Here is a 66,804-nt window from a genome sequence, read left to right as displayed (position 1 = left end):
TGGACGAGCCCTTAGCTTGGGCTAGGACTTGTTCGATACGAGCACGTGGCTCTTGATGGCCGGCGTACCGTAACGCTGTTCGGCTTCCTGTATGAAGGCGTACTCCATTTGCTTCACGAGCTGATCGAAAAAGAGGTTCGACAGTTGCGAGTGCAGGAGCGACTTGAACTCGAACGAAACCATGAAATCAATCACACAAGACTGTGGAATATCTTTCAGGCCCGGGCTAAACTGCCACGCCGTCAGCAGATAGTTGAACAACCGGCCATCGACGCATTCGGCCCGCACGAGAGTCGGAGCCTTTAGCGTTACGTTCGAGGTGTAGCTTTCGTTCAGCGGCGGAAACCCAATAATGAGATCTGCCTTCAGTGAGCCAGGTTTACGTTCGTACACGAAGGATTTTTTGCAAAACGGTACGAACGTGTTGTACTTATCGACGTCCGCTACTACCGAGTACAGCTGGTGCATTGAATATCTGTGGGTGAAAAAATGATCTCAACTTCAGCGTGCCAACTTGGCCCATGGACAGCAACAGCACAAGGTCAAGGCTTTGGCGGTCATCGTCCTTCAAACTTACCCGACTAGTTTCTTCTGTGTGAATTCGCGCCGTGTCCTCGTGATGGGAGTAAAATCGAAAAGCCCGCGATACGTTGAGTAGCTACACCACCGAATGGAAGCAAATAAATGGCGCATTTCATTAGAATTTACCCGAGTCATCGTTAGTGTCTTATCGCCCACACGAACGCCACTTACAGCAACGGATTTCGGTGGTACTGTGCCAGGTTTCGCGACAAGAACACATGATTAGCGTTTGCCACCACCTTCATGGACATTCTACACGTGGCCTGGCGTACTTGCACTTTTCAATTTTACCCCCGTCAACTGACAACGATGGTCATCAGCTGCGTAGGAGTACACTTTACGGATACGTTGCCGATTTGCGTAACGAGGATTATTTTGTGTCCGTTCACGGTCGTACCCTTTTGCCCCGAGCAAACAAATAATAAACACAGCGCAGCTGTCACTTAGTTTGACTCAAGGGTTGCCTGGCCACCGTGTGCAGGGTTATGCTGGTGGCTTAAAACTATGCAAAGGATTCGTTGTTAATTTTAAATATAATACACGGTGACACGTTTTCACGGTTCTCTGACTCCAAAACATCACAATTGCTTGACCCCAAAATAGGGTTCTCTTTGGACAAATCAGTGGAGATGAGGAAACCGGCGGAATATTGCATTGCCTGCTGCGATGCACCTTAACACACCGCCGCTGCTTGTTTGGCAGGCGCATGGCAGCTGTCAAAATCGGTTATGTTTTTTTCTCCTCGCCATAAGGCTGATTGATAGTGGGATTCGTTTATTTGCCTATTCATTGCCAATGTCCCGAATTCGTTTCGAAGGCAAATTGTGTGCGAAGTTACTGCGGTGCGTGGCCGAAGAAAGTGGGCCCTAGCTTATCGGAAGCGATCTTTCCGTCTGCTCCGCGCGACGGGTCTAAAGTGTGCACGCGAATGCTGCTGTAGCGATCGCAATCGCAAATTCGCACGCCGCACCGATAAACATCGATTGCTTGATTGCACACCGCGCAAAACGCCGCGCACACGTTCCGTTATCGGGTGGCCAGGGACGAATCAATTAGCGAACCAATAGAGCACACCAAAGATCGAAGCGACGGGCTCTAAATGGCGGCACTTAACCAGGCACTCGTGCTGGCACTCGAAAGCAACCCGAAGGAGCTGTACGTAGTCGCCACCGAGACGTTGCTCCGGCTGCTGGACAACATTATACGCGAGCCACAGAACGTCAAGTTCCGGACGGTGCGGCTGGAGAATCCGTCGATCAAGGAGAAGCTGCTCTCGGTGGTGGGCATGAAACAGTTGATGCTGGCAATCGGGTTTATCGAATCGAACGGTACACTGACCGTCCCTTCGAACGTGGTGCTGGCCAACCTGCGCAAGTACCGTGAGTACATACACGAGAGGAAGGAGCTGATCAAAAATCCCCCCCGAAAGGCACACGCGGTTGGAACCGGGTCGAACGGTGGAAGAGGTGTTAATTGTGGAGAAAGTGACGTCGACATGACCTCGTTTGCGCCTTCAACGGCCAGCGGAGGGAACGGCGGTGGAAAGGTGGAAGAAAGTGAACCCAATCCGCCGGTCAACGGCCCCTTGATCAGGGCAAGCAGACCGTTCCTGGCCCGGATCGACTTCCCACGGGTGTTGCCAGTGGGTAACGCAATGCTGCAGCAACTGGAAATGTTGTCCGATCAGGTGATGCAGTACGAGGACGATCTGCTGCTGGCCAGTGGCCGTACACTGATTCCGCTCGAGCGACTAAAGACACGGGCCACCGACAAGCAGGCCCAGTGGCGACGGATACTGCAGGGCGGGCGCACCACGGAACAGGAACCGAGTCACGAGGATCTGGTGGTGGAAGAACTGACCGCTTGGTTTCGGGCGGAGTTTTTCCGCTGGGTAAACGCGCTACCCTGTACGGTGTGTGGCAACGAAAAGACGCAGCTGGTGCAGAGTACCGTCGAGGATGGGGTCCGCGTGGAGGTGTACCGGTGCTGTGGTCAGTTGCGCCACTTTTATCGCTACAACGACGTGGAAAAGTTGCTTCACACGCGCCGTGGCCGATGCGGTGAGTGGGCCAACTGTTTCACATTCCTGTGCCGCTGCCTGGGCTACGATGCGCGGTACGTGTTCTCCACTGGCGATCACGTGTGGACGGAAGTGTGGTCCGAGCACCGGCAACGCTGGATCCACGTGGATCCGTGCGAAAACGTGCTCGATGCACCGCTCATGTACGAGCACGGATGGAAGAAAGAAATTTCGTTCGTGTTCGCGTTCGCGCGGGACGATGTCCAGGATGTTAGTTTTCGCTACTCGAATGATCACTCCAAGATGCTCCAGAGGCGGCGTGCGGTTTGCCGCGAACCGCTACTGCTTGACGCGGTCTGGAAGCTGCGGGCCAAGCGACGATCGAAGCTCGGCGTTGCTCGGTTGGCTTTCTTGCGGCGCCGAACGTTCGACGAGTGCATTCAGCTGTTGGCGTGCGCCGGGCGGGTGCCGACGGCCGGAGAACGTGAAGGGCGCAGCTCGGGCAGTCTCGAGTGGCGGTTGCAACGGGGCGAGCAGCAGGTCAACACGCGCTACATGTTCATCCCGACGGCGGACGAGGTGCAAGCGCGACAGTTCAACATCCGATACTGTTGCGCCACCGATCGCTACGAACGGTTCTTGAAAGGTACGTGAAAGGTCGTCGACCGAAGGAATCGGATTGCTTTCAATTTGCGGTCACCCTGTTCTGTAGGTTCCAGTAATCGGGTGAACGAGCGGATTACGGAAACTTCGAATGGCTGGGAAAGTCGACAGTACATGAGCAAGAACATCTTCCGCAAAGAGGAGCACGACTGGAAGATGGTCTATCTCGCCCGGACCGGTAAGCACCGTTGGGAGCGTGTAGAACTGAACAGCTGTATGTTTATGCCACCATTGGATTCTCTCGTTCCATGCAGAGGGCACTGAAGAGGCTAGCATCGAGTGGTACTTTGACTTTTCGGTGCAGGGTTTGCGCGTGAAGCAGGTCGAGCTTCGCTTTGGCCAGGAGACGTACGAGAACGCCAAGGTGGACCTGTACTACATCAAGGGTGACGGTAAGCGACCCCTCAGCGAACCGGTACCGTTGTCAAGAGTTTACCAAGAGTTCCTTTGCAGGATCCCAATCCCAGGCACTGTCCTCGCTGTGCGAGTGCGGCAAGTTTACGCTACAGGCCCGCCTCTCGGGTGGCAGCTCGTGGCAGCACGCGCAACTCTTTCGACAGTCCAAATGCTCCACGGACGAGTACCCGTTCGAGATGAACGTCATTTTGATGTAGAATCAGCCTCCGGGCGCGCACCGGCTCCACTGGAGCTGAGCGCGTGCCTCGGTGTCGGTCGAAAAGCAATAGAAAGGCGAGGCTAATTCGAGACATCCGCAGTCACTGTGTGGTGGTACCGAAGTCTCTCGATACCTGGATGCGCGCGCCAACGTACCGGATGCGCACACCCGCCCCCCCTAAACGCTAGTCCCACCTCTTGCTGTCGGTGGAATATTTAATGGACACACATTTTAAGCAACGCTACTTTGAACTGCTGCTGGACATTGCCAGCTAACCAAATATCTACATTCCAAACCAAACCAGCCTCGTTCGTGATTTACTCTGTCCAGGGCGAAAGAAACGAGAACGTGGATTTGATACGATTTATTTTACCGTATGTGTTGCACTCTACCACCCTCACTCTAGTGGGGTTTGTTCGTTTTTCCCTCCTCCTCATACGTACATCTTACTTTAACATTTACACGAGAGCGCGCGCGCGTATGACACCAATGTGGGCCTGCGAGGCGAGGTCCCGATTGCGAGAAGTTTAGGGCTTAGCACTACTACTTTCTGTACAGTGGCTATCTTTAACTGGCGTTCTACCGTGCCAATGGAATGATCGGTTTGGGGGGCTGGTATGGCACAACGCTGTCCGTGAATCAGCGCCATCGAGTGTCCGCTGCCGCGGCACTAGTGGTGACCGTTCGCAAGCCGGTAGCTGGGAACACCTTCTTCGACCGAGGCTTGGTCCGTGTCGGAGGTCACCGTTGGTGTGACGGACGTTCCCGCATTCGCTGCATCAATTATTGTCGGCCCCTGACCCACCCTGATGGCGGTGCCTCCGGCATCCGCTCGGTCCATACAGTTGAACATCGTGGTGTCTCTGGCGCTCAACTGTCAACTCACGTGCTGCTGATGCTGCTGCTGCTGCTGATCCTTCTCCTGGCCGTGTGTTTTGATGTGCTTGTTAAGGTTGTTGGACTGATTGAACCGCTTGTCGCAGATCGTACACTCGAACGGTTTCTCGCCCGTGTGGATGCGCATATGCGTGTTGAGGTTATTCTTCTGATTGAACGTTTTCGCGCAGATCGTACAGGTGTACGGCTTTTCGCCCGTGTGTGTCCGGACGTGCGTTTTCAGGTTGTTGGACTGAATGAACCGCTTGCCACAGTACGTACACTCATACGGTTTGTCGGCCGTGTGCACGAGCATGTGCTGCGAGTAGTCGTCCTCCTTCTGGAACGACCGGGAACACATCTGACACTTGAACGGATCTTGGAAGATGTGCGTTTTGATGTGCGTCTTCAGGTTATTGGACTGGGTGAACGTTTTGTCGCAGATGTGACACCGATACGGTTTGATCTGGTTGTGCGTTTTCTTCATGTGCTCCGTCAGCTCGTCCAGATTGAGGTACACCTTGTTGCACACCGAGCAGATGTAGGGCTTTTCGTCGTTGTGAAACTTCATGTGGTTGGCCAGATCGGTCGGGTGCGCGAACTGAACGCCGCACACCATACACACCAGCTGGTGCGTGCGCATATGCGTCGTCAGGTTGTTCTTCTGATTGAACCGCTTGCCGCAGATTGTACACGCGTACGGCTTTTCGCCCGTGTGCGTCCGGATGTGCGTTTTCAGGTTGTTCGATTGGCTAAAGTTTTTGCCGCAGATCGTGCAGGCGTACGGTTTTTCGCCTGTGTGCGTTTTCATGTGCGTGGCCAGATTGTTGGACTGGATGAAACCCTTCCCGCACACGCTACATTTGAACGGTTTCTCACCCGAGTGGACGCGTATGTGGATGGCCAGGTTGCCGGAGCTGGAGAACTTTTTGCGACAAATCAAACACTCGTGCTGCTTCCGTGGATCGGTTCCCGCGGCATCGCCGCCAATCGTACCGTTCTCGCTGTCATCTCCCTGCGACGATTGCGATTCCTCGTTCAACTGATACCCGGGTGTGGCATTATCCGTCCCCCTGGTGGGGCTCCCTTCGGGCGAGGCAGATGTTCCGTTCGTACCTCCCATCGACAGCTGACCTTCGTGCTGCTTTATATGCTCGATAATGTTGCTGGACATTTTGTGACAGATCGGACAACGGTGCCCCTTCGTGGTTTCTTGTTGCACTGGCGACGCGACATGAGGCGTAAACTGTCCGTGTGTTGCGGTAGCTGAGAGTGTTCCGCCGAACGGATTGTTCGGTGGCTGTGCCAACCCGTTCGGGTTTCCGGGTGCCGCCGTCGCCGAGGAGTGATAAAGAGCCCGATTTTTGAACTCATCTTCATGCATCTTCATGTGCGCTACAAATTGTTCGGTATTGTTGAACGTCTTATGGCAAATCTGGCACAGGCCTTCGGTCACAGAGGGAGGTAAGGATGGAGTGGTGGAAGCGGTTCCGACGGTAGTGGCCAACATCACGTGGTGCTGTTGCTGCTGCTGCTGGCCGTGGTGGCTGTGATGCTGGTAGCTGAGAGCACTGGACCCCACGATTATGCTGCTGGTACCACTTCCGGCACCACCGATCGTGTGCGAATACGTTTGCGCGGTCATTTTTTGTTCATTTTCGTGAATTTTCATATGTAGATTGAGGTTCATCAGTGTCATGAAAGATTTGTGGCAGATGTGACAGTCAAACTGCTTGACGATACCACCGTGGTGTGAAGAGATGTTTTGACCACCGTCAGGAAGCGGGACCGAACCGGACCGGGAACCTCCCACTGGCAGCGCTCCGCCGGCGTACTCGCTCTTGATGATGGGCTGTGTGAGTAGCGACGGGGGACTAGTTTTACTGCTCGTTCCGCTTCCAGCGGAAGGTGGCATGTAGCCGCCAGCGGTCTCATCGCGCGTCGTATAATCGGCATCGTGAGTCTTCATGTGCACGACCAGCATCGTGCTGGAGAGGAAAGTTTTCTGACAGACTTGACACTGAAACAGAGTCAACGGTTGCTGCGATGAGGCTGCTCCGGCGTTGGCTGCCCCCAAGGGAAGTGTTACTAGTGATGTACCGTTGCTATGCTGCGCTTGCTGTTGGTGATTGCTTGCCCCAGGCACTAGAATGTTTCCGGTCAGACTGTTGAGCATCTTCTGTGAATGGGTCGTGCCAACGCCGACGGATGCGGACACAGTGGCTGTTGGATTGTGGTAGAACTCGGCCATCAGATTCATGCCCATCATGTTTTGATGGTAGAGCACACGGTTCCGGAGCCCATTTTCCAGGTTAATCATCGAGCTGGAACTCGCATCGCCATATTTTCCCAGCATTACCTGTGTGACGGAACGAGACAAGAGAATCAGAGAGCCGAATGAGAAAAGCGTACCTTTATTCTATGCCTTCCGCGCAATGCATCAGACCTGCACTTTTATTCAATCCGCGAATCCTAGACCAAGGATCCGAAGGCGTTCTCAGGTACGTGGCAATTTTCGATATACTTTCACGGCACCCCCAAACACTCTGCTTCCCATAATTCGCGCTTTATTCGCCATTTAGACGGAGAACACGCATAAAAGTGAATATGAAAACACATTAAAATTTACTATTATGACTATTGCTCCGGGGCAACATCGCATCTACACCGGCGCACACCGTTTCTCATCAAATCTGCCGCGCGCAAAAAGGCAGTATCAATAACCATAACCATTAACACCCCCCTCGCACCCGGTCGGTATCATGGAGAGTGAACGAGAGAGCAACACTCCGGTAATTGTCCTTTTCGCTGGGCGCACCATGGATCCGCTGGCACCCGGATACGGTGTTTTCTTGGCACCGAAGAGAATAAATTTGCGCGCCACGCGCACCTACCATGACATCAGCCACCGAAACTCACAATCCCTGACTCCGACTGGCAAGCAGCCAAGCGGGAAGCACAAAAACAATTAACATTCGTCATCGGTGCTTTGCTGGCCAACATTGAATTATAAGGGAATCGGGAGCAACCGAAATCAATACAGGTTTAGGCCGTGCCTTACCTCTACACGCTTCGTTGTCTTCCTGTGTTACGCCAACCGCTTTTTCGACCGCGTCCGCGTTGGCTGAGACTCTCCCGACACGACGACGTTGCACAATGGCTAGTTGGGACACATTGCGGCACAGCCTGCTCCTTGATCAGCGCTCCAGCTAGCAGAAATCCTTTCACGGGAGCGCTTTGTTGTCCCTACCGGACGCACAGCCACCGTCCGTTGCTATTCGCTACGTTAATCCTGTTTGAGGATGGACCACCTTACCCAGAGCCTCTTGCTACTGTTCGTGAAAATATTTTCCTTTCTGGGGTCTTCTTCTTCTCCGACGGGTGGCAGCATAGACGTCAAACGTTCGGAGTGCTGAATTATTGCTCAGGGCTGTCGCGGATGCTGTGGATTGTGCTGTTGTCGGAGATGTCGGAGAAATCGATTGCAATCGATGTCGGCGGCGAAACTACTGATGAAATAAACGCTCTGTTGCTTGGAATAGAAAGGTTTGTAATATTTGTTGTACTAATTTCCAAGATGAGTCGGTTAAACTTTGAAAAGAATGTTAGGGGCAGTAAACTGAACCCTGGAAAATGTTCTTAACGTGGGTATCACGCACACAAGCAGGCTAATTTCAAAACAAAAACACTTCAACTTGACGTCTACGTAATATTTGCAGTCCGTTATTGGCACATGTTTCCTCGTGCGGCGCGGTTTCTCAAACGGTGTGATTGTCGTGATTAGTGCCAGGATTACGCTTTATTTTTCATTTTCACAGTATTTTTCGTGCCTTTATCGTAATAGTTGCACAAAATGGAGATTGATAGTGCAAGAGTGTTGCAGCACATTCGGTGTCTGCACGAGAAACACGACTGTAAAGAGTTGGAACAGTTTTCTAGGTTAAGCGTAAGTTACCGCGTGCATTGGCCTGAAACGTGTTTTATTGCGTTTTCGATGCTAATCTCGAAAACTAATCATCGGTGGCGTTTTTGCTCCCACAGGCACTTAGTTCGTCACGAATGGACGAAATCTGTTCGGTTTTGGGTGAACTGCTGGAAAATTCACGGTACACAGAGGAGATTGGTCGCCGGTTCCAAAACATCCTGCTAATCATCGTGACGAACGTGTTCGAAGAGGAACAGAGAGCGGTCGGAGGAAAAAAGGAGTCGGCATCTCGACCGAGTGTGGCGTATTGGGAAAAATATCGGAGAAAATGTATCGCGCTATCGAAACTGATCGTGTTGTGTCCGGATGTTTTGAGGTAACAGGGAAACATCTCTCGGATTTGATCGTGTACTGATATTCATTCGCTTGGTTCACAGGTATTCTATGCAATACTTTCGCACCCATCCAGCCCCGTTCATTCGCGAGACAGAAGAAATCGATTATCGGCCGAAACAGAAGCAGCCGAGAAAGGAAGCTCCTAAACACGTCGATTCCGGTGATGACGATTTGGAGCTAGTGCGTTGTTGTTATCGCTTTTTACTGACCGACCCAGTCTACTTCCGTGAAGCGTGGGATTGGTCAGTATTTTGCGATCAGTTCGACAGCGAAAATTGCCCCCGGAAACGGTACTACTGGAACCGGATCGTAGCGATTGTGACGGGTATGGTACAAAGTGAATTGAATGCACTCGACGCGGGCATACCAGTGGAGGTGTTACTAGAGGAGGGCGATCGATCGCAACCGAATGTGGATAGTGACCATGAAGATCCCGATCCTTCGGCCGATGGCAAAATTGTGTGGAAATACAGCAGCAAAATCATAACCAACATCAGCGATGTGCTGTTACCGATTTTTGATCGGGAGAATTACCAGTACTGGCAGAGTGCCCGCGATAGCCAGAAGCTGTTGGAATCGGAGCTCGTGGTAAGCCTGAACTCAACGAAGCTCAATTTACGCTCCCTTGCGCTGGGTGTTTCGTCCGGGAAAGCCATCTGCCTCTCGGGCCCCGTTGGGTGTGGTAAAACATCGTTGGTGGAGTATCTGGCCAAAGCTACTGGACGAACGCCGCCGAAGGGTGATGCTCAGCGGAAACGGGTGGCACTAAAACTGAAAGCGGAACAGCAGCAGAAGCGGAAGCTCAACAACGGAGCGGCTGATGCGCCAACAGAGACGTTCAATGATAGCTTAGAGGAGATCAGGCAATCTGTGACCAAAAATGGATTCCTGCGAATTCAGCTCGGCGATCAAACGGATAGCAAAACCTTACTGGGCCAGTATCGTTGCACCGACACGCCCGGTGAGTTTGTGTGGCAACCAGGCGTACTAACGCAGGCCGTTATGTACGGGTACTGGCTGGTATTGGAAGACTTAGATTCTGCCACCCAGGACGTTTGCACGGTTCTTACCAATTTACTGGAAAACAACTACCTCAGCGTTCCGGGCTTTCGTGACTGTCTTCGGATCGCACCCGGTTTTCAACTGTTCTTCACATTGCGTGCCGGGGCGAAAATGAACGCTACGTTGGCTCACGGCTCCAGCACGTACAGTCTGCTGGAGAAGTATCTCTACACCGTTAACATTGTGCCGTTGTCGCGCCGCGAGTTGTGTGACATTATTTCCATTCGCTTCCCGAAGCTGCGAACCGTAGCCACTCGAATTGTAGACATATATCTGACATTCTCTAGTGGATGCCATTCTGGGGAGGAGGACGAGAGTTTTACCGACGAACAGTTGGCCATGTTGGAGTCGGGAAAGAATGAGCCGACGACAAACGGCGTCGGGTCGGTAGCCGTGGATGTGTTGCCAAAGTTCCAGGATGACAGCACCGAACCCTCGCTACCGAGTGCGGGGGCCAATCGACGGTTGGTATCGACGCGTGACCTAATCAAACTGTGCAGCCGTTCGGATCCTGCATTTTCGGCCACCAGCACCGAGTGTGCGTTCTTCGTGTTTCAGAACGCGGTCGATGTGTTCTGCTCGCATCTGTCCCACGGGGCTGCTCGCACGAGGCTGGTCACCGGCATCGGTGGTAAGATCGGCATCCTGCCGAGTCGTTGCGAGCATCTGTGTTCGGACTACAAACCGATGGTCGATCTAAACGTAAGCAGCGAGATACGCGTTGGGCGCGTGGTGTTGAAGCGAACCATTTCGTCGGAAGAAAATAATGAAAACGGCATCCCGCAAGAGGACGACGATGACGAGCGAGAGTTTACCCATAAACGCCAGAAACTCGATCGCACGGCTTCGTCTCGTGTAAAAGCCGTTCAGCATCGGGCCGGATACGATGAGCCAGCGCCAACCTTTTCGTTCACCCGTCCTGCGGCATGTCTTTTGGAGCGAATTGCGGTCGCGGTGTCCCAAAATGAACCCGTACTGCTGGTGGGTGAGACGGGCGTCGGTAAGACGAGCTCGGTTCAGTATTTGGCCTATCAGACGCACCACAAGCTGGTGGTGGTCAACATGAACAATCAATCGGACGTGTCGGATCTGATTGGAGGCTATAAACCGGTCGATCTGGCGTTTGTCGTCACACCGTTGCGCTATGAGTTTGAGAGACTTTTCCGGCGCTCGTTCAATGCACAGAAGAATGAAAGGTTTCTATCTAACGTGGCCCGCTGTTACGGTGCCGGACAGTACGATGTGCTCGTCAAGTTGATGCTGAAAATTTGCGAAAAAGCCACGACCAAGACGCCATCAACGGAAGCTGGAGATGAAGCGGATCGTATGAAATGGGGAGCGTTGCAAGGAAAGCTTCGCAAGTTGGACACTCAACTGCAGAACTCGGTATGTGCGGTCAAGCTCTGTTGATACTTTCCCTCTAAGGCTCCCTTTCTTCTTTGCAGATCAACGTGTCGTTTGCATTCATCCCAGGATCGCTGGTAAACTGTATCCGCAACGGGGACTGGGTGCTGCTGGACGAGATCAATCTTGCGTCGACGGAAACGTTGGAGTGCCTGTCGACGATCCTCGAACCGGATGGTTCGATCGTGCTGCTCGAGCGTGGTGATTTCGTTCCGGTCAAACGTCATCCCAACTTTCGCATCTTCGCCTGCATGAACCCGAGTACGGACGTTGGCAAGAAGGATCTGCCAGTTGGCATTCGGAACCGGTTTACCGAGTATTTCGTGGACGAGCTGCTAGCCGAAAACGATCTGCTCATTCTCGTGAACGATTACCTCTCGTCGACCGGCATCCCGAAGGCGCGCATCATGAACACCGTGAAGCTTTACCGGCGGCTGCGATCGATGGCGCAGCTCGAGCTGAACGATGGGCTGGGCAATAGGCCCGTATTTTCGCTGCGTACCCTTTGCCGAGCGCTCGCAATCTGCGGCAAAAGCTTGTGCGGTTCAGTCGAGCGCAATCTGTTCGAGGCGTTCTGTATTAGCTTTCTGACGCAGCTGGATCTAAAGTCGCACGCCACCGTGCTGCAGTGTATCCGCAGAACATTACTCGGGCGAGAGGACACAGCCGAGCAAAGCGAAACGGTCAAACAACCGCCGATACCACGGCCCAAGCTGAACGCCGAATTGCAGCTAAACTTCGAGGGCTATTGGATCGAGCAGGGACCTCGGGAGGTGCAGGACTGTGAAAGTTACATCCTGACCGATAGCGTGCGGAATAATTTGCGCGATTTGGCACGAATTATCTCGATCGGTAGACTGCCGGTGCTACTGCAGGGACCAACATCGGCCGGAAAGACCAGCTTGATCGAGTACATTGCGAAACGAAGTGGAAACGTGTGCATGAGGATCAATAATCACGAGCACACGGATCTGCAGGAGTACATCGGGACGTACGTGGCCGATGTGACGGGTAAGCTCACGTTCCGAGAAGGTGTGCTGGTGGAGGCAATGCGCAACGGACACTGGATCATCCTGGATGAACTGAACCTGGCGCCGAGCGACATTCTTGAGGCGTTGAACCGCGTGCTGGACGACAATCGGGAACTGTACATCCCGGAAACGCAAACGGTAGTGAAAGCGCATCGTAACTTTATGCTGTTTGCGACCCAAAACCCACCCGGATTGTACGGTGGCCGCAAGATGCTGTCACGGGCATTTAAAAATCGCTTCATAGAGCTGCACTTCTCCGACATTCCGAAGCCGGAGCTGGAGGTGATCCTCGAACGGCGCTGCCACATTCCGCGCTCGTACGCCGTGAAGATGGTGAAGGTAATGTCCGATTTGCAGCTGAATCGGCGCAGCACGACGACGAAGCAAAACTTTACGCTGCGTGATCTGTTTCGCTGGGGCAACCGGTACACGTACGCCGATCCAAAGCTGCTGGAGGATCGTAGTTACGACTGGAACCAGCACCTCATCGACGAGGGCTACCTAGTGCTGTCGTCGAAGGTGCGGAACGCGTACGAAACGGAAATCATTCGTGAAGCCCTGTTTACGCACTTCCGCAAACACGTCGAGGAGGAACGTTTGTTTAGCTGCTCGGAGCGTACGTCGAAAGTTACGCGGTCAATATTGGAGAAGCTAATCATGGCGACTGAAGAACAGGAAGCGGGCCTGGCTGAAAGGTCCATCGTATGGACGTTCGATATGCGCCGAATGGCGGTCCTTACGGCTAAAGCGCTGCAGTTCAACGAGCCCGTGCTGCTGGTGGGACCGACCGGTTGTGGCAAAACTACCGTGTGCCAACTGTTGGCCTCGCAGCAGTACAAGACGCTACGCATTCTGAACTGTCACATGCACACGGAAGGGGCCGATTTCTTGGGCGGTCTGCGGCCCTACCGATCGTCCGACGAGCAACCGAACGAGCCACGCAAACTGTTCGAGTGGTCCGACGGACCGTTGGTGCTGTCGATGCAGGAAGGAGGCTTTTTCCTTGCCGACGAAATTTCCCTCGCCGAAGATTCGGTTCTCGAGCGCCTGAACTGTGTCCTCGAACCGGAACGTACGCTTTTGTTGGCCGAAAAGGGAGGCGTTGGGGAGAAGGACCACGGACCGGGCGATGGGTTTGTTATCACCGCCCAAGAAGGGTTCCAGTTTTTGGCCACCATGAATCCGGGTGGTGACTTTGGCAAGAAGGAACTATCGCCCGCCCTGCGTAATCGGCTGACGGAGATTTGGTGCCGAGCGACCGATGCCGAGGACGATTTGACGCGTATCGCAGAAAGTACGATGCGTCGCGCCGTCACTGACGACACCGAGTGGCAAGTGGCCGCTAATGGAGCGACTTTCGGGGATACGGCGCGAGTGATCATCAAAATGGTGGCACAATTGAAGCGTACGATCGAGAAGCTTAATTTCAGCATCCGTGATGTGTTGGCGTGGGTCGGATTCGTGGCAAAGAATTGTCCACGGGTGGGTCTTCCGGAGTCACTGATATACGGGTTGGAGACGGTGTTCCTCGATTCACTCGAGATGTTGCCGTACGAAACGTACGATGAGATTGTGACCATTCGTCGGCAGATGAGACGCTCGTTAATGGCGCTAATGAAGCAACAGTTGCGATGGAACGGAGAGATCGGCACGATCGATTATGAACAGTCGAAGACGGAAGCCGCGCTGATCGAGCGGCAGGAAACGCGATTTGGAATTCACCCGTTCTACATCGAGGCATTACCGGCGGCCGAAAAGAGGACAGATTTCATGTTTACCGCGCCGACGACGCAGCGCAATCTGTTCCGTCTGCTCTCGGCTCTAAGTCTCGAGAAAGCGATCCTCCTCGAGGGTCCACCCGGTGTCGGTAAAACATCCCTCATTGAGTCCGTTGCGCAGACGATCGGGTACGATTTTGTGCGAATCAATTTGTGTGAACATACCGATCTGGCCGATCTATTTGGAACCGACCTTCCGGCCGATGATCGATCACTCGAAGTGACGGAGGACACCGAGATGGCAAATGGGAGTGGAACTCAGCCAACGCTTGGATCGTTTGTTTGGCGCGATGGCCCTTTGCTGGCCGCTTTGAAAGCTCGGCGCCATACTTGGATCTTGCTTGATGAGCTGAATCTGGCACCGCAGAGCGTGCTGGAGGGTCTCAATGCGATCCTCGATCATCGTGGTGAAGTGTACATCGCGGAGCTGAACAAAACGTTCCATCTAGGGAAACGGACACGTATCTTTGCCGCCCAGAATCCACTTCGTCAGGGCGGTGGTAGAAAGGGATTGCCACAGTCTTTCCTGAACCGTTTCACGAAAGTGTACCTACGGAAGTTGGAGCGGCGCGATCTACTGCACGTTGTCGAGGGGAAGCACGGCTTTCAGTTCGATGCGCTTGGCCGGAAGATGGTTGGGAGTGACACACCGCCCAGCGGGACCGTGGCTGACGTCCCGGACCGAACAGGAAGCTATTTCGAGCAGCGTGGGTCCACTCGGTTCGATTTGGCCACCCGGATGGTACAGTTTTCGGAAAACTTGGAGCACGGACTAACGAACCTGGAGTTTGGTTATAAAGGAGGACCGTTTGAGGCGAACCTAAGGGATATTCTACGCTGGTGCGAGTTGCTGTTTAGCGAAAGTTGTGGTTACATCGTGAATCCGAGGGAAAGCGAACGATTGAGGCACGATCTTCTGGTGGTTTTGTTCGAGAAGATGAAACTCGTCTACTATCAACGGATGCGTACCGAGCTTGACAAACGCTACATCGTGACCATGTTTTCCGAGGTGTTTCACTGCGATGGACACGAATTGGATCGGATCTCACAGGATGTGGGAATTTACTGGACGGACGAACGGATCTATCTTGGTGATGTCGTTCTCGAGAAGTCGTCGAGGACCGTCGATGAATTTTCTTCACATCACCAAACGAACGGTGCCGGATCCACATTGGTGCTCTCGAGTCAACTGGAACTGCTCAAGAGTGTCACCGAGTGCGCAAAGCTGGAGAAACCGGTGATCCTCTGCGGGCCAAGTGATTGTGGTAAAACTAAACTAATCAACCTGCATGCTACGCTAGCGAATGTGCTCTGCCAGGTAGACACGATCGACGATTCGGTTACCGGCAGCTTTCAGCAGTTCGATTTCAATCGCCACCTGGAGGAGGTAGCCTCGTTGGTGGAGCTAATCTTGCGTCGGTCAGCAAAGAATTCAGTTTTGCGGCAGACGGATAAAGCGAGCAAAGGATCGTTGTTTCCTCTGCTGCTGTCTTGGGAAAAGTACGAACGTTTAAGTGAGGGGTCTGGAGGTAAGAAGAAGATCACATTTAATTGTTATCGTTGATGGTTAATATGCTTTTCCACTGTTTTCTAGCTTTCGGCAGCAACACCAGTGAGCTATCAAGCGAAATGATCACCTTCCGCAAACGTCTGGCGGCACTGCAGAACGTGATCACCACTCTCCAGAGTGTCGGTCAGCTGGAGGCCTCAGGCGATGACCAGCGTCTGATTGGAATGCTGAGGGTGCTGAACAAATTGGACATTCTTTCGCGGCATGTGCAAACGCTCAACACCGGTGGCCACTTCGAGTGGGTCGACTCGAAGATAGTTAAATGTATCCGCAACGGGCAACACATTTGCCTCGAGCATGTGAATCTGTGTTCCTCGGCGGTGCTCGATCGGCTAAATCCCGTGTTTGAACCGAACGGAGTGTTGCTAATTTCCGAAAAGGGATCCCTAACGACGCCGGAAGGTGAAGAGGGAGCGACCGAAATCGTTCGACGGCACCACCACTTCCAGGCATTCCTTACGCTGGACCCGAAGAATGGTGAAATTTCGCGAGCGATGCGCAACCGTTGCGTAGAACTTGCGTTCGCCAGCCGCGATTCGTATGGTGGGGACGATCTCCGAAAACTCGTCTTTGCCGGTGGCATCCGTGAACCGTATCTGATCGAAGCGTGCTTAAACATCCACAACGAACTGCGTGGAGGCGAAGACGGGCAACCGGATCAGTTCTGTCCGTTTGGTGTGGCACACCTGGTGCGGTTGGCGCAGCTCGTTGCACAGAACGTGCGCAAACAGGGGACTGGCCGCAGCATCGAGTGCCTCAAGCTGAGTGCCGTGGACGTTTACGTTCGATCGTCCAACGTGGATCTGCTCGGCTTCGGGCTGGACTACTACCGGAAGTCGCTGAAGGAAGCGATCGATAGGGTGATCGATGCGATCGTAGCGCGGAAAAGTGTGGTGCAGTTTGAAAATGTAACTCTTCGGGCGAACGATCTGACGAAAGTGACGCGCATCAAGTTGCAGGCGGAACCGTTTCTCGCTCTGCTCCGTGGATTTGCGGAAGGGATCGATGTGTCGCGAGTGCTGGCCGATATTTCGCAAGGTTTCGCTGCGAACGGAGTGACGGTGAGCGAAGGAACGCTAAAGTTCCTACTCTATTTCCTTTACGAAGTGAGTACTTTGGATGATGTAGAGATGAGGGCAGCTTACCTACGTAAAGCCATTGGCCAAGTGAGGCATGGCAGTGAGAAGAACACCCAGAAAACCGTTGCTGTTGTTGGCGAGACAATGGAAGTGGACATTGAGAAAGCGAACGTTGATGGTCAACTTTGGAACAGTACTCCGCGTGAATTTTGCTTTAAATCCAATTTTACACACAGCGTTAAAGTGAATCCCGAACATGAACAAGACCAGATGAAGCCGAAACCAGACATGGGTGCCGTTCGTCAAGAGGTGTCCGAGTTGAACAAAGTCCTGTACAACATTATAAGACAGCTACCGCGAGACTCAGGAGGATCCACTAACGATCTACCTTGGAGTCGCACAATGTTCCCACGAATTCGGGACTATTCGATTGCCACCGTCGGTGCAGACTATCGAAAAGTGAGTTCTCATTTGCTACTCCACACCATTCTCGGTCCGGTAAGGGTCGAATTGGTAACAAAGCTTAGTCAGATCGATCTGCTGTCCTACTCGAAGGCCGTCAAAGAGCGGCTGATTAACGATGGAATCGGCAACGGACTGTTGTTGATGCTGTACGATTTTCTGACCACCTACAGACAGCGAGCGGAGCGAACGTTGCACGAACTGTCGATGGACGACGAACTGTACGTTCGGTTTATCCTGTTCAATCTGTGGGTGAACCGTTTGATTGACCTTTCGCACCGAAAACTGTACGAAAAGAAGCAACTGAAGGCGGGTTTGCTCGACAACTTAACACTCCACTTCCAGTGGATCGAGAAACACGGTGTCCGCTTGATCGGGAATGTTTCCGGTGTGAGCGACTCCGAGTTGCGGGAAGCACTTCGACAGTCACTAACCGAACTGAACCATCCGTTGACGACGGTACGAAAGGCGTACAGCAAGGCATGCTTGGAATACTTGCCCCTTTACAGCGCGGCCCAAGTGAAGGAGTACGCAAAACTAATCGAACTAGGCGATGCATTGCGGCTGACAGCGGTACTAAGCAAACGGCACCCGTACGAAGAGTTCCTGCGCCGCGTTGCATTGCAACAGGATTATCGCACGATTGATTTCAAGCGCTCGTTGCTGGCCACCGTCAGCAAACGGTGGTCTACCTGTGTGGTTGACTCCGATGTGACCATAGCAACGGATGCGGTTCCAGGCATGCAGGGCGCAGAGTGGTTGAACAAATTCAGCCACCTAGCAACGAGTCGCAGTACACTGGCTACCGAAAGCTGCGAGCAGGAAGTGGCCGATGCGATCGAATCATTCCAGGACACCATTAAGCTTACTCCTTGTCTGGAATCCCTCCCTACGAGGAGGTGTAAATTCGAACTCGAATGCCTACCGGTGTTTGAGTACTTCGTGTACAAAGCATTGAATGCGGCCAAGAACATCGGCGCACTAGAATCTACGCCAATCCGGATGGACTATGTACTAAACGTACATTCGCTGGGAATCGATGTGCTAACGGCGGTCAGGAAGGTAATCGAAAGCGATCATAAGGTTGCGCTCCGCGCGTACAACGAACTTCTCGCGTTGATCAATGGAGGATCGCTGGAGGAGTTGCTTGCCAGAGTGCCTGGGCAGTTGTACCGCGGTCTAAGCACCTACTGGCATCAGTTTGTCAGTGTTTTGGAGCGGCTAGAAATGGATTCGCTTGCGGTGAAGCGTGGCATTTGTCACGGGTTTGAAACTGCCTCGTCGTACGAAGAGTGCTCCAATGCCGAGGCTGACGATACGACGACTGCTCGTTGCTTCCGAGGTGCACTTTTAACCTTCAACAGTTTGGCCGTTCTGTTGACCACGAACGGGGGCGGATTCCGTGTCACCGGCTTTGGAGAGTTGCCCGAATGGCGACGTACACTGCGCACGATCGGTACTCTGCTGTGGAGCAACTCGGCCGCACTGTCGGAATCGTATCGGATCGAAAAGGCAAATCTCCGGACCGCAAACGACATTGCTGGGAAACTGATCAAAGAACTGGACCTAATAGTGGGCCAAACTTTGAGCGGTGAAATGCACCCGTTTGTGAAGGACTTCTTGTCACTTGAGAGTATGCTTCGTCAGTGCCATTTGCAACAGGTTGAGACCCACGAGGACGATCGTGATCAGAACTGGCGTGCGGCTTCGATGATGCGAGCGCTTACGGGAATTCTTGAGCTAAATGTGTACGTATTTTTGCCGCTTCTTGATCCGGTGGAAAAGAACCGGCTAAAGAAGCGCTACCTGACGGAGGATATCGACCTGCTGCGGACGCTGCTTCTCACTTATGATTGCATGGCCATAACCACGAACTATCAGCGCCTGGGTGAACACAATCGGCGTCTGTTTGGTGACGAGATCGAGCGACTCACCGGTAAACAGCAGCAGCTTACACGCAAAGTAGCAATCCGACCGGCGGATGGTAATATGTACGCAGAATTAGTTCGCGATGTCAACAACTTCCTGCTGTCCTGCTGCCATCCGGCAACGATCGGAACGTTGCTGAAATCGACCAATCAGTGTTTGGACTACGCGCTAAATATGCACAACCCGTCGATTAATGCCAGCCACACACAAGCATTCCTGCAGAAGGTATCCGAGCTGGTAAAGCAGATCGATCTGTGGATCGACATTTCGCAGCAGTTCGAACAACACACTTTGAAACGATACAGTGCATATTATCGCGATTTTTTGGCACCACTCTGCAACTCGATCGTCACCCTCCGGTATGGATTAGCTGGCCTACGCCATTGTCTGATCGCACGAGCGGTAACGATCGACCAAAAACCGAACGGTCGGTACTATGATCTGAACGAGAATCACGCATTGAGAAAGATTTTGGTGAAGTTCGTTCAGTTCCCGTGCACGAAGCCGCTCGAACTGTTTGACGATCGGCACAAGGTAAACATCTACTCGGTGGTGGAGAAGCTTGCTCACCCGGAGCAGTCCTACTTCCGGTTGCTGAAGGCTCGTCTGCAAGAGGTATCGAATCGGATCCACATCGAACGCTATATCGGCGAAGGATCGTTTTCGGAGCTCGATCGCATTGTTAACGTTTGCAATCAGGTGTGGCAAAAGCAGGAGCACCTGCGCCGTAAACGGCAGGCCGAGGAGGACAGCCTGTACCTGACCAAGTCACACTGCGAAGAGGAAGGCGAAGATGTGCTGGCACAGCGCGAGATTCTCGAGATGTTCCCGAACTACGTGGATGCATATTTTGCCGACTTTATCCAGAACGATACGCTCGAGCAGGTGATCAAGGTTCCGGAGAAGAAATCGAAAGCGCCGGACACGATCGGGGACGACGATTATGCGTTGATCTGCGAGAGTTTCATCGAGCTGATGGCGAAACATTCGCGATCGTCCCACTATCACCCGGAACTGCGATCGATCGAAGCCGGTTCCTGGTTACAGTTGGATTTCGTCAAACCGTTCCAAACGAAGCTGAGCATCTTTTATCAGCTCGCTCAAAAGTACGAACCGACCATTGGGGGCGAGTTCGACGAGGTGGCTTACGGGGCGCTTAGCATGGCCGTGGGTCTGCTGCAGGAGAAGTACGATGATCAGCACGAAGTGGGTCACATTGAGCGTAAAGGAAAGGGTGCCCCTACACTGACGAGCTACAATTTCTATACCGACCCGAACATTCCGGAGGTGCTGCAGTGTGTGACCGTGCTGGCGAAGGTTGGGGCACGGACCGGTGAGCTACTGAACGAGTGGCCCGACCATGCCGTGCTGAAGGACATTCTCTTAATCATCGAGCGCATCGAGGGTTTACCGGCAACGGCACCGATCGTACGATTTAGCACGGGGTTACAGTTGCTTCGCCAGAAACTGGATGAGTGGAATGCAGTCGCCCACAAGGGCAACAATGTCCGCGAGCTGGAGGGTGAAGTGGTCGAGTACATCCACCGGTGGATGCGCATGGAGTTGCAGTATTGGCGCGAGTGTATGTCGCGTACCCTGGAGCGCGTTCGCTCGAAGGCCTACCGATACTGGTTCTTCCTGTACAATCTGCTCCACGAGTACCTTCAGCACGGTGATACACGCGGGGGGCGACTGGGAACCTTGCTGGACTACCAAAAGGTGGAGAAATGTTACGGCGAGCAGGAGGTGCTGGACGAAGAAGAACCACAGGAAGGAGCGGACTCGGCGGAAGCTGGTGGCGTTACGATCGAGGACATTATCAAGGTGTTGAAGCAGTTTGTGGAATCTTCCAACTACGCCGAGTATGGAACGCGACTACGTGTGATGAAATCGTTCGAACAGTATCTTTGCTATCTAGCGCCAGCGGGAGAAGATCGGCTCGAGAGGACGAAGCGTGACACGTTGATAGCTGCGCTTTACAATGTGCATCTGTACTTCCATCAGTTCACACCCGAAATCGAGGAGCACATTCGTACGGTACGCGTACCGATCGAGAAGAAGCTGAAAGAGTTCGTGAAGATCGAATCGTTCAACAAGGACCTCTCGTACTTTAGCATGCGCAACAACATTGCGCGAGTTCACCGACAGCTGCACAAGTTCCTGAAGGAGTTTGAAACGGAACTTGTGGCGCGGGTCGGGCCCGTCTTCTGCCCGAAAGATCCGGCTCGGGAATTGAACGATGCCGATGAGCAGAAGGTGAAAGTGTTGCGGTCGGAGGCGAAGATCACCTACTACATGGTGGACGTTAAGAGCTTTATGGCACCGCGCAAGCTGCGAGATCAATTTGCCGTTACGGCAATCGACGACCCCAAGGAGCTGAACACGAGTGGCTCAAGCCAAGGCGGGTCCGTACAGTTGTTCCAGAAAATTGATCGCTTCTTTGTTACGGCACGTAATGTGTGCCGGGAGGCGGTGTTACACGCCCCGTTCCCCACGCTAGTGTACAGCTTGGACACGTTCATGCACGAACAGATCGATACGATCGAGTATCTGCGTGGCCTGGAGGTCGACCGGTCGCAACCGCGTCCGAAGCAAAAGTCCCAAGCGAAGCAAATCCTTAACCAAAAGCGGAAAGCTTTGTCGGACTTTTACAAAACCCTAACCCAGCTCGGGTTGAGCTATCGATCGGGACTACTGGAGACGGCAATCGGTGGCAGTGATCCGGTTGATGCGACGATCACACCGTTCAGCCTTGAGCTTCTTACGCACGACTCAAAGTACCGTAAAGTTGATCAGCATATCGTGTTCCTGAACGACAAACTGAATCTGTATTACGCCAAGTGTGTATTCAAGATTAAACTGCTGGGGAAGGTTATGCTGCAACCGGATGCCGATATTGGTGGTCCCATTAACGTCGACCGGATCAAAGGTTTCTCGATCGATATGTTCCTATTGGTACAGAACCAACGCCGAGCGCTATCCGGGCTGGTGGCCAACGTGTCCCAGTTGCGCGGTCTGATAGCGGATCTCTATCAACTGAAGGCTTGTCTAGGAGGTGATCGATCGCAGCCGCAGGCACTTTGCTTCCGACAGAATCGGCACCGGTTGGCCATGATCGCAAAGTGTGCGGTGGATGTGCGGATTGTGCTGGAACAATTCCAGCTTCTAATGGCATCGGCACCTAAAGAATCGCCCGAGGAATTGCAGTTGTTCGAGGGAAATGGGGCCGGATGTTACTCTCGTAGCTCGACGGAATTCGGTGCGATTGAGAACCTTTGTCAGGGCGCCCTTCGGCAGGCGGTCGAACTGAACAATGAGCTGGCAAAGGTTATCGACGAAAAGTACTGTCACATCGATCGTGTTGAGGCGTTCGAAGCGAAGTTAGCCAACATCCGATCCCAGTTAGAAGCGCTGCGCGATGTGTTTAGCTTGGGTACGGACAAGACCGCTCCAAGCTACTCAGTGTACGCCAGGTCGATTGTGGAGCTTTTGGATCGCTTTGAGCGCCACACTCGGGAGGCATCGGAAAACATCTTGACCAGCGAGTGTCCCCCTCTGGATGAGCAAAGCATTAATAATGAAATCGAGAATATAATCCACTCGGTGCTGCTCGCAATGCAAACGATTTACAAAAAGTACTCTCAGAAGGAAGAGCCGGTGGAAGAGAAGGTGGACCCGGAACGAATGCTCGAGGCCGGAAATCCTGCCGAAGCAGAGGAAGAAGATAAGTCGCACTACGATCTGCAGGAGCAACATTTGAAACAGAAGATCGATGCCGATCTTCGGTGTGATCTGAGCACGCTGAACATCCCGAAAGTGGTGAGCAAACTTGGTGGTCTTTTAGGGCAACTGGACAACGTATGCGACTCCATCGGGTTGCGTGCTCTGGTGGGAAAGCTTACCCGGCTTGTGCCGATGTTGGAGCAGTTCAATCTCCTCGCGGAGTACTATCTCATACAGCAGCTTGGGGCCCACAAAATATGCACCAAGATGCTGTCGGCAATGTTGACCGTTTTCATCGAGCTAGCAACGAAAGGATTCTGTGTGCCGAAGGATCTGCTGGGGGATGAGCAGCAGGATCAGGACGGCGAACGGCAGGACGATGGTAACGATACGGGCGAAAAGTTTGGCTTCGAAGACGGCGAAGGGGACAAGGATGCGTCGCATAAGATCGAGAGTGAAGACCAGCTGGAAGATGCACGGAAAGCGGGCGAAGAAAAGGACCGTAATGAAGAAGAGAAAGACAACAAGGAGGAAAAAGGGATCGATATGAGCGAAGACTTTGATTCGAAGCTGCAGGATCTAGACAAAAAGGAAGGCTCGGACTCGGAGGAGGAAGATGAAAAGGACGATGAGGACATTGATAAGCAGATGGGTGAAACGGAGGAAGGTGCGGAAAAGTTGGATGACCAGATTTGGGGTGACGATGAGGAGCAACCGGAGGAAGAGGAGAACGATAACAGCATGGAAGAGGAAGATGGTACGGGGTCAAACGAAAAGGACGATCGGCACAACGATCTGAATGCTTCAGAGAAGGATAAACAGCAGCCGGGTGAAAACGACCAGGAGGACGACGGAATGGATGCCATCGATCAGTCGACGGAAACGGATGATAAGAAGAAGCAGAAACCAAAGGACATTAATGATATGAAAAATCAGGACGGCGAAGAAGAGGAAGAGCAGGAAAATCCGTATCACAATGAGCTAGAGGAACCACCCCAGCCCGAGGAGTTGGACTTGGACGCTGAGTTCAATTTGGATGGCGATAAGGATAACCAGCCGCAGGACGATGGCAAGGAACAGGAGAATCCGTTCGATATTGATGCTATGAAGGAAAAGATGGACGACGAAGAGGAGCAGAAAACTGGCGAAGATGAGGAAGACGGTAATGAGGAAGGAAAGAAGGATCAAACGGAAAACGGAGCCGATTCATCGGAGGATGAAGATGAGCCAACGAACCCGGACGGTGCCGAACAGCTGGCCGAAGAACCGGAACCTGAGCCGGATAAGAACGATGTGCAACCGAACGAACGCGTCCCCGACGAGGCACCACAAGAGGACGATAAGTCGGCGACTGAAGAGCAGGATGAGCAGAAGGATGAACCCAAAAAGGGTGCGGATCAGAGGGATGAACCTCATCGGGAGGCGCGCGACAGGCGCACCGAGGAGGATCGCGTCGAAGCGATGCCGGATGCGGAGAACAAGGGAACGAGCGATCAAGTGGCAAACGATAAGCCCGAGGCACAGCAGGAGCACGAGTTGGATGAACAGGATACGGGCGAGGATCGGGATGGAACTGGGCAGGCTGAGAATGAGCAATCGGAGAAGGGTCACCGGGGTATTGCGGAGTCGAAGGAAACTCGAACCCGGAAGGATGATCGACGCGAGCAACAGGACCAGCCGAAACAGGAGCAACGCCACAAGCAGGGTAACACCGACGAAGATCGTTCACTGGGTGATCCGGATCAGGCGGAGAAAAAGCGCTTGAAAACGGTCGATCAACTGAACCGTGAAGAGCGGCAGCAGAAGGAGCAACTCGAAGAGGACGCGGAGCAGCAGCAGACCACCGAGGATGAGTTTCAGCATGTGAAAGACGCGAAAGATACGGACAAAACTACGATGGATAATGCGACCGAGGAGCAGTCCAAGCAAGTACGACACCAGAAAGATCAGGACGAGGATAAGGATAAAAGGGAGGACACCGGAGAGGAGGAATGCGCCGATCAGCTGATGGAAGAGGAGGAAGATCACCCTCCGGAAGAGCTAGAAGAAAGTGAATTGTTGGAAAGCGAGAAGAACGAAAACAAGAGCAATAAACCGGCCAAAAAGGATGAACATCCGGCAAAGGAGCGGATGGAAACGGTCGAAAATGTCGAAGTTGAAGGTGAAATTGTTCCTACCGCGACGGTGGCACGCAGCGACGAGACCGTGGCCCACACGATGTAAGTACTTACGACCGGAGGGTGTACTTAATATAATCACTAACTTAACGTTCCCCTTTTGTAGCTTTGAAATATTGCACGACGTAACCCTTCCGGATGAGCCAACCACAACCGAATCGTTGGAGATGCGCAAAATGGTGGAAGCGGAAATGCAAAAGCCGGTCCCATTGGACGCCGCGGACCACGAAGCGTTCGAACGGTGGCAGCAAATTTCGCACAAGATGCTACCGAGCGCACGCGATCTCTGCGAACAACTGCGGCTCATCCTGGAACCGACCAAGTGCACCCGGCTAAAGGGTGACTACCGGACGGGGCGGCGCATTAACATGAAGAAAATCATTCCCTACATTGCGTCACAGTTCCGGAAGGACAAGATTTGGTTGCGCCGGACGAAGGCTGCCCAGCGGGACTACAAGATTACGATCGCGATCGACGATTCCAAATCGATGGACCACAACAATTCGAAGGATCTAACGATGCAGGCCATATCGCTCGTGTCGCAGGCGCTGACACTGCTCGAGAGCGGCCGGCTGAACGTGATGTCGTTCGGTGAGAAGCCACGGATACTGTTGAAACATTCCGATCAGTTCGATGGACCCAAGCTGCTCGGTGCGCTAAACTTTGATCAGAACCAGAGTCGCATAGCGGAACTGCTAAAGTTTGTGCGCACATTCAGTGCGGAAGATTCCGCATCGGGAGATAGTGGCCTGTTTGAGCACTTGCTGCTCGTGCTGAGCGATGGCCGGAACATCTATAGCGAGGGCGAGAAAGTGGTAAAGGATGCGGTTAAGTTGGCTCGACTTCAGCGAATCTTTATCGTGTACATCATTATTGATAATCCTGATAACAAGGTACGTCGGGCGCTTCATATCGGAAGGTAAAAGTAATATTAATCGCTTTGTTATTCCATCCGTTCCGTTGCAGCATTCAATCATGGACGTTAGAGTGCCGTTGTTTACGGTCGACTGTGCACAGATTGTGATGCAGTCCTACCTCGATGTGTTCCCGTTCCCGTATTATGTGATAGTGCGAGATCTGGGCCAGCTACCGGTGGTGCTGAGTGATGCAATGCGCCAGTGGTTTGAGTTAGTAAATAGTGAACAGTAAAGCAGTGAAGGGTAGTGCCTAGCTAAGAATAAGGGTTAAGGGCGGTAAATCGTTAAATTATGCTAAACTTTGCTCAAAGTTTATCGAGCGTAACTTTAAAATCTATGGAAAATAAACTATACTACTAACAACTGAGACATTCGATGATTTAAATATTAAAATTGAATATGAACTTCAGAACTGTCATCCGTGCGATTGCTACGGGGCAATACAGGGAGCATCGTTCTCTTGGTGAATCACCCTGTGCCGCGGTGCATGCAACTGACAGCACGGTTCAAAACGTCAAACTCGCGTCGATGCGCCTCGAAGTGTGTTAAAACATGGTGTAGCAAATTGGGAAAAATTACGGAAAGTAATAATTAAAAGTGTGTTGTGGGCTGCGAAACGGTCGTAAAACCCGCGCCACAATGGCCGACGTACGGGACATCCTGGAACTGGAGCGACCGGTCACACCGGAACTGACGAAAGAGTCGCTGCTGAACTCGAAGAAACGGAATGTTTACGAAAGGTAAGTTAGGGTTCGCTTCAGGTTGGCTTTCAATATGGTTTAATGTGCCGTTTTATAGACGAATCGTGGCGAAACGCCCGGAAGGAATGCACCGGGAGGTGTTTGCCCTGCTGTACAACGATAACAAAGATGCCCCTCCGCTGCTGCCAACGGACACCGTGTCCGGCTACAAACAGACGAAGGCCCGGTTGGGCATGAAAAAGGTGCGTCGCTGGGAGTGGGCACCGTTCGTGAATCCGGCCCGTGCCGATGGTGCCGTGTTTCACCACTGGAAGCGTGCCTCGGAGGAGCAGAAAGAGTATCCGTTCGCCAAGTTCAACAAGCAGCTGGACATCCCGTCGTACACACTGAACGAGTACAATGCGCACCTGAAAACGAACCCGACCAAATGGACCAAACAGCAGACCGACCATCTGTTCGACCTGGCCAAACGGTTCGATGTGCGGTTCATCATCATGTGTGACCGGTGGGAGCGGGCCAATTACGGGATTAAGTCGGTCGAAGACCTGAAAGAGCGCTACTACGAGGTGGTCGGCATTCTGAACAAGGTGCGCAACAATATGTCCGAGAAGAAGATTTTCGTGTTCGATGCCGAGCACGAGCGGCGCCGTAAGGAGCAGCTCAAGAAGCTGTTCGATCGAACTCCCAAACAGGTCGAGGAAGAGCAAATGCTGCTAAACGAACTGAAAAAGATCGAAGCCCGCAAGAAGGAACGAGAGCGCAAAACGCAGGACCTACAGAAGCTCATCTCCCAGGCGGACCAACAGCAGACGGAGCACCACCAGAAGGAGCAACAGCAGCAGAACCAGCAGACGCAGAACACGACCCACAAGAAGCAGGACAAAAAGTTGAACAAGAAAAAGATCCAACAGCAGCCGCGCACCTCGAAGGTTGACTCGGTCGTGAGTGCGGTCGAGAGTGCCGGCATCAAGTTTACCGATCTGCGCGGCACGGGCGTATCGTTGCGGTCGCAAAAGATGAAACTACCGGCGAACGTGGGCCAGAAGAAGGCGAAGGCGCTGGAGCAGGCGCTACAGGAGTTTAGGGTCGATCCTAACCCACCGCCGATCGAGGAAATCTGTGTCGCCTTCAACGAGCTCCGCTCGGACATGGTGCTTCTCTGTGAACTGCGAACGGCACTGGCCACGTGCAACTTTGAGCTCGAAAGCCTGAAGCACCAGTACGAGGCCCTGTGCCCGGGCAAAACGCTCAACATTCCGCCGGCCCTGGCGAATCCCGTAACGGACGACTCGATGGACGATATCGGTGGGCCAATGTGAATATGGTGGGGCGAATTGAAACAATAAACTTGATCCCTGTTGATCTGTATGTAGCCATATTTCCATAGAATATCGAGAAAATCGTTCAGGCATGAAATTGATCAACCAGAATGATCAACGCCTTTTTGGTCGCTTGTTCGTAGGGTGAGCCAGTTTTCCGGTCTTCCTTGTCGTGCGGTCGTGCGCAACACAAGCACCGGAAAAGCGCTTCCGGATTCCCACGGAAGCTATCCAACCGTGACGGCGTGCCGTTCGCTACAACGGGAGGATCAACCCGAACCGGAAGGAAATACCGCGCGGTAAGGGTTGGGCAAAGGCGCAAAGGTGTGCGGTAACAAAAGACACAGCCAGTGGAATAAACCCGAAAAGGTACCGACCGTTGATGAAGCGTTGGGGAGGATTATGCCCGATCGGTCGTGTTGGGGACGCAATCTACGATTCCCCCTGCGGGAAGGTGAAGAAGTATTTAATGTTTGCTCAAAACCGGAATAGCCTAGAAAGAGACGGTGGGCGGCCCGAGCGAGACAGTACGCAAAACAATGTTGCTTTCTGTGTGGGCGACACCGGCTGAGTGGGAGAGAGACAGCGCGGTAGAGCAGGACGGGCGATAACATGATCCGTGATCGAGAAACGAAGGGACCCCTCTACTCGGCGCCTCGCGCCAGCGCGAACCACGATCTTGTATTGCGTTTTCGTCAGTCGGATTTGCGCAGTCGTCGTGCGGAGATCGTGTCCGCTGTTTTTGAGCTCGCGAGCACTCTGAGCCAGTGTGTACAAAGTGTGTTGTGGCGGACAGTGAACTACGCAACGGATCGCAGAGAAAGTAAACAAACCGATGGTCGGGCGGGCGGCCGTTGTTGGTGTTGCTGGTGGAACAACCTATGGTGTGCGCCATTAGGACCGGTGTAACAACGAATAAACAGTGCGGTTGTCGGGTGATGGAAGAAACAGAAATGCCGCCATTGGTGACGGAACTCAGAACCGGGTTTTGGTGGTGAAAAACATGTGCCGTCGCGCTGTTGCATAACCGGTACCGGTGACGCACTGTAATGTTCTGTCCCCCCCTCTCTCTCTCCCTCTCTCTGTCCTGTACTCCTGTGAAATCCCTCTAATCCGTAACCCACGCAAGTTCTGACGCGCGGGCCGCGAATGGTGCAAAATTGATCGAATTCCTTTCCGTTCTGCGCGAGTGTGGCGTAACGTAAGTGCGCGCGCGACACCCCGACCCGGGTCAGTGCCACTTCCCGCGGCGAGACCGGCCTGATCTCGATTATTGGCCGAATGTTGGCTCCGCCGAGGGCCCCCCTTTATATGGTGTGGGCAGATTCGGTGAAGTGTGTTGTTGTTGCTGCCGCCGCCACCGCCGCTACCGAACGTGTTTCTGTGTCTGTGGCCGTGTGTCGCTCCGGTGGTTCTACCGGTTTTCAAATCGACCCCAAATCGGTAAAGTAAAGGGGCGAAAAAGAAACCAGCAAGCCCCTTGAGCTTTCGTTACGCGGCGCCGGTGGCTTATCTGGGTACGGTCCCGCCAGGGCCTTTTCCGTGGGCGGACGGCGCACAGATCCTCGCTCTACGTGACAGACCAACCGATGGCTGGCCGAAGCTGCCGGCTCCGTCCGTAGTGTGACCGTGCTCGGGGCTTCAAGTGCGAGTGGTTATATAGTGAGAGTGGTCCGCGAAGCCTTGCCTTGCGCGAATGAATGTCAACCGAGCGCCGAGCAAATAGAGACGCCGCCAGCTACGATCGCCGCCTGCGTGATGAAACATCAATCAAGGTAAGTGGAAGAAGCGTTCAATCCAGTAACCCTTACGTCACGCCACGAACGGGGCACTACGATGGGGGTTGTTATGAGAAAAAAAGGTCACTTCAAAGTGAACCCTTCAGTTCAGGAGGATCACACGCAAAAGCCCCCGGATTGGGCCGTCCGTTACGAGCTTCATAAACGACGCACGTGGGTGGCAGCAGTCGAAAAAAGCAGTCCCTTTGCGCTTCGCGCGTGTGGGTATACGGCACGGGCGACGTGCCCACGCATTTTATTGGCGAATGGAGCGAGAGAATGGCCCACGAGGACCACGTCACTGGCTGGGCGGACTCGCCTACGCCAGAGTGTGCCGTCGCGCGCCCTGGCTGCGTGGATCATTGTTTTTTTCTTCTTTCTGAAACGATCAAATCGAAGTTTGAGCCTTGGGAACTTTTGAGGGCAAAAGGTCCTCCCCAAAGGGTGTCACCCCTAAAGGCCTGATAATTGGCAAACACTTGTTCGTTGCTTCACATCATAATCACGGGTTGGCCATATTTATCCTAGGGCCTTTGCCTTTGCGCCTGTCTACGACGCACATCGAGTTCTGTTCTAGGAAGATCTTGATGATTGCGATCGCGCGATGATTAATTGGCTGTCGTAAATCCTGCGCTCGCCGTGCTTTGTTGTCCGCTAATTGTGGCCCACGGCGCAGGATATGTTGTGTTACAAACGCGGCACTCAAGGGCGCCAAGCGACGGCAATTGATTTGAAGCCGGCTTCATCATTGTGCCGGCCTTTTGTTTGCGGAATTCAGTCTGCTTTTTTAGCTGAAAGTTTAGTTGATCTCCACTTCTGCTACTGCGCTCAACGGTGGGCAACGGTTGCGTCTGCTGTCAGGATTACGTATCTTAAAACAATTAATCGGTCGCTCTTATCGCTGGGTTCGAAAAATTCTTCGACCCGGACTCCGGAAATGGGAGTTATTTTTGGGTGGATAAGTAAGTTGTTTGCCGGACGTGTGCCGGCCGGATGATGATAGCCCGTTGTCGTCTTCATAGATTCGTGGTGGGCCACCGGTTTGCTTCCAGCCGTCATTAATCATCTCCCAGGGTTATCGTTCTTTAATCGCGCGCGCTGCCTTTCGGTGGTTTTAATTTGAATTTTGTTGAGGCCGCTCGAAACCTGGATTTTACGGAGTATCAGTTAGGTTGGTCCGGCTGTGGAGGTCCCCGTAATCAGTCCCGGTAAGGCAAGACCCCAGAGCTTTACTGAGGCTTTTTGCTCACCGATAACGCCACGCGCAATTTTTATTTGCGAGTAAATCGGAGCGAGGATCAGTTTTGTTTAAAAAAAAAGTTAGGCTCGAGTACGGCGCCCGTTGCGATCGTTACAAACAGTTGATTGAACCCCGCGCCATGAACGGGAACATGATTGATTGCGCCGACCCTGGCCGACCATCCGTCATAAGGAACCGGCTTGTCCGGCCCCATCGAGTCGTGCAGAATCCGGCGATTTGATCGAGATAAACCCCCGCTGGAACCGCATGTTCCTGCGCGCGACCCACGCTCTTCGGGGGGTTTGGAAGTTAATCAGGATTTGTCAGCTTACGAGATTGACCGTAGGTTGGAATAATTTTCGGGATTCGGATCCGGTGGATCCGGCCAGCCATTTTTCGACGCTCCCATTAACACAGCCGGACCCGGTAAGTCTTACTTTTCACCACCAAAAAGGGGGGCGAATCGGAGGGCCACAAGTGGGTGTCTGTATGATTAATTAATCCCATTCCGACATGCGTCTCCCACAGGGCGGCGATTAATGTCTGCTTGCCTTGCCTTGAACTTTGGGCGCTTCTGTGCGGTTCATCACTCCAGAGCAGCTGCAGCGGCTCCTGGTGACTTGGAAGCTAATAATTGGTGCATTCGTCGTGCCCGGGAAAGATGATGCACCAGATGCACTTGGCTGCTCCGCCATCCAAGTGGCAAGTCATGGCCACCAAAGGCAACCCTCGATGGCGGTGGTCGTCTCCGCTTTGTCGGCATCACGTCTTTCACCGCATTTCCACGCCGCCGTTATCGCGGGTGTCAATTTATTGCCCTCCATTAGTCTCGGGATCCGCCCGTGGCCACCTTCCTACCTGCCTTTCTTCCTTGGGAAAAGCAGTGGCCGCGCCAGGGAACCGGCCCTCGAAGAGCGTTCCGTTGCTAATTGTACTTTATCCGTATTTGATTAGTGACTTCACGATCACGGGTCGGTTCGTTTTCTCATTTGTGTCTTATTGAAATATTTTGATCCCATATTTAACGTCGCCTTGGCGCGGTGGGTCCCGACCCCAGGCGAAAGCTCGTACCAAAATGGTGTGATGTGGGGAAAGTGTTTATCGGGAAAATTTACATATTTTGTAGTCAACGAGTGACAGTCAGGGGATGTGGACCTGACTTAACAGACTTAACCCGCAGCATGTTTTGGAGCATGGAGCATAGAAAAGCCTGCCTACCGCCAATTGTGCTCCAGTTGATCCTAATCCAGCCACGCACGGTCCGAATTAGCCGGTGTGGCCTGGATCGTATGTCTCGCACCATAAAAATGCACACGAGCCGAGCCCTACATTGAGCCCGAGACACGAAACCGTTCTCAGATCTCTGATGCTCCCAATTGTGCGTTCCGTAGCATTGTTGATAATTGCGATCACTGTGGCGACCCCGTTTTTTGGGGGGGTACTTCGTTTGGTACGTGCCGAGGAACAACACAATCGGCGCACGTTTTGCATGCATCGCGTTGCCCGGATTCGGGCACGGGCCCCCCCGGGGGACCTATCGCCCGGACCGGATCTCTCATTACCCGGACCGGGTTGTGTACGTTCCGCTCGGTGCTTTTATTATTATTCAAATAAGTCGTTATGCTGTGCGCGGGCGGCCAATGGCTGTATTACCCCGGGCCAAGGGCCGGGCAAGGGTTGGAACTCGTTGTTCTCCAGAACTCCCCGGCGTCGAACGACGCCAACGGTGGTTCGGTTGGGACTGCCTCGAGAATATGGCGATTGCGCTCTAATTTGTCACCAGCCTTATTGAGCCGGTGGTGGGTTGTACCTTGTTGAGCTCTCTTTTGCTCTGGGGTCTTCCGAAAGGCCATTGTATTTAAATTTTCCCTACATGTCCATAAAGATCTGGCAGTTCTCCTGGGCTGGGTATCCAGAGTTCTTCCAGCGCCGCGAGCCATTCTCGAGGGAGGAGGCCCTCCGGTCTCGAACGCGAAATCCAGACGATCGACGTGTGTGATGTGACTCCGCTCGGGTGCGCCCTCTCGCACCCGTTCTGACAAGGAGCGCCCGCGGCAGGGACCTATTCAATTCCATTACACCGTGACAAATGCCATTCGTTTGTTGTTGAATCATGATTCAGGGTGGCACACGGGAGGAGCGGAGCGCTCGGGAGCCCCCCCTCGGTTGGTAGAGTCTCGGGGATGGATGCGCGCAGAAAGGGCCGGCCGTACGCCCGGTTTGGAGGTTGGGCTGCGTTGTGTCGGTTGTGACAGAATCGAAACGAGAAGAGAATGCCTCTTGGACGGGAGGGAGTCGGAGTGTGGTTCTCGAGTGAGAGATTGTTGATCGCCGGTTGGGCCAACATTTCCATTCGCCGCCCCGCTCCGGTGGACTCTCACTCTGCGGCGAGTACCTTTGCGGTCTCTGCTGCCCGGAAGGGAATGGGAAATAAATAAAACAACATTGTCATCCGGACGGCGGCGGCACAGGACGCAGTGACGCAGCCGGGCGGGGGGGGAGTATGTGACAATCAAAATATGGAGGAAAACATCGAGATGGAACTCGCAGCATAAGCGGGCGGACCGCCGACCGCCCAACGGGGGGGTTGCCGATCACCCGGCGTGCGATTATTCAAAATTGTGTTTCGCGTAAGTTGTTGCGGTTGCGCCCAAAATTGGGATCGTCGTTGGCTGCTGCTCCTCCGAGGTCCGGGTTGTGGTTGGAAAGTGTTGAAACCATTCTTTTGAGTGCGAAGCGCTTGCGGCGTTCGGTGATCGCTGTCAAAGATGCCGAGGTTTGGTGATGGGCACGAATAATTGTTTCATTCAGAGGCGATCGATTCTTCCTTAAAATTGCTGTCAATCTCTTCGCTGTCTATTGTAGAAACGAACGATTTCATGTCGTTGGAAGAGATGGGAAAAACCACTCCAAAATGCTTGTAGTGGATAAAACATTAAAAAGTTAAGTCCGTAATATGTTAAGAGATGATTCGAGTAAAGGGATGTGCTCGAATCGGTCGAACATAGAGAATGGACTGCTCGACTCTCGTTGCGGTCGCCATGGCAATGAACAAATCGCAAGCCGACCGCCGCAAGGATCGCAAAATAAATGCATAATTTTGGGATATGATCGTTAATGTTTGGAACTGTTTCAAACATTTCGAATCCGAGTCCGAATGATCGTGAATCCAGAACCTGGAATGATCATCAGCAGCGTGGACACGCACTGTTTGAGAATGATTTGGTAATAAAAATTCAGTCGGGTGGCTTTCGAGATGGCCGCATCGTGTGAGGTGATCTGCTCCGAAGCGTTTCGGTCTGTTTCGAATCAAAATTCAATCGGAGCCTATAAATTGCGATGCGATCGTTTCTATAATAATATCACATAAACACACTATCGAAAACGGGGGCCCTCCTTAAAGGCCACGAACGGTCTGACCAGCTTGCGCAGCTGCTGCCCGGATCGACGTGCTTTACCTCCCGTGGGTCGCGTGGTTTGTTGGCCGACGTCGGCTGTCGCTATAAAATAGTACAAAGTTATGGACATGGCTCGGAAGCCATGAAATCGTGCGCCGTGCACTATTGGAAAGTGGTGCCGGGCGTGGCGTCCTAGTACCTTCCCTAACTCCCGATGGGCGTAATTTTAATCGCCGGGATTTTGTTTGTTGTTATGTCTAGGGTTTCGTCTAGGCGTTCTCGGCTCGGCTGCTGGGGCGATTTTCCTACGACTGTCCGTCCAAACGCGGACGACGGTGTCTGCGCAGCAGCGGATGGTGTGCGGTTCATAAAACAGGCCGCAGCCGATGGGGCGCGCGTTGGCGAAAGTTGAGGGAAATAAATTGCTGGCTGTCTCGTAAACTTCGCCGATAGGGGCAATTGGAAAATGTGGAACTGTGATTCATGTGTGCCAGCGTTCGGGGCGAGTAATAAGTTTGTCCAATTTATTGACGGTTTGTCGATTGGATTCCCGTGAAGTGTATAGACAAATAGTTTTCTAAACTATATAAACAATGGATTCCTGTGGCAACATCTGTGGCGCATCTGGGGAGTTTATGCAAATGAGAGTCGCTCGCTTTGGGTTGCCAAAAAACGCGGGGACGCTGCGTTCTAATCTTGGCCAATAAAGGCCAATAAAATTTTTGCATTCGGCTCGTTAGCATTAATTTGTCGAATTAAATTGATGCATTGCCCGGGGGGGCCATTCGGCATTCGTTTTCCTTCGAATTGTGCAGCCCGTGAAATGAAACTTGGAACTTTTGTTTGACTCAATTCAGGTGACCCCCACCAAAAAGATGGTCGCACGAAGACTGCGGGATCAAGTCGCGCGAACCATAATGAAGCCAATGATGATGACGATCGTCATGATGATGATGAGGCAACCGATCGCGAATGACGGACAAATTTATGGCCACCGTACGCCTACGCTCGTGGCACTCGCGCGCCATCCATAAGTTTTCTCGTCGGTGGCCTTTGAAAGCGCCAGCCAGGTTATGGGGACCCTAGACTGGGGCCCCTGTCGCCTCCGATACCGGTCGCTGGTTTCAAGTTTTCGGTATATCATTATTACCGGCGACTAATGTGGCACTTCAAGCGGGCTGCCGGTGACCGGTTCCTTTTACGGCCCCCGGCCGGGCCAGAGGTCTCGCGGCTCACGGCAGAGCTAGAGAGAGGGACTCAGACACAGGCTCGAGTGGGCACGGGATTTGGGATTGGCTTTGCCACGGATAAGCGGCTCTAGTGCTCTGTTATGTTGCGCGCGTGTTGGCCAAATATGTTTGGGGTCTGTGGGACCCGGGCCGTCCGCTCTGGGGTAGTCGAAGGCCGGTCTCTGAACTCGCGCACCAGGCTTACATGGTTTCTGCATAGCTTCGGGCTAGCGCTGCGTGTTTTCAGAACAATAGATCAAGCTGTGCGTGTTCCGCATGTTGCTAGCCCCAGAGAGAGAGAGAGAGAGAGAGAGAGAAACAGCCGAGAGTGTCACAGCCTGTAGCGTGATGAAGAGACACCTTACGACCCCTGGAAGCTCTCCCGCGAAGGGCCACCCGCTGATCGTAGGACATCGTCTTCGCCCTGGAGGTAAGCAAACCGACAGTTGTCGGTTGGTTGGTACGTACTCCATCCACTGTCCACGCTTCTTGGCCCCATTTTTTGTGTCTCCGCGGGCGATTTTAAAATGGTCTGGACGATCTCGGGGAATTGATAAGATCGTCGCGTACTACGCCAGCGAGTTGCGGCCCTTTCGACGTAGGCTGCCCGCCAGTCCAACGGTTGAACTGACTTGAAGCCCTTCCCTCTCGGTAGGATTACCAGCGGAGACCGTCAGGAGATTGATCGCACCATCAAATCTCCGGATAAAGTAGCCGCACGTGCACACGCGTGACGAAATTGTCCACCACGGCACGGCCTCGGCACGTGAAGTGGTCGGGCGTGCAGACCCAACAGTTGTTTGTCCAGCGTTTTATTTATCTTTTCGAGGCTTTCCCCAATTGCGTCCCGGGGCTCCCCCTTAGGACGATGGGCCAGAGATGCATCGACAGCGGCAGCAAACGGAATGGAAGCGAAGCAACACCCTCAGGGCTGTGCAGGTGAAACGCTTCGGGATCCGCAGGCCAATTGTTTGCCAAGTATGGTAAACAAGAGGTTGAAGTGCTGTGGTCACTCCGTAGCGATCGGAGCGACTACGACGGTATAGGGAACATAAAGTATTTGATGGACGATCCGATCGAAGAAAACCCAGCAATGTGGGGCAGGGCTTTTTCTCCAAAGTGGAAGTGGCTTTCGGTAAGGTACATAAAATTTTATAGAACCAAAATAATGATCGGCTCTCGCAGTCGGACAAAACTGCTACTTTATCGTCCGGCGATTAGTTTTCATAGATCGGCGCAGTAGACTGTGCGATTTTTTCTGGCCGGGACGCATGATGAAGGCCGTTCGGTTGCCACTTTGGTGAGGCCACAGGGTTGTAGATAAATTTCAAGATTATCTATATTTATGAGTCTAAACTAGTATCGGCCGGACTAATGCACCGTTTATGGTTTAGCCTACGGCAGCCCAAGTTGGAATGAAAATAGAAACGAATAATCGCTGTTGATACTTACACGGTGGTGCCATTTCGTTTCGAAATCCGATCCACTTCCACGTTCCGTTTCGAGTTGTGGTCACAATTCCATCCTTCATTGATTTTTTCACTTGACAGTTGAGCAAACCCATGTAGACGACTTTCTCGGGCAACTATGATGTGCTATGATTTCGTCGTCGAATGTTAAAAAAGTAGTCGCTGGCTACCGTCGACCGTCGGGTCGTTCCAACCGAAAGCCGCCTTTCGCTCCTTGCGCGGCCCGGAATGTGTTGTCCACAGAATGTGATTTATTCGATCGAGCGTTCCATTTCCATTTCTCTCGCGGCCAAAGTGCCAAATAAATTTATTGCCCCCGCTCGGCAGTTGTGGTAGTTCCGCAGTAATAGGTTTCCGCCAAAAAGTGTATAATATTTTAAACCACGAAATGTGCCCGACTCGAACCAACCGAAACGTGTGTGACCAGTGGGCACTCCCATTGAAAAAACAAAAAACAGGAAGACCGATCCGTGATTTGCTATGTCGCCGCTTCGCCCGCGGCCGGCACCGGTTTTTCGCTGTCGCTCATTTATAATTTTCACATCTCCGGACATAGTTGCCCGTTTCGGTCTTGGGTCCCGCCGCTCACCTGTTTTCTTGGGCGGCCACCACGGGCCTACCGGGCGGAATGGGATCGTACGCCGTGCGCGGGTATTTAAGTTACAATTTATGACACTCATTATCGCCTTTAATCGATCGCCAAAGATTATCGCCTATAGCCGTGCGTCACCAGAGTGGTCTTTTTCTTTCTACCTCTTCTCTTCGGACAAGGCGAAGAAATGGCATAAAATTGTCCGCGGCCCCTCTTCGTGGTGACCGGCGGTGGTCGAAACATCTTCAAAATTTGTTAATCAACTGAAACTATTCCTCGAGGCGGAATGTAAGAATGTGGCCGGAGTGGAGCCGGATGTCCCACCTTCTGGTAGGGGTTGGCATTCCGCGAATCGAGGACGATTGGAGGGCAGGCGTAACTGTCACGAGAACGGTTGTGTGTGGTCCTATCTGGCGTCTGTGGCTTAGGGGCGGGCGGGCGTCATGATCACTGTTTGAGAAGTCAATCGGTAATCCGGAGCTCGAAATGCAAATGAAACGAATCGTTACCAATCCGATGCCCCGCTCGACGGCGAGTGTTTACTTTTCCTTTCTTAACGGTGAACCAAAGATTACGATCGATTAGATAATTGAAACGGTGGGATGCCGAGAGGTCGGTCGGTCAATCGAACGATAAAACGATCTCGGGGGCTTCGGGCTTGATGGAAGGATTCGTCTTGGGAGGCTTCGAACAATCAGTTAATCCGCTTACACGAGAGCTGCGATCGTTCGGGTGTGATACTGACAAATGGCCGATTTTCTGTCGGGGCCGACGGGGCCAGTTCCATAGTCTTATGTCATGCCCGAAATTCGTTTATGATCCGGCTTGCTACTTTCGCCGACGAAGTCTCGTGTCGGTCGGCTAGCGCGACTTTGGAGCGAGCGAACATAATTGCGTAATGGCTTAATGGGCCAACAGTGCCATTCTGCGGCCACTTTGTTGGCTCGCCCTCAGATGGTTCCAAGACTAAAGTGAAGAAAACAATTTAATTATCGCTGCCACTCCACGCCACCGTCGTCGTCGTCGTGCGAGATGAGTGCGAAAAGGGCCTTGGCACCGCCCCGCTAATTCCGGACCGATCGAAGGTGTTTAATATTTTAAAGCCCGTTTCCGTATTGGTTTTTTGTCCGTAGCTCAATCGTGAGAGTTGAGAGTGTCCGTTGAGAGTAGGTTGTGGCCCACGATTCAGTCCGATCCTGACGCGGAACACACTTTAATGCGTCTCTGCCCTGCTAATCTCGTTGCAATCACCCGACGATGGCAAGCGACCCACACGCCGACCCCGATCATTATTGAGGCCGCACAAAATGGCGAACGCGCAAATGACGGGGGGACCGGGTTCTAAGTCGCGGAAAGGACCGGCGACGACCACGCAACATACGCAATCCGCCCCCGTACGCAGAGAGAGACAGAGAGAGAGAGAGAGAGCTTGAGAGTCACCTCCTTTATGATTTTGATGCAGATCGCCTGCGCTCGCCTGGCCTGGCGTCGTCGCCGAGGTCTGCATTCCATCAAACTCTGTCATCTGCGCGTTGGTGGTTGGCCCCGACGCGACTTCGTGGGCGATTGTCCCGTGGGCGGCCCCCACGGCCAGTTGCAGTTTGCAGTTGAAACTTTGGGCCCTGCCGATCGATAAATCAAAAGAAAAGTCTTAAATCGTCGTGTGTGAGCTCTTGGAGCTTTGATTAATTATATTTCGGACACCGTGTCACCGGACACTGCGTGGCTGCGGACAGCTCCAAAATGTTGGCCGCAGTCGGTTGACCCAACAACCGACAACCGACAGGAACAAAAGAACGGTGGATCGTCGCGAATATCGTCACGATCGAGGTCGGCGCAGCACACAAAGCGCATGGCGTGGCAGCGGCAGCATTATTTGCAGCATAAACATAAGCCGCCTCGCGGACGTGATCAGCGCTCCGAATGCTCTGCTCTGGCGTACTGAGTGCGACGGAACAGGGACAGCCCGTCGTGGCAGCTGAATTAATCAGACCGGACCGGACTCTCGGACGCCAACTTCGTTAGCGTGAGCTTCAAACGATCCGACCCATAAATAGGCCAGAACCTTTTGGGAACCTCTTTCCTTTCGGCGGGCCGGCTAAATGTTGATTTGCATTTGCAGCCACGTCACCGACCCCGAGAGCGGATGGAAAAAAACGGGATGTCCCTTTTTTCGTGTCCGCTGGCCAATTATGCGATTCGCCGATCGATTGACGTCGGCCGACGGTTGATCCGCCGGTTGATCGATTACCAGCCGGAGCCGGGCGCAGTGGAACATCTGCAAGACCACGAAACGAACGGAACGCCGCGTTGACGAGCTTTTCGTTCTGAGCCTAACTCCGAATGGCTTCCGGAAGAATCCCCTGGTCCGCAACTGATCGATTATTGGTGCAACTCGCGACTCGATCCGGGAAAACTTCGAACGATCGTGCGATGTGGGGCGGGAACATTCGACGCCCGATTGATGAGATGGCCCATCCCTTTTTGGGGTCTTAGGTATAAGGGAAAGTGTTGGAACAGTCATAAAAATTAATCACCACACGGCCGAGACGAAACGCCCAGCCCGGTGACAGCAAGAGCCGGGCTCCGGTACGGATTGATGTGGCTCGTGGCACGACGGCGGCTGGAATGGATTGATTTATTGCGGCAATAGTGGCGCGGCGATGGTGGCGAAAGGCGATCCGGGAACCGAAAGACCTGGTCAGCGAAAGGGCCCAGGGCCCCCATCGGCTTAAGCGGAGACACGTTCGACAGATTCATTACTCGGTTCCGTTGCCCGGCGAGGTTTAGAGGTGCCGCGGTAAAGGTGGTGTTGCATCGCCGTAAAGCCGACCGACGTTTCGGGTTCGGGTGTCTCGTCACCCAACGGCCCTGAAACTGCGAAATCGGATATGTTACGTGATGCACACACCGTCACCGCGCCCCCCGTTTGGAGGGGGCTTCAGATTGCGATGCGCGATCGCAATGCGCTTGCTGCCTTTTTAGGATCCATTCAAAAAAGTGAAAAAATTACAGTCACTGGAACACCAGCCCAGCTCATCCTCGTTCCTCCGATCCGATTCCCACGGCACTGCGAACCAGCCTTCTAGTTCTAGTGTTTGGCCACCGAAACCGAGAAAAAAACCGCCAATTTAATTGAAACACCCGGATTCCGCTTCGTGTGCTCGCGAACCGGAAGTACGGTGTCTCGTTGAGGTCTCACCCGTCAAACGGACGCCGCTCGTTTTTACGCTTAACAATGCGTAATAATAACAATTTTGAGACGTCCCTCGACTGCTCGTCTGCTGCTGCTGCTGACGACGACGGGTGGCTCCATTGCACCATCAGCACCAGCAAAAAAAAAAGGACGGCCATGATCGTTAGACGGGTCCCCAATCGCTCCCTCCCGCTCGCTCGCGCTCTAACTATCCGTTTGAGTAATGTGTTGTGACCGGTGACGCGGCGGCGGACACGGGGACATAAAAACGAAACATGGTGCTTCAGTTACATATGTTTTCGGTTGTACTCGTCACACCAGCACGAAAGGGGGCTCCGATCGTGCGGGTTGTGGCTTTTTTATTTGTTGATCCGGGGGTCCCGTGGACGGCCCGGTTTTTTTTGTTGCACCCAAAACCGCGTTTCCGTATTCCGGTTTTCGGTCCGTTGGTGTGCCTCTCTGTGGTTTTTGGCCCGGTCCCCGGGACACACACTTCCGCCGTCAGCGTTCTTTGCGTTCTCGTGGGACGATTCTCGTTCTCGCTCGTCTTCGGTTCGGCATTTGAACGGTACATTTGGAGGTTAGGGGGCCCTTTTTTTGGGGGTGTTTGCACGTAACAAGCGCTACCGATTGGTGCTGCGTTTACGGAATCGATCTCCCTGATCTGTCTGTCTCCGGTGACGTGCAGGTTCGTCGCTTGTTGTCTACTTCAAATCGAACGATTTCAATTGGCCAACAAGACAGCAACTGGAAGTGGTTCCATTGATTCATTGATATCCCCTCTTGAAACGCACTTGAGTGATCGAACACTGATCCACTGAGCTCTGGTACACTGGAATAGGAGTACGCCACGGTATCGATCGCGAAATGCTCCACGAGCTGTTCCGTGTTCCTCTCGGGCCGGGTCGAACCAGTCGAACAAGTTTGCGGTGGATGACGGCAAATATTAAGTGGTGGGACTGGGCCGCTCGTCTCGTCGACTCTGTGGGACGATATTTTACTGCGTATTAGAGCTGGTAATGAGCTTCTCGGGTCGGGTCGAACGATGGTCCGATGATGGTTCACCTTCGGCTTCGGTGGTCGCGGCGGCGTGTAGGCGTGCCACGACACGGGGCCAGCATTTGGTCACGGCGCTTTGCATACACTGGCACTGGACGGACAAACGATTGCTGATTTAATTTTATTCCATACCCTCCGGCCGGCTTGGTGATGCTATCCTTCTCATTAATCGACACCTACGACGACAACGGCTTTCCGTCCCGGTGTGGGATGGCCGCCTTCGGTCAGGCATGCAGAATTATTATTGAGTTTTAGTTCTACGACTTGACGACTGTCAAGTTCGCCCGAACTCGCGTGAAGTCTATCTACTGGCCCCCGGGTGAGTGATGAGAGGGTTCACACGTAGCTGCTAAAGCTCTCACTTCACCACCAGTGGAATGTCGGAGCCCTGTCCCGTCTTGCGTCAACCGAAAAAACCAGGAACACGATCTATTTACGCAGTTGCACACAGTGGCTGGATGGACGGGGGTTGTTTACAGAACCGAGTAGGGCACCGATCGGTGCAGTGTTTGCACTTTTTTTTGCATCGTCCACCCTGTGTCAATGGGTGGCCCACTTTAAGGCCCTCGTCCGGCCGGGGCCGTGTGAATTGGATTTTAGGGATAGGGAACCTGGACAGAGTTCTTCAACTAAGAAAACCCATCCGTAGTCGATCCGTACTCTGGCAGCGCGCTGCAGTCACTCGAGATCCCTTCTTGTTGCGTGTGTGCTAATGAAATTAACACCCAAACGGCCGCCGGAACAGAGAGCCCGTGGTATTAATGTCTGGGACGGCCGGTTCCTTCGTCTCGCCAGACGACCGTGGGAGGCACCCGAACATTGTACGGCACCGCGAGGATCATAACGAGCAGTATACCGTCAATTGGCAGGAGAGGGCCCCGTGAGGAGACACATCTTACTTACCTGGCATGAATGGTTTACGTGTGGGACTCCACGAGGCTCTCTTCGTTCCCTTCTCCGACTGCCGAAGCGAAATCGTTCTCCTTCCTGCGGGCTTGCTTTACTCGATCGTGCGTAGGTGTCTCTTTGACTGCAGTCAGTCCGATTGGACCCCCTGGAAGTTGCGCGTCCCTGTTGGGCCCTGGCGTGGGCTTGCCGTTGGGGAGGCACTTTATTAACTTACAACAACTGGAGAGGCCCACCTGGTGTTCCAGTACCCAGCCCAGTCCATCGGTCGGGTGTTCGGTCGTACATTGCCATTGGGAATTGAGTTTCTGGAAACGATCAGGGGTGACACTAGCGATCGTTCCAAGGCCTAGGTTTGAGCAAACCTGGGGAGAGAGTCTTGCGATACTAATGAACGCTAATTATGCCGGTCACACCCACTCGAAGGGGACAAAGTAGGTACTTGAGGCCCGACGAGAGTGGCGATTCCTCTATTGGCAGGTCAAAGTGTAGTGTAAATATGCCGCACAGTGCCGAGCTACGAGTCGGCGAGGCAACGTGATCTAAGTTGTGGATCGCTAACCACCAGCTGTTGGTTGGTCCGTCGATGATGGCCAGTCGATCCACTTCTATTCCGGTCACACATCGGTCCACGCGGGCCACCAGACTTTCGATGGTGTTTACGTAGACCTCTGTGCGTCGTGGACAATGTCTCAATGAGCCTCCCCGTCATCCGTCATATGATGTTCGGCGACCGTCAAGAGGTGAATCAACAACCTGGAAGCGATGGACTCCCCTATTTTCCCCACGTTCCGAGTAACAAGCGAGTCCGAGGGGTAAATACGAGATAACGAAAGTACCCTGACGGGAAAGTTAAAAGGTTACGCGCAAGGTTGATGTGATGGTTCTATATCGAGATCGGAGTACCCAATACGGTCACGAGACTCTAGGATGGAACTAGTTTGACTTCGAATTGAGATTTTTTCCACGAACATGATCTCATTCAGCGCGATACATTGTATCGTTATCAATTTATGCGTAAAATAACGTAAAGTGAAGTGCCCTCTTCCTGTGTCGTTTATCTTGAACTACTCTTTTTGGCTTTCACTTATTTATATATATGAAGTCCTGAAAATGAGGGCCTTAAAATAACGTTTTGCAGGGGATCATTGCTTTTCAGCTTCTTGCTGAAGAAAACTGCTACAGAATCGCATCAAATCCTTGTCAAAGCTTGGTTTTCGAAGATCGCAGTGCTTGAAGTGATTTAAAAAGTTTTAAAATTGCAGTTTTGACTTAACAAGCAAAGAGCGTCCAGAGGGAACTTCAAAAAGGGCTTTCTGATGGGCCCAGACACGTGTGGTGTACCACAAGCTCCTAAAACCTGGTGAAACTATTAATTCAGACAACATGAATTCGAGTTTTTCATTTCAATAAACATTCGATTTCTTTGGAAATAACTGATTTAATTGATTAGGACCTGATATTTATTATTATTATTATTACAACGAACAGTATTCGCACTGACGTCTTTCGCATAAAAACCTTTATCTTGAAGGAACGGATTGGACCGTTTTTACAACCGAAATGCGGTTGTTCCCGTTGAAACACAGGGCTCGAAATGTATGTGATTCCATGAAAACTGAAATTAAGCAGCAGTTTTGGAGAGTGGTTACAAATCCCCAGGCCCGTCACCGCCGGTCATTAATCGAGAAATGTCGTGTCGTGCTCATAAATATTCATCCTTCGGCAGAGAACAACGCTACATGGCGCGACGGCGAGTAGTCTGCGCAGGCCGCAGCAGACTCAGATCGAGCCCAGGAACCACCGAGGCTTGTGTCAGGCTGAGTGGCCAGGCACCAGGATTGGATTATCGTTTGACATTTGCGTCTTGATCGCTACTTTTCAAACGAACATTCAACCAGATGGCGGAAGTGTTTTGGAACTGGGAGCTTCTTAAATCACATAACCACACTGACCTTCGCAGAGCGAGCTTAAGTGAAGCGGGGTTCGAATTAACTAGACCTGGCCTTTTTATACCCTACGCTAGCTCATCCCCCGCGATGGACACGTTAGCATAATGTTGCCTTGGTCGCCACGTCCACGTTAACCTTACCATCTGACCCCACCTCATCCGGTCAGCCTTTTTTTGGGACGGGTATGGTGAGCCACTGTCGCTATAGCATGGGTTGCCAGTTTGGCGCACACGTCGAACGTCTCCTTGTGCATACTTAATGAGCACCACTCGGTGGCCCCTCCCGGTCCGGAAGGTGTCACGGTGGGGTTAGCACTACCGGGCCGGGACAGCGGCGTGGTCTATTGTCTTTTTCGTTTCGATTGTTCTTTCCACCGGCAGAATACTTTTTGGGCCGTCGGAAGTAGAAGTCCGCCGGGATCTGTTCGGGGGTTCGGTGCTTGCTCCCTGGTTGATGTCATTCGTTGCTTATTCTTATTCGGTTGTTTCGGGCCCTTGACGCCTATGACGCATCGGGAATTATTAAACACGAATTATCGGAGTTCCGCCTGTCGTAACGGAAGCAGCGTTGACACTGCCAGAATAAACAATCCGTCATAATTCTCCCGCCCCCAAAAAGGAATCAGCTCCATAATCCTTATGGCGCCAATCGCAATTTCCGGTGCTGAGAATCGTTGGTGACCGTAAATCGTAAAGTAAGCACACCTTCCGTTTGCAGTTCGGCTCTATTATCTATCGTTAAAATTGAGATCCCAGTGCAAGGAATTTGTGTTGTTGACTTCCTGCGATGCACGATAAGCTCTCGTGCCAAGAATTCACGGGATATGGTTGGGCTCACGACACGATAAGCAGAGCACGTCCACGGCAGAAAGAACAAACGGAGCGATAGCGAAGAACTGGAAAGCCAACAAACCGCGGACACCGAGCGGGACAACGTCTCTGACGGTTCCGTCGGAGTTGGGGGTTCTAGTGCAAGTTTCTCACGTCCCGCCGGCGTATTTCCGGCGGATATTTACTTTCTAACAAAACCGAGGAGAGGTTGGCCAGCGCATGTGATGGTAACGGTTTATTCTGGGTGCGACAAAGCCCTATACGTACTCGATCGTCGCGAGCTCTGCTGTCGTTGGGGTTCTGTTCTGTTTGTTGTTACGAATCATCACGCGGCCTTCCTCGGGGAAGGCCGGTCCTTGTTACCTAGGGAGGGCCCCTAGGTGCGTGTTGTGACTAAGAATTAGCGCTTCACGTTCAACGCTATTACTCGGGGCTCGGAGCTCGTTTTGGGACACGTTCTCGGTGCAATTGCTGTTTCTGGGTACGCTCTCTCTCTCTTCCGCGGCCTCAACAGCAGTGCGCGGCGAACCAGAGAAACTGGCCAAAACCGGCCGTGGATCTGGATCCAGAGGTCGTGTGATTCGCGGGGCCTCCTGAGCAAAATCCTGATCACGACCCGCGCCGAGCCGAGCCAGTGACATTTGTTTTGACATCTTCTTCATGGCCGCGCGCATCGTGTGCCGCTGCGAGGTAGAGACCATTAGAGAGACCACCCCGGATCCAGCCCGGATCAGCCTGCCGGGCGAAATGGGAGCCACCACAGAAGGTAAGCTAGAGTGCGGAAAACGTGACTGCTTTGCCTTGTCCACTGCGCTGCTCGTGTCGTGGCCGGTCTCGGTGGACTCATAAGGAGCAAAAGCCGCACAGAATGGTGGCGGCTTCGATTGGCGCAGAGGATTAAGCATTGTTGTGAACTTCTCTTTATGCTCACTCACGGATTGCAGCCGGGGATCGATCGTGCCCGAGTTTGCTGGGAACGCGGTAGCACCGACACAGGGCACAAAACTGGAAGCTGCCAAACATGATGTTGGCTGCCTTTTTTATGGTCCGGCGAAATCCCCTGTGTTAGATGATTTGCTCCGCTCCGCTTTATTGTGACAGATTGGAATCGATTCGCTTCGCAACGTGATCGTGTTCCGTGTTTATAGATCGACAGGAAGGTTGATCATTCCTCTCCGTTGTACGATCGGTAGCTGAATGGTTTGCGATGAGTCCGACAGCAAAAGTTTCCACGGCGGCTCAAACGATGCGCTGATTTATTCAAAATTCAAAACACATTACAATTTTACGATCGCTCCAGTTTTTCTCTCCGTTAGCCAAAGTTCGACCAATCGACCGACTGTTTGGTGATCTTCTTTCTCTGGCCGTTTTTTTTCTTCTTTCTTTTGCATCCGCCTGGTCCTTTTGGTCAACGCAGCTTTTTTCATCATTTAATTTTATTTCCCTTTACGACATGTAGTAGTGCAAAATTTGCATACAGATAGGGCACTCGTTGTTTCATTAGCAAAATGGGCGACCAGCGCGACAGAGAGAGCCAACAGCGGGGGGAAGACACGGTTTGGGGACCACCGGTCGAGTTTTGTTGGAGACTTCCTTTGGGATCGCCACGAACCGCCACCGGAAGATAGACGTTGAAGTCCACCACCGAAGGGCGATCGCGTGTACCACACAAATCATAGCGGACAGACCGATCTGTGAGGGAGAGAGAGTTCAAACGAGAGCCGCCAGAGCTTGCCCAATTTGTACCTTATGACCGCCTCATGAACTACGCTCTACGCTACTAGGGGGCCGACTTCTTTACAACTTCCGCAAAGCCTAGCCGGCAAACGTCTCACGTTCCGTGCATAAAACTTTATTTTAATCGTGTTTTAAGTCCCGCTTAAAGCACCCCGTAGCACCGTTTCACCCGCTGGCGCCGCAGTTGGAGATGTCGGGCAGCTCCTTGCCTTTGCACTTCTTCTGCCACAGCTGCCACTCGTTGAAGCCCTTCTGCTGCTGGATCGTTTTCGAGCACTGGATCGCCCCCGTCACACTATCGGTGGCCAGATCTGCACGACAGGGCGTTCACGGTGATTTCGATACAATGGACTGTCGAAGAAGCGCACCGGCCGGGCTTCCTACTTACCCTCACACTTGACGTTACATTTGCCACCTTTACGGCCATCGCGGCACCACTCCTTGCTGTTGATCTGGAAGATCCCATAGTTGGCGGTCAGGTTCGGTAGCTGGGTCACTTTGGTTGAGTTCAGTCCACTCTCGGCGATCGCCAGGCAGATCCAGTGTCCCTGGTACGTACGGCTCACACCGTTCAGTGTCAACTGTTTGGCCAGCTCACACTTGCTGTACACTTTGGCATTGATCGGCCCCCTGGCGAGGAGCACGATGCCGGCGATCAGTAGTGCAGCCTTCGCGATCCCTTCCATCGTATCGATCAGGGGTTCTGGAAGATCTGTTTCGGAAGAATAGGATATAATAGGAAACCGGTTGACGTCAGGCAGGCGAAGGTCCAAAACAAAACCGCTTCAAGCTCCCTCGCCGGCAACCTTGAAGAACAGGAACCAGGATCTCGGGCGCGCCTGTGTTCACCTTTCGTGTTTCGGCACGAGATTTTCTCCAGTCGATATCGGCAACGCGTCACACGATTTTGGGTAACTTGAAATGGATATCACTACGTTCGAGCAACGTGTCACTTTCGGTAATGCGATCAGCGCGCTGCCCTCTTCTAGTTACAGTCCGCTTGCGCGCCCCTTTCACTAATTCTGCCCGAATTGCGGCGCAGGCAACGACGCGTGGCTTCCGGGGTTTGACACTTGTTTGCCGGGCAGACGGCGCACGTTATATACCCTGCTGCTACTAGTGGTGGTCGATGCGCCGAACGCAATCACGGAACCGCCGCGAAGCCGTCTGTAGTGGTGAACAGTAGGAGCCGTTGTTTACCGAAAAAAAGAATGAAGCGAGTACTTCAACGGCGCGAACAGAGCACCGTTGTCGTCGGTGTGGTTGTGGTGCTCTCGTTGAGAAGATTCATTATCATTACCCGATCCACCTAACGCGACTTGGGCCTCATTTGCTAGAATGGGGCATTAAAGCGGGGTAAGATTTAAGTTCCGTTCAGAGAGACACGGTCAGGCTTTACAGTACTTTTCCTAGGGCCCCATCGAGCAGTCACCTCCGCCGGGAGAGATTGCAGGCTCAAGATACGTGCCTGAGCATCAGCAGCACCCCACTGATGCTCGATCGTTCGGCTGAAAACTAATTAATTTTTAATGTATCAGTGCCGCCAGTGGAGTGGCGATCGCTGTGGTGTGTGTTGCGGCCCGGGCCGGGAATTCCCTGTGTGCGATAACCTTTTCGGGGTGGCAGAGTGGCAGCAACCGGAGTTGCAAACAGCAATCCGAAACCGTCTCCCGTAAACATAAACAGTGCAAAGTCATAAAATCAACAGGCTCCCCAAAAGGGTAACCTGTGGAAGCTCTAGATCCCGAGGTTGTTTGTAGGGAGCTTTTTATCGTTTTGTGGGCCACAAAATAGACAATCAAAAAATGATCTCGCCGCCTCCCGTATCGGGGTGTAGATAACGCAATTTGGCTAGAGAACAAACAGAAACCGATTGGCCCCCTCCCTATCTATTGGACGATACGATGCAGCAGGGTGCTACATGAGATTCCTAATTGAACTGATTATGACGCAACGTTTATTGGGCCCATTTCTCTGGCCACACTCTGGCTCGGCTCCGCTCGTCCAGGGGATCAGGTCCAGCACGAGGACAAGTCCGGCAGGGGCTTCTGTTTGCACTTGCTGACCCAGCCCTTCCAGGCGGCAAAGCCACCGTCCTTGTAGATCAGCTTCGCACACTCGGCATCATCCGTCAGGTCGTCGTTCAGGAAGTCTGGAACGGGTGCGCCGGGACCGGGAATCGGAAACGAAACCATCAAATAGATTAGCCGGCCCGCGGAGGATGGTGATTTAAATTGGGCATCAAGTCCGCCGAAATGCTGTCCCTATTCCTACGCGCCGACGCGTTAATTAGCCACGCAGCGGCACGTGTGGCCCGGGTGTTGCTTCCGTCAGCCAGTGAGATCTTAATAGCGGCGGATGTATGTCGTGATTTATGGCCGTGTCAGACCCCTTGCTCTCCTCACCTTCGCACGCCTTTTCACAGCGGCCTCCCTTGCGGCCTTCCCGGCACCAGGTCTTGCTGCTGATCTGCAATGCAAAATCCCCGTGTGCGTTAGCGAATGCTATCGCCTGGTCCGGCTTCACGGCGTACCTGAAATATCCCGTAGCTGGACCACTGGTTGTTGAGGACCGTCACTTTGCTGGTGTCGCCGCCACTTTCGGCCAACACCAGACAGACCCCTGGAAGACCAGACAGAGGGACCAGTCACCAATCGGGCGGAAACGCGTTCTCCGTTCAGCCAGACTTACAGTTGGAAATGAGCGTGCGCGACGAGATCTGCTCGCTGTCCAGGGCCCGGGCTAGCGGACACTTGGTGTAGACTTTGGCGCTACAGACCCGACCACACGCTGCTAGTGATAACAGCACTATCAGGACGGTGGTCCTTGCGCACCGATCTGCGGGTGAACCCATCCCGTTCGAGTTGTCGTTCACTACTGGCTACTGAGCGTCCTGAGCAGCGTAGTGGCTGTCGGTCGGAGTCGGAAGTCCCAATTGACCCTCGCGGTGAATCGCGCAGTAGGCGAGACGAATGCGATTAGAACGTGCGCCGTGCTTATTAGCCGTGTGAGCCAATAATAATCACCTGAGAGATCGGAGTCGGCGTCGTCGGATTGTTGTTGTGGAGCGAGGAGAATTTCATTAAGACGGCGTCCGATTGTACTGGGTTGTTCCATAGGTTTTGCGGTTCGATACGAAAAACACATTTTTATGGTTTTGAAATACACTTTATTATTCCAGAGATCCAATTTGTGGAATTGAAATCCAACGAGATTCCAATTTATGAATTCAGAACTGCATTGAGAAACTCTTCTTCAGCTGGTCCAAAAGGTTGCAATAATAATCGGAATTTTTTGTTTTAGCAGTTTGCAAGTACAATTCAAAACAAAATTCCTTTCGTATCCCAAAACACTAACCGCTAACACCTTCTTGGTCAATTTCTCGCTTGGCCACGAACTCGCTTCGGAGCTGAAGAACCGGGTTCACACCACTCTTTGGCCACTTGTTTGGATTCATGGCGATATACCCAAGACTCATCCATAGTGTTGAGTCCAAGCTCAAAATCCACATTATCTGAAACGCTCTAAATGTTATCAAGAAATTACTGCTTATTCTGCTCAATGAGATGGCTAGGCCTTATTCAAAATCTTGTTAAGTGAATCGAGGGTTTTTCTATACGATATCCTGTATTTCTCCTACGGTTTCAGGTATTGCTACTATTTTTGGACGTCCTTGACGCGGACGTCGTCTTCAAGGGATTTACGAAGACGTTTACATTCAGAAACCCCTCTTTTAATGTAATCATTGAAGGCGAATAGTCCTTACATACTTTCAACATTCGTTCATAAATTTCCTTTGCTTTTAAACAACCCAAAAAAAAAAATTTCAATCTCTGCACGATATTTGATTTTTTTTTCGTTGATAAAAATGTGACACGTCGATAGTAAAGGGCTTGTAAACAAAGAATGAAGTGAATCCGTTATTGAAGCGCATAACTTATTGAACAGCCTGGTAGAACGTTCCATTAATGCCACTCTCCTCGCCTCGTTTCAGATTTCAACTGTTGGGCACCTGCCTGGTGGTGGGGCAGCTGCTGGCCATCGGGTTTGGGGCCGAGATTATGACCGCTGGCATCGCCGGTGGAGGAGCACCCGATCGACGACCACCGTCATCGTCTAGTCAGCTTGCAGCAGCCGGCCCAGCAAACCAAAGCCGCCCCACGGCGGGCACTGGACAGCCAGTTAGGTTAGGTAGCGGTAACGATAGCAGTATTAAGTCGGGGAGCAGCGCTAAGGTGGACCAAAGGGCGCCGGATGAGCTGTCGCAGGACGCAAAGGACGCGTTCAGTGCGTGGTCGGCGCAGAAGTTCGTGAACAAGCCGACGTACGATCGGAAGGACCTCGGCAAGGGACGGTTCGGTGCGAGGGCGCTCACCGACACCGCGCTGGACCTGTCCGACTGGCAGTGTCCGCGGGTGGCAAGCAGTGACAAGCTCGAGTGCAGCTGCGATCTACCCCACACGCTCCGGTGCAGTGGCGACCTACACGGGCTCGAAGTGATCGCCGATAGTCTCCGGCAATCACCCTACACCGTGTCACTGCTCGATTGCACCCTCAAGAACGTGACGACCATCAGCGATGGGAGCATCTTCCAGAACGTGTCCCTCCAGGGGCTAGTGATCTCGTCGGGCGAGATCAAACGGGTGCACCGGTTCGCTTTTGCCGGCATCCGGACCCCGCTGCAGGCCCTAGGGCTGCCGAACAACGCACTCACCGGGGTGCCGATGCAATCGTTGGCCACCGTTTCGCAGCTGGACCGGCTCGATCTGTCGTTCAATCGCATCAAGTCACTGCAGAACACCGACTTCATGACCGTGCCAAAGCTGTCCTACCTGGAGCTGAGCGGGAATCAGATTTCGCTCGTCTCACCGAAAAGTCTGATGCCGCTGAGGAGTCTGCTGCACCTGAAACTGAACGGTAACCGGCTTGGGGACTCGCCCGAAAGTCTGAAAGCGATCGAGGCGTGCGTCAGCCTGAAGGAACTCGATCTGCACGCGAACGGGCTCAAGGGCCCGCTGCGCAACACGACCCTGCCGGCGATCCGTGGGCTGGAGATACTGTACCTCAACAAAAACTCCATCGCCAGCATCCACAACGGGGCCCTGGAGGCGTACCCGTACCTGCAGATGCTGTCGCTACGCAACAACCAGATCGACGTGCTGCAGGATCACGCCTTTTCCGGCCTAGCGTCCCTGCAGGTGCTCGATCTCGGCCACAACGGTATCGTCACCATTAGCGGGGCCTCACTCAAGCACTTGCCGCGCCTGATCATCCTCGACCTAACGCACAACTTCCTGCGCGCCCTGACGGCGGATGTGGTGGCTCCGCTGCCGGCACTGAAAGAGCTCCGGCTCGACGGGAACGACATTTCGCTGATCGCACAGAACGCCCTGGTGAACGCAACCCAACTGCACAGCCTATCGCTCGAGAACAATCCGCTCGTTTGTGACTGTACGATGAAACCGTTCCTCGATTGGCTCCGGGCCGGCCCAGCTCGCATCGCCTCCCAGGACATTCTGGGTGCGATCTGTGCCACACCACCCGCCCTGGAAGGGGCCGCACTGCTTCAGCTCGCTCCGGACACGCTGAGCTGTGAAGCGGGTGGCAAACAGCAGGACGCCCTGCGAAACGAGGCCACCTTCGCCACGGTCGAGGTTATGCTAAAGCTGAAGAACAATGCGTCGTACGTGAAGGACATCGGTGGCCAGGTGCGGTTGCGGAGCGTGAACTTTACCGACGAAAGTGACGTGTTCCTGTACTGGCTCCTAGCTACGGATGATTACTCGTGCCGGTTTGTGTACGTGTTTCACGACGATGATCCGGAAACGATCCTGTTCAACTCGGAGGTAAAGGCGTGCGAACGCTGGCCAACAACACACCGGGCGAGTGGCGAACTAATTTTGATCCCTTTGCACTTTTAGGTTTCGTGCGTCGTGAAACCGGAAGAGCGCACCGCGGTCCAGTACGTTTACAGTGCGAAGCTGGTCGGGGCCTACGATTTGCAGAGTGAAGTCAGGTAAGGAAGTGTGCTCGCCACATTCGGGCGACGCCTCAGGGAACTGATTAATGATGCTTGTTTTATTTCAGCTACAAATTCTGCCTCATCATGAAGGAGGACATTTCGAAGGACGAATATTTGGGTGCCTGCCAGCTGGCCACGTTGCCCCAGCCACACGCGAGTCCGACCAAGCGAAAGTCGATCAAGAAGGAACTGCAGATAAGCGTCCGGCAGACGAACGAGTCTGACATTTCGGACTTTGATCGCATTTCGTCCGACTTCCGGCACGACGATCGGAACGGTGACGAGCTGCTGAACGACGACGGAGCTGCCGATGGCGGAGAGGCCGCCAACGAGGACGACGGGCGGGGATTGGATGATGCGGGCGGTTCGGACTACGAGGACGATGAAATGCTATCGAAGCACCTTTACGATGATCCCGATTTTCGGCAGCTCGAAGAACGACGCTTCCGGCTGGCGGAAGAGGCAGCCATCCGGTTGCCGTCGGTTCGGGGTAGCCGAATGCTACTCGAGGGTCTCGGCACGATCATCATCATCACCAGTCTGATCGCGTTCGTCTGGGGCTTTCTGCGGTTCAAAGGGGGTGCGAATCGGGGGTTGCCATCGGTCAGTACGTGTTACACGGTGGACGACCGACGAAGTAGCTCGCAGGATGTCGAAAGCCGAAGCCGGTACTTTAAGCTACAGGCCACGACTAGCTTGTGAGGCACGCGAGAACCCCGGCAAAGCCCTCGGCAGTTGGGTTGGGCACTGTAAATGACTGTACATAGCGGGGCACCGCAGGCTTTGTGAATATTATTATTTATGCTAGGAATAGATCGGAAAAGGGAGTAGGATCGCTTGAGAGCCCCTACAAAGCAAGGTGTAACTGAACTCAAACTCGGCAGATTTCCATATGTTTTACCATTTAAGCTAGAGATTGTTATCTTTTGTACGTGTTTACAGTGTTTGTGTATTTTCTCAACTCTACTAATCCAGTTGTGCCATCGGTGTGCGGGCTCCGCGTACGGCGGAACATATCGGCGCCAACGACGGGGGAACCAAGTTGTAACCTTAATTTGTTGTGTTCCTTGTTGAACTTCTATTCACCGCCTTCAAAAAAACACACTAGAAAGTGACGGCTGAAGGTCCTGTCAAAACTTGGATCATCTCTGTTATGGTTACCAGGGAAACACACCTCCATAAATCGGGATGTATACCGCAACGAATTCGTCGGGAAAAACAATGCAAGAAGTAAACCTCTTGGCTTGTTCCGCTGAAAATACGAAAAAAATATCCTTGTCCATTAACCATTTTTTATCAGACCCTCGAACTAGTTAAAAATTATTCTTTCGATTTCAACTGGTACTTAGAAGCGTGATCGTAGCAACCATAGCTAGCGGAATGACAGTTTAGCGCTTTTACAGCACACAAAATGTAAGCCCAGCAGCGTGGTGATGCCATAATCTCAACGAGTTTCTGAAATAGTTTCAATCCTGCCCAACGAATCGTAGTTCTACCGTCTTCCATTGGCGCCGAAAATTGAAATGCGAGAAGCTCCGAAAAAGCGAAAAGCGGATTCAGTCCGAATATTTTTTGTGTATTGTTGGTGAAATAAAAACGTAACAACGCAAACGATGGTCCCGGCCCCCGTCCAGCTATGTTAGGTACGAACTTTAGGTGCATTTCCTCGTATGTCTTTATTTTACAGCGTTTTCCAATGACAGCAACGGCTTTCGGATACGAGTTTCCTTACACTAACAAGGGAAATAATAATTACCTACGAATAAATACTCCCAACGTGTTCGCCAATCGTGAGGCCAATTGTTGTGCGCTTGAAGAACCCAACTTAATCTGTAAAACGAATTTACGGGGACACCCATCGACCGGTAGGACCACACTTTGCGGACCCGGATCCCAAATGTGACACATTTTGTCCCATGCTTTGGTGTCTTCATCGGTTTTGTGTCCTGCACCGCGCGGATCACCGTGTGTGGTGGAGGCACTTTTTCAGTTATTAAATCACTTGGTGTTGATTAAAATGACCACCGACACGAGGCCGAGAGCTACGAGTTTGTGGCCCGGGTATGCTCGGGCGTGGCTGCATAGGTGACCGGCGGAAGGCTTTTAATGCGGTTTCCGTTCGTGTCGAGCGCCACCGGCGTTGGTGCATCGGTAACGGGCAGGGTGGCGGGTGCCGTGGCCGGTATGGTGACGACCGAGGCTAGGTCCGCGGGATCGTGCTGTACGAGAGCGAGCCGATGCGACCCGAACGGGGCCGACCGGGTTGGGCTGGGGCCGGTGAGTGACGACGGTGGCACAACCATTTCCGGCACGAACGTCTCCACCTTGGGATAGTAGGCCGGAAGTCGTATCACTTCGTCGTACGATGGCGGTGGTTCCATGGTCACTGCACGCCGGGAAGCGGAAACGGAAGAACAGAAATAGGTTGGTGTACCGCCATTGGCGACGAGAGGAGCCTTCAGTCTTACCGATGCCGGTGCCGGCGGGATAGATGGAACCATCGTCCCCGATGAAGGCCGAATTGGAGTGGGTGACGCTGGTGGACGCCCGCTGCCGGTGGTGACCGATGGTACCGTGCTCGAGGCAGCTGTACACCCCGCTGTAGTTGTCGCCGACGCCACGGTGCAGGGACATGATGTCGTACAGGTTGGACCCGATCTGCACCACGTGGACCGGACCGTGGGCCTGCTCGTCCTGCTCGGCCAACCGCTTGGCGCGCGCCTTCTTGCACTTCAGAATGATGATCAGCAGCGCCCAGGCCAGCACCAGTATTAGGTAGAGGAATATTATCATGGTCGTCGTCGTCGTCGCCGTGCTTTTCGTCGATGACTGGCAACCGATTCCTGCAACCGGGAGAAAGATTCATTCAAATCCGCCTCTACAACGCTTTGTGACGTGAAGGATGACGTGGCAGTTGGGAAGATTAGCGTATGTCCGAGACAGGCTGGAACTTATCACCCGGGCCCGGGCCCGTGGTTTATCAGTGAAGAGATACGGACAGAAGATAGCCACTGTAAACTAGGCCCGCCAGAAGCCCATCAGGTACGGGTTTTGCGCCTTTAAGGGTCAGCGCGGTCCAGAATGCATCGAAAGAAAAATGGTCGATGCCTTGAGGTGCATCGGCGTGTTCCTGGTGCCTGGCTAGCGCCGGAAGCGCCGGAATTTGCATAAAGGCTGCAGGCGACTCCGGACTCCGGAATTATGTGGCCACTCTTGCTGGCTCTTGAGGCCACCATTGTTTCCCGTGTGCGATATACCACAATTTATTCACAACAGAAAGGTCAGTTCGAGCGCACGGCAACACGGCATGGCGCGAACCATTAGGCAACGCGGACCACCCTTCCCGACCAAAGGAAACTGGCATATTCTCCCGGTGCACGTAATCCTTCGTGGTGGTAGAAAATTGCAGAAAAATCCGGATCGATGCTCTACTCCTCGTGGCGCATTAAAGCTCAAGGAAAAGCGCCACGGCCATTAAGGTCCACAAATCGTCGGGCTTTGAAGTCGTTGAATAATTAAGGATTCGTCGGTGGTAGGTAAAAAGTGTCCACACAGCCGGTGTCACCGGTGCCGGATCCTTCGGACGTGTACCGCGACCAAGGACCAATCAAATGAGATTTATTGAAAAGCTACTCCGGAAATCGCCAGCACCGGGTGTAACGAACCGGCCATCGGCCATTAATGTAATTCATCGGCAACGACGAGAGCCCCGCTTCGTCGTCGAATTTATGTCGATCGATGGGTTGATTTCTGCTGGCATCGCGAGAATCCGATAAAATGGCCACAAAAAAAAACAAGAACCAGGCGTACTCTTTGCCAATTAATTTTCTCCGTCGATATCCACCTCCCGTTTAATCCGTAACCGATTGTGGGTCAAGTGCTTGCCGTCTGTCGCCTGAACATCGAATGATCCTTAAGAGTGTGGCCAATTCTTCCTGCCATTTGCGTAATTTCATTTCGTAAAATTACTAGGATGAATTCTCTTCCAGCCTTTTTTGGGGCCCTCTTACTATTGAGACATAACGGGGCGCGTCGCTAGCAAGGACACGGACGCGACAGGAGCTTGCCGGTGTGCCCCGTGCCCCATAATTTACCGTGATTTATTGGGCTGCCGTTCAGATTGGCGCGGATTTCAGATTACCGATTACCCATCCCCAGCGTGGTCACATTTATTGCCTCGGCGTTGTATACTCAAACCTCCCTAATGGGTCTGATTTGCGGTGGGGACGCTTTGTTCGCGTCTGATTGGAACCGAACCGGCAGCCCGGGTTTATTGGGCAGCCCCAGGTTCTCGATTACCGGGATTCGCTCGCTTTGGATTAGGTCCTCTCGGTGGTGGTGGTGATAATTTATCCCGTGGACGCTTTATAACCTCCCTGTGAGTCAGCACCGCCAACGGTCACAGTCGCGTGTCTATCGCCCCGATGGGACATACACAGGACCGGAGCTATGGCCCCGGTTCACCGGAAACGGACACGACCGACTGACACGGGTGTGGTGTTTGATGTGGCGGTCGACGTGGCCGGCAATTCACATGGAGCTAATGAGTAATTAAGCCGGAGAGTGCTGGGCCACCGTCGGGGTCCGTCGGGTCCGGTGTGGATTAATGCTCATCATCAAATTAAACCACATTTTTAAAGTCAGACCAAGTGCCAATTTTCATGCAATTTGCCCCCCATATAGTTATTAGACAATTATCGATCAAGCTTTGCGAAGCGCTGATCGTAGATCATACATTTTCTGCTAAACGCCTCAGTTTTTGGGCAGTTATTCTCCTAAATTATGAAATGGTTTTAAACAAAGATTCGAAAAATTTTAGGAACCGGTGTAAAGTTATTGATTCGCTGGTTTCTTGTCAAGTCTAGGCTCTTCTACCAACTGTATCTGGGGAGCTCCCCATGAGGCGTAACGTAATGTTTTTGACATTACAGATTAATGCCAAACTGCTGCGCCTCTGTCAAAACGTTTACCGGTTGGCAGAGGCGTAAACCCGACCGTAAATACTTTTTGCATACGCTTTGCTCACAAACAGAGGATAATTTAAGTTCTTATTTGCTGGTATCAACAAAATCGAAACAACAGAGAAAAAAATATTCAGAAATCAATTTATTTCTCTTCTATTTCTATTTTCTCGAACCATAAAAACGTTTCACATTTCGTTTTTATATTTTTGCTGCCACACGAAGCGTTAACGATTTGACATTACAAATTCATTGTACGCTAGTTTTTATGCCTCATGTGGCCCCCCAGTATGATCGCTGTTTGATCGTCCTTTTTTATGTTTCCTCTTACAGCTTCCCTTCCAATTCACAATTAACGCAGCTAATATATATTTTCTCATTGATTCTTTCCAGCAGCCCCCTTTTCAATTCGTTCGAGGTAAAGGCCGCCAACTAAGAGTGGCTACTTGGGAACTCAAAACAGCCCTTGAAACATCCGAGAACCGAGCTGGTAGAACCGTGACGGAAACAGATTATCCCTGCTGCTCTCGTAGGTTAATCTCTGCCTAAGGAACGGCCACGCACAGAATTGGCCACGCAACTTATACTGTGTAATCTTTCTCATTTTCTTCAATCAATCTAGGATTATCTTTTTTTGTGGCACTCCCTCACTCAAGGTGCGAATCTAAAAATCGCCCTTCTTCGGCAAATCTTTCTTGGAACCGCCAGGAAGCCAGGGGTCTTGCGGACCTAATTCCGAATACGCTCCCAGGATGATGGAACGCAAAAACAGAAACCGACGACCCATTTGACCCCGGCGTACCATTCGTGTCTAGTTGCAGTAAGCTGCTGGGTTCGACTTGGGCCAGGCCAGTGTGTGAAAATTACGAGCCCGCCCGCGTTCCGATTAGATTTCGCGATAAGCGGAATTCTTCTTCGAGCTGATTCGGCCAACCGAGAAGTCAACTTCTTCGAGCGGACCGGACCACCTTCCGGAATGGGTTCGGTACGGTGAGGTGTGTTTTGCTAAAATTACGTCCGACAAAAAGCTTATCAGGCACACCGGACCGGACCGGACTGGACCGGGGAACCACAGCCAGAGACGAGAGCAGGGCAAAGATTGTTTATGATTAGTTCACGTATTGACGGAACCGACACGTTCTGACACGGCGGACCACTTGAGAACGGTGGAACTGCATCGGTGCGATCGGTGAGCGGACCGGAATTCCCCCCACCGGTGGGGGGGTCATTGCAAACAAATCGCCCATTTGCAGTCCGTCCGCGTCCGCCGAAAATGATTGCCACTCTTGTGCGGAGAGCGTTGTAATTATTAACCCGCTTTATGTTTCTGTATGCATGAGCCATACGCCTCACTAAGGTCGTCATCCCGTCCCATTTACGTCCCATTAAGGACACACAGGACGGGTGTTGTGATCCACCTTCCCGAATCGATCGTTGGGACAATGGAGGCAACTAGTCGAGATTATACATCGAACGTACCTCCCTTTGCGCGGTTTGATTGTTGTCAATCGCACCGGTGGGGACACACTTCCACTACGCTCGTCGTCCTCGTCGTTGTGGGTCCTTCACGTGGCACACGCAAGGACATGACCCGATTTCGGGTGACAGCTTTCTATTTGTACACACCGCTTGCCCAAGGTCCGAACGGAGGTCCTCACTGTTCTTATCGGCCGGTACACATCTTTAATTTTTGCTTCCCTTTCCGCACACTAATTTCCGGTTACTTCGAATCAGCAATTGAGCGCACGGCGTCCGTCTGTTGACCGGATGAACTGCTTGCTTTTGCATTAATCACCCAGCACGCTGGTCACTTGGCAGATTCCATTAACAAACATGAAAAAAGTATATGCCGTCCCACGCGCTCCGAAGAGGGGCCCACATATGCAAACACTAAGCGCAAATTTACGCGTCCGTCCACGAGGTCGGTTTTATCACTCGCACCGTGCCGGTCCACATCCCCAGTCCCAGTGCTGCTGCCTATCACGTGGCGCACAGTTCCGCGATTGGCGCGGAAAACAACGGTCTCGGTCTCCGTCCGGTGCCGGCATAAACGACTGACTGACAGGCCAGGTTGGTCGCCCGGTCGGCTGATACGGGCCACGGAATAAACCGCACCGATGATGAGCCGAGCGCACGTCGCAACGCGTGGTCTGTTTGCGTTCTCGCCCAATGGCCGCTGCGAGAGAGAGAGAGCACTCGGTCGACACGCAATACCTGGCACATATACATACAGCAACGAGCGACTCTCGAGGGTTTACTACACGTCCACTAACCCGACACCACCGTTTTATCCGTCCAAAAAGGCGTACCAAACATTTACCTTCGCTGGATGTAACTGGAAAAGAGTGGCTTACTTTGTTGTTGATTCATCATCGTCATCATCCTCCATTGGTAACGCTCAGGAGGCGTTGATATTAATATTACAACTCTTTCATCAGGACATCAAAATCTTCAAACAAGCCCCGGGTCGGACCCTGTGGGCTTGAACTGACGTCTTCGTCCGCCGAGTTGGCATCAAGGCAAGTAATTGGTGTCGACGTCATAATCGACACCCGGCGGACATTTCGACACTCTCAAGCCATCGAAGGAGGCGCCGCCGCGTGATTGAACCCGCGCTCAGTAAGCCTCCGATATGTGGACACACGAACCTAAACTATATCATTCCGTGATCCTGTGGTTGGTCCTTCCTCGAGTTAATTGGAAACCTACGGGCGCGGACCCACGCGCGTGTGGGTGTCGAAAGCAATCCTTTTTCCGCTCGGCATCCGATTGTGCACTTCCGTTACTCGAACCGCGCTCACTCCAAGGACACGTTCCGTGACGTACGGCGGCGACGGGGAATCCTTCCGGGAATTATGGTGTCCTCTGTCGGGAAATCGATCGCGTGCACCCGGGGATCAGGATCGATACGTGTAGTAGTATGAAGCCACTTTGCGTGCGGTGGCGGTTGGTGGTCAGTAACATCGCCCCCCGCGGGGGTCAGTCAGGTGTCCAATCCGGGAAGCAACGTAACAGCTGTCCGTTGGTGGCTTGTAATGGCATGTGTTGCCCCGGTACGGACACCGGACGGACGGACACTCGGAGTCCTGGAGCTTTAATTAAGGACTTATTGATTGTTGCCGTCCACGACACAGAGACGACACGATTCTCCATTCATTCTCCCAGTTCGTTTCGTTTGTTTTGTGCCCCGTTTTTTTTGCCCGGCCAACCGTTTCTATTGGGGTGGCCTGAGTCTATTGTTTTACCGCCGGGTGGCACCGGCGGTTGGGTTGGGTTAAAATGGAACAAAACTGCACCGAGTTCACCGCTCGCATCGATTCTGCTGACCAGAGCCAATGGTGGCCAGCGTGCCGGAAGCCTGTGGAGTAGTGAAACCGAAAAAGGGCAAAGCTGCTCCGCTAATGATGTCGAAATGGAGTGGATGGAGGCCCGTAGGGGGGCGGTAGGACACGCAACGGCGGCTAACGGTGTTGGACGGCAATTACTCCCGCAGCTGCATTTCTGTCCGGCGCTTGTCCGGCGATGGGCCTGGCCTCTGGGTGGGAAACAATTTTGCCTGTGCCGCTATTGTTTTTTTTTCTGTTCACAGTTTTCACCATTTATTATTCATAAGGTCCGCTACTCGGCCACCCCCCCGGTCGATGGCAGGATTTTTCCTTGTTCCATCGTTTCGTCTACGGGACGGGGTAGTGGCTGGCCATTTTTGCTCGTGGAGCGCAAAACTTTTCCCCTAACAGGTATATTTGGACGAATGGCTTCCGTCGTCCCGGCGACGGTGCTTCGCGGAATGTTCGTCTCGGGATGGGAACGCGGGTTTTTCTTTCTTTTCATTTAGATTTCAAAGGATGGTTCGAAAGGCGGCAAACTTTTGCCCGTGAGCCCTTAAAACAATCCGTCCAAGGCAGTCCGAGTGCAACGTCCGGTAGGGACGTGAATGACGCCAAAGGATTCTTTTGGTAGCGCCTCGGATGCGAGGCGATCCTGTTCCTGTTCTTCCCCCCTCTCCTTCGTCCTACAAGGACCAAATTTTTTCACACGATTTCTCAGATGACCATCAACAATTGTGCAAGTTTTGATGAAATTCGATTCATAACTTGTGGAGTTTCTAACGCTTTTAACAGTTAGTTTGTATGGGATGGGTAAGAAAGAGGGGAGCAAGGGGTTTCTAACCATGACTACGCTACTCGCCGACCACCAAAATCACTGTAAACCAAGTTACGAGTCAATCGGTCCAGTAGTTTCGAAGTTCATAACTTCATAACTTCATTTTTATAATATATATTTTATCGAATATTCGTGCTATCTACTAGTGGCCAATCCGTTAAATAGAAAACTTAGAAGAAATTATAATGCCTCATTTTCTTTTCACTTCACCTTCCAGGACCCGTAGGTCAACACATAATTGTGTTCCTGACCTCCCCGGCAGCTGGCAAGTGACGGACGGGCCCCGAACCAGATCGTCCCGGAATGTGTGCCCGACGTCACCAAGCCCCCGGCATTTGCCCTGCACGCACCGAACCGCGCCACGTTCACGTTCTATTCATTATTCAACTTTCATCGATAATTTCGCGGCGAACGGCGTGTCGAAGAATGAGGTGGCACTTTTTTACCCCGGGACCGACCGAGCTCTGGGCGTACATTATTCATCCGCACTGTGCGCTAGTGTTGTTAGAATAATAGTAGGCCCGGCCGGAAGCGGAACGACGGCGCGTTCAGGTGATAAAGCTGTCGGATATATCGGCGCCCAAGAATCGATCAAATGGGAAGGGTGCTGAGAACAAACCGACGACGAAGGAGACGCCCGGTGATTGACAGGGCCCCCCACGTTTCGGTCTATTTTTTCACACCGTCGGATGAAAAAACTGTGGTGTTACGTACAAAACTGATTTGAAATTCCGCCATCGAAAAAATGCTACAGATATCGGGCCGTTTTGGTGACAAAAGTCCAGCGAGGTCCTTTTGTTCCTGCAAGTAATGCATTAATTGAAAACAACATTGGTCGGCATCACATCAACGTCCTGAATGAAGATGAAAATTCGTAAGAGTGTCCTTTTCCATGAACAATGTTGGGCGTAACATTGCATGCAAGTCACTGGTGCTACCTACAAGCCGCTCCTGTTCCCTAGTAACCTGGTCGAGAAGATAAGTGAGAGTAGTGTTTTACCAAATGATTTCCGTGAAGCTTTCGAACTGAACTGATCTTTCTTTCCAATTCCAGAAATGGACAAAATAGAGAGAAATGACGGCTTTTGAAGTTTTCCAGCTTCCGGTTGAACACGCCGGACCGGTTCAGCGGCCGGCGGATGCACTGGTCGCAAAATCTGTACTCTTGAACTAAACTTCTTTCATTTTTCGAAAACATTATTTAAACTCACAAACTCACACGAAAGCTCAAGCGGAATGCTTTCATCCGAGACACGAACCGAGCTAGGTTGCTATAAAGTCCGCCACAAAATGTTTCTTTTCTTTGTTGCTTTTATTTGTGTATACAAATACAGTAATTGTTAGAAAAATGCTACCAGTTTTAGGCATATTCGTCATTATATCAATGTGCTTTATGTTCTCACCCATTTTCCCTTCTGTGTCCTCTTTTCAGTAGGTAGTGTCACGTTTTCCCACGCGCGAGAAAAGCATGTCCGTTTGATATCGTTATCGTTTTTGTTCAATAGTTATGTGGGGTTTTCAAAGGACAACCGAAAAAAGGATCGACCGATACGAGATAGTTGGGTGTTGGTTCCTGCTTGTTGTGATCCGGTTTCCGGGTTTCACCAGGCCTTTAGGAAAACCTGGAGCGTGGAAACTGAAACGTGCAGGCCGTGGGATGTGGAATGAAGCAGAAATGGACAGGACCAAAAATGGATCCACACGGAGGCGACAAAGAATGGCACAGACAGTGGGCGATTCCGTGTTCCGAGTGTTGTGGTCTGTTGTCGTGGCTGAGTTGATTATGGTTCATATAAATTCGCTGTGGTTTGGTTTGGTGTGATGATTCTTTCGCTACCGCTAATCCTATTCCGGGGTGGGACCCTATCCGTGGCCATGGGTTTTGCTACCTACTTCGTATGAGTGATGCGTGTATTTGTGAGATGAAATGGCTCCTTCTCCCTCCCGATGTCCCGCTTTTCGATCGACCGATCGATCGATTTTATAAAAATAAAATAATGTCACTATTATAGCACACCCGATCCTGAGACTCTCTTCCTCCTCGATAACGTCGCGGTGTCGCGGTCAGTTGTAAAAAGTTCAAAAGTTGTCCACTTACACTTACACTAGAGTTCCACTGGTTCCACATAGACAATGGTGTTCTCTCTCTCGCTCTCTTTGACGAGGCCACCGGACAAATTGTGAGGTCGCCGTTTCTAAGGTCAAGATGTTCTTAATCGGAACGGAGAACTGGGCAGTTAAATCATGAAGGCGGACAGGCAGCACCCGCGTGTGTCCCTCTGAGCTTCCCTCTATCTTGCAACTCCGGCTCCGGCGGTATTATGGCAGTTTCAAAACGACATTTGGTGGCGCGCACATATGGCGCAAAATTGATCCCTAGTTTTGTCCCTCCACGCACTGCACTGCACTGCCTGTCGTTAACTAAAATCACTGGGCATTCGTAGTTTGGTTTACGGTTTTCCATTAAAGATAATTCCCTTTTGACCCCGTATTGAAAATGAAACCGACTGCGGTTGGCCAAAAAGCAAAAATGCTGGGCACACGGCACGGAACGTGGCCCAGGGTGCGTAATATTTACATGCTTGTCGCTGTGCGCTCCCAACAACATCTCCGGCCATTGTCCGGGGAGTGTGCTAGTAGAGAGCCGTAGTCGAACGGTGGCGTACCGAGAAAGCGAGACTGGGCGAGGGTTCTTCCTTCCACAGAAGGGAACTCTCCATTCGAACATTGAACTCCCTAACCTACAAAGTCGGCGTGTCCGTCGTCTAGGTTTATGCGAAATGCTTATCAATGACTTCTCGAGACCGACCGACCTCGAGAGTGGCCTACACTTAAACCTACAGAAGAGTTTAATAAATTAATTTGTTTTACTGACTTTCCTTACGGCGGTGCTGCAGCCCACCCTAGCCTATACGGTTGTCCTAATCCTAATTATCAGCTGCACCACTTTTACTAGAGATGCGTCACAAGCTGCACCGCTCTCTCTCTCTCTGTCTCGTTCATTCCGGTTCCCTTTCGCACGCAGTCTCCGAGTTCCCGCGGACACATTCGTACCTTTCGTACACGGCAAAATTAAAACTAATAATGACTAAATAGTTTGCATCACGCACTCGGCGGACTCCCTGGCGGACCGGCGGCACCCTCTTAGCACTCGAACTCGTTGGCCGTTATTGCACTCAGATCCTTCATCAGGCCCTCCAGATTGGCCATCTCCTGGTTGAGCTCTTCGGTCGACGTGGACGGTGCGAGCCGCTGGATCTCATCGTTCGAGTGGGCCACCACCGGGCCGGTCTGCAGTCGATTGGTGAGCGATCCGGATGACAGGGACGCCTTCTTGTACGGGGACGAGTTCTGCGGGCGTATCGTGACGGCGGGTGTCGGAGCTAACGGGGGGGACGCGGGATGATAATGAGCAACGTGTGCAATGAGATACCCTCAGCCCAGATACTTACTGCCGTGCTTGCCCTGGCCACTGATAACCGGAGTCGATGAGGGTGGTGCAGGTACACTGAAACTCTTCAGCGGGTGTCCTTGGCCACGCTTGGGCCCATCGACGGCCATACCTTGTGCGTAGGTAACGTTGGGACTGAAACGAACAAACAAAAAAGCGGTCATTTTCTCGGTCACAGGCAGATGAGGAGCCCGCGGGCCCACTGACCTATAACTGCTATCGTAAGTGTACGGGTTTTCCGGGGTTTGGGCCACCCCGAGAGGGTTCGCCGGTGGTAGTTGAGGCGGTTGCTGTAGCAGATTCTGTTGCGACAGTGTCGTCTGATCCATCGTTATGTGTGGCCGCGCGGCCATACTGTACTGGGTGCGTGGGTACTGCGGTCGTTCCATCGTAGAACTCAGAGGTGTTGTGGTTCCTGGAACGGGCGGTAAAAGAATTGTCATTCACGGCGGATCGCAGCTTCACGCAGGCCACTTACCATTGTAACCCGGGAGGTAGTTTCGCTTGTCGAGTGAGTTCGTGACGTGCGTGATGGGTGTTTCGCTGTCATAGTCGTGGCCACCGCCGACCGATGATCGCGGCAGCGTCAT

General features: G+C 52.6%; 10 protein-coding genes across 12 annotated transcripts in view; 4 read left to right on the top strand and 6 right to left on the bottom strand.

Moving 5' to 3' along the window:
• LOC131213965 (coenzyme Q-binding protein COQ10, mitochondrial) overlaps window positions 1-997 on the bottom strand; it is a 1,381-nt gene extending 384 nt beyond the window's left edge. Inside the window, exons 1-3 of the mRNA XM_058208226.1 lie at window positions 754-997; window positions 578-658; window positions 1-475 (exon numbers count right to left, since the gene is read on the bottom strand). The exon at window positions 1-475 is cut by the window's left edge and continues 384 nt beyond it. Of these exons, the coding sequence (XP_058064209.1) occupies window positions 22-475; window positions 578-658; window positions 754-833 (615 nt within the window). The 5' untranslated portion in view covers window positions 834-997 and the 3' untranslated portion in view covers window positions 1-21. The remainder of the gene's footprint in view (window positions 476-577; window positions 659-753) is intronic.
• A 371-nt stretch (window positions 998-1,368) lies between these two features.
• LOC131211638 (peptide-N(4)-(N-acetyl-beta-glucosaminyl)asparagine amidase) lies at window positions 1,369-4,137 on the top strand. Its single transcript, XM_058205207.1, has 4 exons — window positions 1,369-3,248; window positions 3,315-3,443; window positions 3,520-3,657; window positions 3,719-4,137. Exons 1-4 carry the CDS (start codon window positions 1,682-1,684, stop codon window positions 3,877-3,879), a joined length of 1,995 nt encoding a protein of 664 aa, XP_058061190.1. The 5' UTR covers window positions 1,369-1,681; the 3' UTR covers window positions 3,880-4,137.
• Window positions 4,138-4,354: 217 nt separating this feature from the next.
• LOC131205789 (gastrula zinc finger protein XlCGF57.1-like) lies at window positions 4,355-6,580 on the bottom strand. Its single transcript, XM_058198042.1, has one exon. The coding sequence runs from the start codon at window positions 6,454-6,456 to the stop codon at window positions 4,759-4,761; it is 1,698 nt and encodes a 565-aa protein (XP_058054025.1). The 5' UTR covers window positions 6,457-6,580; the 3' UTR covers window positions 4,355-4,758.
• Window positions 6,581-8,610: 2,030 nt separating this feature from the next.
• On the top strand, window positions 8,611-26,476 carry LOC131205834 (midasin). Its single transcript, XM_058198101.1, has 7 exons — window positions 8,611-8,703; window positions 8,799-9,058; window positions 9,120-11,526; window positions 11,586-15,882; window positions 15,948-25,335; window positions 25,400-26,186; window positions 26,260-26,476. Exons 1-7 carry the CDS (start codon window positions 8,611-8,613, stop codon window positions 26,440-26,442), a joined length of 17,415 nt encoding a protein of 5,804 aa, XP_058054084.1. The 3' UTR covers window positions 26,443-26,476.
• Window positions 26,477-26,756: 280 nt separating this feature from the next.
• Window positions 26,757-28,274, top strand: LOC131214995 (DNA methyltransferase 1-associated protein 1). The gene is made up of 2 exons (XM_058209356.1): window positions 26,757-26,950; window positions 27,009-28,274. Exons 1-2 carry the CDS (start codon window positions 26,850-26,852, stop codon window positions 28,228-28,230), a joined length of 1,323 nt encoding a protein of 440 aa, XP_058065339.1. The 5' UTR covers window positions 26,757-26,849; the 3' UTR covers window positions 28,231-28,274.
• A 1,653-nt stretch (window positions 28,275-29,927) lies between these two features.
• Window positions 29,928-55,259, top strand: LOC131205551 (uncharacterized). The gene is made up of 4 exons (XM_058197699.1): window positions 29,928-30,005; window positions 51,611-53,462; window positions 53,538-53,632; window positions 53,704-55,259. The coding sequence occupies exons 1-4, from the start codon at window positions 29,989-29,991 to the stop codon at window positions 54,338-54,340; spliced, it is 2,601 nt and encodes an 866-aa protein (XP_058053682.1). The 5' UTR covers window positions 29,928-29,988; the 3' UTR covers window positions 54,341-55,259.
• LOC131205554 (lysozyme c-1-like) lies at window positions 47,372-48,677 on the bottom strand. Of its 3 annotated transcripts, none has more exons than XM_058197703.1 (3): window positions 48,423-48,677; window positions 48,005-48,328; window positions 47,372-47,927 (listed from the first exon to the last, which is right to left on the bottom strand). In XM_058197703.1, the coding sequence occupies exons 2-3, from the start codon at window positions 48,300-48,302 to the stop codon at window positions 47,782-47,784; spliced, it is 444 nt and encodes a 147-aa protein (XP_058053686.1). In that variant the 5' UTR covers window positions 48,303-48,328; window positions 48,423-48,677; the 3' UTR covers window positions 47,372-47,781. The 3 variants fall into 3 exon arrangements, with proteins under 3 accessions (XP_058053686.1, XP_058053687.1, XP_058053685.1); XM_058197704.1 differs by having other exon boundaries at window positions 48,466-48,677; XM_058197702.1 differs by having other exon boundaries at window positions 47,373-47,927; window positions 48,398-48,677.
• On the bottom strand, window positions 49,408-50,512 carry LOC131205553 (lysozyme c-1-like). The gene is made up of 4 exons (XM_058197701.1): window positions 50,308-50,512; window positions 50,150-50,238; window positions 50,022-50,085; window positions 49,408-49,768 (listed from the first exon to the last, which is right to left on the bottom strand). Exons 1-4 carry the CDS (start codon window positions 50,468-50,470, stop codon window positions 49,629-49,631), a joined length of 456 nt encoding a protein of 151 aa, XP_058053684.1. The 5' UTR covers window positions 50,471-50,512; the 3' UTR covers window positions 49,408-49,628.
• Window positions 55,253-60,627, bottom strand: LOC131205552 (uncharacterized). The gene is made up of 3 exons (XM_058197700.1): window positions 60,079-60,627; window positions 56,107-56,481; window positions 55,253-56,024 (listed from the first exon to the last, which is right to left on the bottom strand). Exons 2-3 carry the CDS (start codon window positions 56,429-56,431, stop codon window positions 55,681-55,683), a joined length of 669 nt encoding a protein of 222 aa, XP_058053683.1. The 5' UTR covers window positions 56,432-56,481; window positions 60,079-60,627; the 3' UTR covers window positions 55,253-55,680.
• A 5,280-nt stretch (window positions 60,628-65,907) lies between these two features.
• LOC131215715 (neogenin) overlaps window positions 65,908-66,804 on the bottom strand; it is a 7,204-nt gene continuing 6,307 nt past the window's right edge. Inside the window, exons 7-10 of the mRNA XM_058210108.1 lie at window positions 66,693-66,804; window positions 66,422-66,629; window positions 66,216-66,349; window positions 65,908-66,146 (exon numbers count right to left, since the gene is read on the bottom strand). The exon at window positions 66,693-66,804 is cut by the window's right edge and continues 1,181 nt beyond it. Of these exons, the coding sequence (XP_058066091.1) occupies window positions 65,908-66,146; window positions 66,216-66,349; window positions 66,422-66,629; window positions 66,693-66,804 (693 nt within the window). The remainder of the gene's footprint in view (window positions 66,147-66,215; window positions 66,350-66,421; window positions 66,630-66,692) is intronic.

The sequence above is a fragment of the Anopheles bellator genome, chromosome 1, assembly GCF_943735745.2.
Source record: "Anopheles bellator chromosome 1, idAnoBellAS_SP24_06.2, whole genome shotgun sequence".
NCBI lineage: Eukaryota > Metazoa > Arthropoda > Insecta > Diptera > Culicidae > Anopheles > Anopheles bellator.
The sequence above is the reverse complement of the archived record's forward strand: the minus strand, read 5'-3'. Positions and strand labels throughout refer to the sequence as shown.

Bases quoted from the DNA above. Each gene is read 5' to 3' on its own strand.
- LOC131211638 (XM_058205207.1), top strand. From the start codon at position 1,682: ATGGCGGCACTTAACCAGGCACTCGTGCTGGCACTCGAAAGCAACCCG. The intron at 3,249-3,314 runs GTACGTGAAAGG...CCTGTTCTGTAG, and splicing joins CTACGAACGGTTCTTGAAAG to GTTCCAGTAATCGGGTGAAC. The intron at 3,658-3,718 runs GTAAGCGACCCC...GTTCCTTTGCAG, and splicing joins GTACTACATCAAGGGTGACG to GATCCCAATCCCAGGCACTG.
- LOC131205789 (XM_058198042.1), bottom strand. From the start codon at position 6,456: ATGACACTGATGAACCTCAATCTACATATGAAAATTCACGAAAATGAA.
- LOC131205834 (XM_058198101.1), top strand. From the start codon at position 8,611: ATGGAGATTGATAGTGCAAGAGTGTTGCAGCACATTCGGTGTCTGCAC. The intron at 15,883-15,947 runs GTAAGAAGAAGA...ACTGTTTTCTAG, and splicing joins TTTAAGTGAGGGGTCTGGAG to CTTTCGGCAGCAACACCAGT. The intron at 26,187-26,259 runs GTACGTCGGGCG...GTTCCGTTGCAG, and splicing joins TTGATAATCCTGATAACAAG to CATTCAATCATGGACGTTAG.
- LOC131214995 (XM_058209356.1), top strand. From the start codon at position 26,850: ATGGCCGACGTACGGGACATCCTGGAACTGGAGCGACCGGTCACACCG. The intron at 26,951-27,008 runs GTAAGTTAGGGT...GCCGTTTTATAG, and splicing joins AAACGGAATGTTTACGAAAG to ACGAATCGTGGCGAAACGCC.
- LOC131205551 (XM_058197699.1), top strand. The intron at 53,463-53,537 runs GTAAAGGCGTGC...TTGCACTTTTAG, and splicing joins CGATCCTGTTCAACTCGGAG to GTTTCGTGCGTCGTGAAACC. The intron at 53,633-53,703 runs GTAAGGAAGTGT...GTTTTATTTCAG, and splicing joins GATTTGCAGAGTGAAGTCAG to CTACAAATTCTGCCTCATCA.
- LOC131205554 (XM_058197703.1), bottom strand. From the start codon at position 48,302: ATGGAAGGGATCGCGAAGGCTGCACTACTGATCGCCGGCATCGTGCTC. The intron at 47,928-48,004 runs GTAAGTAGGAAG...CCTGTCGTGCAG, and splicing joins ATGTAACGTCAAGTGTGAGG to ATCTGGCCACCGATAGTGTG.
- LOC131205553 (XM_058197701.1), bottom strand. From the start codon at position 50,470: ATGGGTTCACCCGCAGATCGGTGCGCAAGGACCACCGTCCTGATAGTG. The intron at 50,239-50,307 runs GTAAGTCTGGCT...CTGGTCTTCCAG, and splicing joins GCGCACGCTCATTTCCAACT to GGGTCTGTCTGGTGTTGGCC. The intron at 50,086-50,149 runs GTACGCCGTGAA...TTTGCATTGCAG, and splicing joins CCAGCTACGGGATATTTCAG to ATCAGCAGCAAGACCTGGTG.
- LOC131205552 (XM_058197700.1), bottom strand. From the start codon at position 56,431: ATGATAATATTCCTCTACCTAATACTGGTGCTGGCCTGGGCGCTGCTG. The intron at 56,025-56,106 runs GTAAGACTGAAG...CCCGGCGTGCAG, and splicing joins TCCCGCCGGCACCGGCATCG to TGACCATGGAACCACCGCCA.